Here is a 72,089-nt window from a genome sequence, read left to right on the forward strand (position 1 = left end):
TGACATGACTGCATTTGCTTCAAAATGCCAACAAGAAAGCAGCTGTTCTTGTCATTTATGTTTTTTTTTCTCCTATACTTTTTCCTTCCACTTAACTTTCCATGAATATGCTTGGATGCAACCAGCTTCTTGATTGACAACAATGGTATTTGTTATATTACCTGCCTTATGGAGGATGCACTTTATGCAAACATGCATAAAGTGTTTTTTCTGTGTTTGAATCCAAAGAACAGATTTTATTTTCTAGATTAATGTTTTTTCCTTGTTGTTGTATCTTAGATAATTGCCATGTACAGTTCTCCAGCAGTGCACAATTAAAAGGCCACTTTGCACCAATAAATGGAGAGAGAGATGAGCTTTACTCGAAAACATTTCAGTTGATGCTGAAAAAGTGTTTTTTTAAGACAGTTTTTTAATACGATTTGGACCTAAGTTTATTTGCACAAGGTAAAGTGATGTGCTCAGTTTGTTAAAAACAGCAACATTCTTAGAAATTACAAAATTTTGGGATTTCACTACCTGTAAGCCATAATCATCAAAATTAGTAGAAATAAATGCTTGAAACATGTCAGTGTGTAGGTGTAATCAATCTATAGGAGATTCACTTTTTAAATGGAATTAGTGAAATAAATTAACTTTGCAATGACATTCTAAATTATTGAGATGCACCTGCATGTTGTAGTTTTTGATCATTAAAATCCCACAATAATTTTTCATCAAACCATGTGAGCCTGTTTATAACCTCCCCACTCAACTCTCATTTTCCAGCATCAATCCATGTCATGCCCTCAAGGCCTGGTTAAGAAATGTACTCTTCCTCAAACTGATTTTCCTCTTCATCTATTTTTCTTTCTCTCCATCCACCTCTCGTCTATTATCACCCTTACACCCGCTTCATTTTTCCTCAAAGCCCAGCTGGATCAGCGTCTGCATCAGAGCCGACTCCTCCACAAACCTGGCGTCCACATTTTCCCTGTCCTCGAAAGGGTTCAGAGCTGTTCAGGAGTTAAGACATTTAAAAAAATATATTCACTTCATGCTCCTCGGTTTAACAAAATACAAAAATTCCTTTAAAGGCATTTCCTGCAGCATATACAGGCATACTCTACCTTGTGACTCAATATCAGAGAGCATTTTTGCCAGATAGGTAAGGGGCAGAAACTCAGGTCTGAAGTCAGGTTTGTCTCTCACAGTGAATCCAAATCCCTGAGGAGAAAAAAGATTTCAAAGAAAAAAAAAAAAAAAAGCACAACAGCAGTTTTTTTTTTTTTTTGTTCTTCCCAGATGCACATTCAGACATCTGCAGCAAAACCTGAGGGAAGTCAACTCATCTTAAAGATAAAGCTGGCTGAAGGTTCAGTCATTACGCAGCTGTAGCTCCTGATATGTCAGTAGCATATATTTTTTATGTAGGATATTTAGCAAGAAATGCATGCAGTATCTGTCTCCCACTCTTCTGTTACCTTATTCTTGGTATGTTTCTCCAGCAGCGTCTTGACATAATCTCTGGAGATTGAGGCTGAGCTGACGGGATGATCCCACATATGGTAGATCCTCTGCTCCATAGGCTACAAATACAAAAAATACTTAACATTTTAGGCATGTAGCTCATGCTTTCCCCAGCAAGTGGGGAGAAAAAAAGATTCCCCCAAGGCTGTGCACAGCTGTGCCTTTTGTATTTCAGCAAATGGAAACCAACACTGTTATTGGAGGGTAGACTGCTAATGAGAGGTCCTGGGGAAATTGTACCATTTTTGTTCCAGAAAAGCACAACAGTCATACATCACACACAAAAAAGGGGGAACAAGTGTAGGATAAAATGTCATTTTTTCTTAAATATGCTGGAAAAACAAGTTTCATAAAAAGCTACTCAATGACATCAAATACACAGTTAGTACACAGCATAACAAATATAACCACAGAATTGTGTTTTCCCTGTAACTCAGAATTTTAAAGCACCTTTTCTCTTGTATTTATTTAGTTAAAAATGTATTTTTCACAATACAACTAAGTCCAGCATATGTTTTTGACTGATTAGTATGCAACATCACAAAACAATGTACAAAACAATTTTATTTTCGTGTAATTTAGCTTTCACTCATATTTTTAAGTTAAAATATGTCAGTTTCTACATTGTTTTGTCACCTTTGGTTTTGTACTTTGAATAGTTATGGTCTATATTCTAGTTTTCTCATTTTGTACTTGTTTTCCCCCCATTCCCATCAGTCAATAGGTGCACCTGCTACCGATTCACTAATAACACCCTACAGGTATACTGCTTTTGGAGACTTGAAGTAATTTGGCATCAGTTTGGTTAACCTTAACCTACAATTGGCTCCATGTCACCACCAGTATACCATATTGATATTGAGCTGAAACCCAAATATCCAAATGGTGTTTCAAAACAAATTGGACCATCATCAAAAGTTACAAGGTTCTTGCTTTCCAATGACTTCATATATTAATGTTTTGTCAGTTTTCTCTTTTGAGAATTTTCAGAATAATCTGTCAGTCAAACATCACCAACTGAACACTAGGAATCAATTAACACAGTCCTTCCCTTGTGCTTTAAAAGTTCTTCCATTATGCCCATCCATCAAGTTATGATAGAACGTAGCTTTACATATGCTATAGTTTTTTGTTTTTTTTTGTTACCAGTCCTCTTTGTTATATACTGGTTTGAGGTAGATTAGACTGCCATCCAGCCATTCTGCACCCCACCAGATTTATTTCAAAATGTGAAAACCAGTTAGCTGTGCTTACTCCCCACAATAACTGCAGTACTTAACACTACCGAAAACTAAAACGGCACCAATCAGGCCTTCAAACCTAGAAACTTTACCCCTTATTACTTTAAAATGTGAGAAATAAATATTAGCATAGATGCTCTTTTTTTACTTTTTGAAATATTGTGTAGCTTCTTTAATGTAAAATTTAGCCACAGCTTTAGCCAAGGTTTTGCTTAAGAAATGCAAATAAGTATTACAAAACTTGTTGTCAGTGTAGCTAAAAAATTTTTTCACTAGTACTCATAATGCCCCTGATTTGATGCCACCCTGGGCAATGATCCATTACTATTTCTGTTAAAGCAATTCTAAAGACACATTAGCCTAAAGGTTTAACTGTGGTTAAACACATTTATATTGACTATTTTAAGAGCTGGATGGGTTAGCTGAGGTGCAAATCCTCTAAAGTGAAGAAAGATCCCCTATTCTCTCTTGAGTGAGTGTGTGTGTGTGTGTGTGTGTGTGTGTGTGTGTGTGTGTTGAACCCACTATATTTCTCCTGCCTACCCTACTCAGCTGAGGTCTGACAGACAGAAAATGGACCAGCGACCCAAACACTCCACATTCCTCTGATAAAGTTGTAGATGAAACAAACACACTGGAACACACGGAAGTTACACAAGAGCCTGAACACGCAGCTCCACCTCTATCTCCAAAAGCCTTCCTCAGTCTTCACACCAGGTGGTTACATAAGTATTTTGTGATTTGCTTAAGGGACATGAGATCTAAAATAATACCAGACTCTTCGTTAACTGGAGCATAGTTAGTTTGGGGAAAGAAGATAATTTGACTGCATGCTAAACTATCACCTTATAGAGCCCTGTACACTGTTTAGAAGATGAAGTCATTCCAGACAAAAATGAGAAGAGAACCGATTAATTCTCACAAACAGTTGCTTTCTGAACTAATCAAAAATCTTAATTTTTAATTTGTCCCCATAGCAATACCTCAGAGAGTTTCTTAAGTATGCTGAACTTCAGTCGCTCATTGGTTTCACTGTTGTCCAAATCTAAAAAAAAAAGAGGAAAAATAATAATTAATAATTAATTTATATAAAATGGAAAGTCCCATTAAGACGCATAATCAGAGACTGAAAGTAGAAAAGGAAAAAAAATATTAAATTAGGCAGATATTAAATACTTAAAATCACACCAACTTTAATTCAACACAATTCACTACCAGTACAAAGTTACATAAAACCATTACAAGTTTGTTTTGGAGCTGTTTTAATAAGATCCCTGATAATTCAGCTGAAGTATTTGCAAGCTTCCGAACATCAGACACATCCCTCCCAAAAAAGCAAACCAGCAAAAGCATGAAAGTAAAAGACAGTTTCAAGTGCAATGGCGAGTCAGAGAGCCAGTATTCATTACAAAATGTAATTCCTCTTGCTATGCTGTGGTCAGTCTTTTTAATAGTGGAAAAATCATGCTTAAAAATAATACCTCATACTCTTAACACAAACTAAACCTAAATCAGCATAAAGCTGAGACAGAAAACATGTCCAGGAATCTCACTGGAGACCAAACTTGGGATTATCTACCTTTCTAAGCAACCATGAGCCAAAACAGGCCAAGGTGTGTCAAAACTATATTAAATTTACACCCCTGGTTACATAAGTTGTCAAGTTAGAGATTTACTTTTCAGCTGCACACACACATCAAATAAATTATAAGCTGCGGGTTCGAAGATGTATATTTTCTCCCAATGTGGTCCCCCAGTTAATAACATAAGGCGCCCGTGTTTATATGATCTATTATGTCAAAAGATGGATTACCTGTCTTAACAACAGAAAGTATTAAATATAATCTTTGAATTGAAAACCAATTTTTGTTTTAACAGACTAAAAGCTCCACAGCTTAAATTTGCAAGAACTGCTGCGTAAAACGTGTCGTCATCATGTACATATATTTTTTATGACTGTTCTCTGCTGTCTAAATGTTTTATAAAAAGACAATAAAATATATCCTTGAGAAACACCTGTGGATAATGTAGGTGGTGCTGATGTATTACGTTCTACAGAAACTATGTACTCAGATAAATGTCTAAAGCTGTAAACGGTGATTTTATTAAGTGTTATGAAATTAAGTCATTTCACCTTTTGAGCTAAATGAAGAAAGATGCACAGTGCTGTTTATTGTCAACATCATCTGATATCAGTTGATATCATTTGTAACCTGAATTGCTGCTGTAAATTTAGTAAGTATATTATATAAGGGAAACTGTTTCAGTTTGTTATTGATAAAAGTGTTCAATACTTCAGCCAGCACTGCCTGTCTGGAAATTGGGCTGTAACTATTTTCATCTTTTAGAAACAGCAGTAACATGTCATCCGAAGACGACCCTAACATGAGGGCACTAATAATGGCAACTTCCAACATTTTATCTCCTCTATCATTACATTACATAATTCCTCAAAACACTTGCATCACCACATTACCTGCTTACCTTCAGCTTTTAGGCAACCAGATTTTTTTATTTCATCTTGGTAATTATTGTAAGTAGGTTAAAAAAAAGTCAAATTAGTCCGAGGTCAGCACCCAGCCTAAAGGATGACCCGTCCACTGGGGAGGGGATTCGGTGAGTTTGTTCTTAGTTGTAATTAGAAATAGAAAGTTCACACCTGAGCAGCCAGTTACCATAAATAAAGTAAATAGTTTGTTGAATAGATACGTGGATATCTGATTAATCTCAGACAAGGGGTAAAGCACAGACCCCCATGACTTATCAATTTCTATCATTATGAAGTTTTAAACCATTCAAATTGAATGTGTTACAGTCTCTTCATCACTGTTTTTATTCTGTTTGGGACAAAAGAAACATGTAGACTGTTTAATATAGTGATGTGAAAAAAATATTTGAGAAGAATTATGTATTATCAGACAAATATAACCTGACTAGATACAAAAAAGCTGTTTTCAGATTATTTCATTTTAAAATTTCTTATCTTGCAACATGAAGTAGGCAAGTAAACACAAGACAGAGATCTAGCAAGAAGATGTCCTGAGTCTTAACTAAGGAAAAATAAATGACAATCTTGTTTTTGTTTGCAACATTTAACTGACAGCAACACTTGCCAGATTGTAGTGAAAGTTCAATGGAAAATGTACAGCTTTTGGTAAAGTCTGCTTTTCATGTTAATCTGACAGAAAATAGTGTGTGCTGTTAAAGTTTTATGTGGTGTGGTTAGGGACGAAAGCTACAAAGATGCTGTACATTGTGTTTTGTCAGCCGATTTTGTTTGGCGAAAAATGGAGGACCAACACTAAAGTGCTGACAAATACAATTTAAGTCCTAAATTAAAGCTTCGTGTAACTTGGAGGTTAGAGAATGATACACTAAACATGGGTACACACTCAGTAGGGGTTTAATTTAAAAGTTGGTCTCTACTGCTTTTCCTTTTGTATTTTAAAGGTGCTTTATTTTGCACTGTGCACAGTTTCACTTTCAACAAGACCTGTTTTTGTAATCATCTGCTTAGTTGGGTTTACTGGTTTTCAGGGGAAATTCAGAAAGTGGTTTAAGCCAGGTGTGACACAAGCTAGCCCTAACCCAGATGGTGGTGGTTGATGAAAACATGCTGACAGATGTTTAGCTTGTCAACTAGAAAAAAACTGCTCAACAGAAATGTCAAACTTAACATGTGAAACAGGCTGATATTTAAAAAGGCACATTACACTCCCCTTTGGAACATTGCCAAAATTAGAAATATCCTATCAGGGAGTGATGCTGAAAAACTAATCCATGCATTTGTTACTTCAAGGCTGGAGTATTGTAATTCTTTACTATCAGGATGTCCACAAAATGCAGTTAAAAGCCTTCAGCTGATTCAAAATGCTGCAGCAAGAGTTCTGATGAAAATTAAAAAGATCATATTTGTCCTATTTTAGCTTCCCTTCATTGGCTCCCTGTTAAATCCAGAATAGAATTTAAAATTATCCTCCTCACATTTAAGGCCCTTAATGATCTAGCTCCATCATACATCAGAGATCTGATTGTTCCATATGTTCCTAACAGAGCACTTCGTTCTCAGACTGCAGGTTCACTGGTGGTTCCTAGAGTTTCTAGAAGTAGAATGGGAGGCAGATCCTTTAGTTATCAGGCTCCTCTCTTGTGGAACCAGCTCCCAGTTTTAGTCTGTGAGGCAGACACCCTGTCTACTTTTAATGCTAGGCTTAAAACTTTCCTTTTTGATAAAGCTTATACTTAGAGTGGCTTAGGTTATCTAGAGCTATCTCTGTAGTTACGCTGCTATAGGCTTAGGCTGCTGGAGGACATAATTTTCACCCTCTTCGCTACATTCTCACACTACTCTCCAATTTTGCATTATTTGTTGTTATTTCAGCTTCTAACTTTATGTTCTCTCTTTTTTCTCTTCCTAGAAGCTACACCTGGCCTGACTCTGTATCTACCTGTGACACCTTTCTGGAGGGGGGCATCGTCCAAGCTTCTGCTGGCAACAACTTAATGCTCACCCTCTACTGATTATCCACTTGGCCCTGTCTTTCAGTGTTTAACCCTTTCTCTCTCCTAGACATAGCTACTGACTGAGCTTTTCCTCTAACCAATTATATGTCCTCTCTTTCAGACTCTAACCTTGAAAACTGGCTCAGAGTTTATCTGTTCTTTCTTTCTAGATGAAACGACTAAAGGAGCTACATCCATTAACATTTACTTTTCCTTGCCATAGAAAGTACTCCTGGATCAATGGTTCTGTGTTCTTTTTGTGTCTCTGCTCTGTTCTCTCAAACCCCCAGTCGTTCGTGACAGATGGCCGCTCACACTGAGCCTGGTTCTGCTGGAGGTTTCTTCCTGTTAAAAGGGAGTTTTTCCTCTCCACTGTTGCTACATGCATGCTCAGTATGAGGGATTGCTGCAAAGTCAACGCCAGTGACTGTCCACTGTCTCTACATGTTCATCCGGGAGGAGGGTATGCTACTAATCTCTGACTCGATGCAATCTGCTGGGTTTCCTTATATGGATTAGGATTAATTGAAATGTATGTACCTGACTTTGTGAAGTGCGTGAATTGGCGCTATATAAATAAACTGAATTGAATTGAAGTACATCTGCTAGATATTAATTCGGACTGCATTTTGCTAATTAGCTTATTTTAAATCTTAATAAATAACTACTTATGTTTTTTTTTATGTTTTCTTATATTTGAACAACTAAACATGTGATCTTGATTCTTATAAAGACTGTAAACTCGAACATTTTAGTATAGGTTTTATTATACATTCAGGTCTATGAAATCAGCATTAGATGACACAATTTAGAGACAACCTCTTTAGACCAGCAGCTCTTTCTGGTAATGAAGTGTCATCATATTAGGACACTTATTACAGCTTTCTTTCAACAATGGGTTTCTTCTTGCTACTCTTCCAAAAAGGCCAGATTCATTAAGTGTGAAACTAATGGTTGTCATCTTGAGTGATCCTCCCACCAAAGCCATAGATGGCAGAATTGCCATGGGTCTCCAACAATTAATCTTGTGATTGTGCAATAGCCTTTCTGAACAGAACTTTCAAAACAATCAAAGTTTGGTATATTATTTTATAACCTAACCCTGCTATAAATCTCTGCGAATACATTTTACCCCTTACCTGTCTGCTATTTTCCTTGGTCTTCATGTTTATTGACATTATTGTTACTGCTCAAATTACGATATCATCACCTGATGCTACATCTAGTTGTCCTTTGAACCCTGATTGGAAGAAAACCTTTGTTTTGATGCTGCCTCTTGCAGTAACTGGAGTTGCTAATTAGTCTTTGAGAAAACAGAGGCCAAGCCCCTGCCATCAATAAATGCTGCCCAGAACTACATACAAAGACCACAAACCACTAATGTGTGACACCTCCTGCATAATAAGTCAATGCCCTCTACAAATAGATCAAGCATTTACTCAACCATAGCCTGACAACAGGAACAACTCCAGATCTTCATCTTTGTTTCTCTATTCCACTATGGCCCCTGTCCATGGTAGCAACACCTCTCTTGTATTTTACTTTTCAAACACCAACTGCTCCTCCTCTGGAACGTCTGTGTTGTCCTGCATCCATCCATCGTACATCGCTGCAGGTGTGATTACTGTAGTCAGTTGTCTTTTGGGTATCCCAACTAACATCCTCATGATTGTGAAACTCAGCAGTCATCTACGAGGCTCCTCCATGTCAAAGCGACTTTTCTTCAACTTGGCTCTGTCGGACCTCCTCTCCTTGTTCTGTTTGCTGGCTGCTGGAGTTATTTTTGCCACAAGACCCCGTTTGACACATGAATTGTGTCAACTTTTGTTTTACATCTTCTTTTTTTGCATAACCTCCAGTTCAAACATCCTGATGCTGATAAGCATTCAACGATACTACCAGGTATGTAACCTGGAACTTTACCATTGTAGGAATACAAAAACATAAGTTGAACATATTTAGCAATACTAATGTACTGTTATTGCATATCTGCAAGAAACCTGAGTATTTACAGTCTTTGGTTCTTGAAAAATATTATTGACCATACAGCTTGTACCTTCACTTCTGAAAACCTTTAAGAAACATTCTTTGTTTATGGCAAAATTTGGCTTTTTCTTAGATCTTGATAAAATCTTTTGACATACTTGAGTTATGATAGAGCAGAACTCCAGTACCACATTTCAATTCTGGTCCTGTGGTTAGAGCTCTTATCATTGTCACTTTTACACAAGGGCACGGTAGAATTTTTTTAGTATTTTCCTTTCTTTGTAGATAATGGCATTTTAAGAGAGTCAACCCCTTAGCTCAAGGTTACACAATAGCAAGCACGGCAACTCGAATTCAAGAATTGCTCAACAAACTTTTTTTTCAGCAATAACTTTCTTTAAACCCATGAACAGATGGTACTGATCCATGTTTTAGGCACTTTACTTTTAATTATATTTTAATAATTGTAGGACTAGTCATTAGCAAAACTATGTAAAGTGGCTGCAGTTAAGTAATTATTTACAGGAATAAGTAGCCTTTAGTAATTAAGGAATAACTAGGTAGTAAGGAATAAGTGAGCAACAAGTAATAAGGGAGGAATTACGGAATAAGTTGGGAATATGTAAAATAAATGCACGTCATGATTATTTAAGTGTGTTTTAAGCAGATATCTAAAAATCTTAATTTTTCATTTTCCAGATTCTTCATCATACTAAGTGGGACAAAGTGACCCGAACATGGCAGAGGGTTTTACTGTTCACTGTGTGGATGCTTGGGGGCCTGCTGCCTCTTCCACTTGTGCTTTCTCTAACAGATGGGAAAAAGGGAGATGAGCCATCCAACAGGCTTTCCTGTAGGAATAAACTGATTACACCACAAGCAGAGGTGGTCTACATGGTTATAATAATCTCTTGTCAACTTGTGGTGTTATTTTTTTATGTACAGCTTGTCAGAGGTGTCAAGAAAGTTCAAAAGTCTAACAAGCAAAAGCAAAAGATCAATAAACTCTTCAGTCGGATCCTTGCTGTCTCTCTAATTGACTTTTTACCTCTGCTTGCTCGCATTGTTGCTATTGCTGCCCATTCTACAAGTTCAAAAATGTTGTCTGATGTTAGCAAGAATCTGACGTTTATTGAATGCTTTTACTTTTTAAATCACTGCCTGAATCCACTGCTGTATTTCTTTGCCTCTCGGCATCAACTAAGAGACAGAGGGAAAAAGAGAAAGATCTTCCTCATGGCTCTTAATGAAAATTCTTAACAATGTCCTTGCACATCTTTGGTATTTCATCTTTTTTACACATTTAAATTTAAGATTTGGCATACTAATAACCATTGATCAATTTTATGTGGTTTTTATTTGCCATTTCTCTCACTTTAAAGGTATATGTGGCTATTAAAATATCTAAAGACTGGATGTGTGTTCTGTAGTTTCTTTAACATTTCCATAAATTTCCCAAAATGTCAAATCCCAAAAATACTTGAATTTTTACTTACATTTTTGTTAATTTTCTACATGCCATTTTTTTTATTTATACACCGAATAATCAATTGAAAAATCTGTGTCAACATTAGAAAAATCAAACAGTTGTTAAAATTCCTGCACAACTTTCTGCATGTTACTGCTGGTATTAGACAGTTTATCTTTGATCCAAGTCTTTGAGGTTGGAAGGCCTTCTTGTCATAACCCTAATCTTTAGCTAGCTCCACATATTCTGTCAGATTCAAGTCGGGACTCTGGCTGGGCCACTCCAAAACATTAATATTACTTCCAGTAAACAGAAACCTGTTGGTACAATTAAAATCATGCTAATTTTCTCATAAAACCTAAAACAACTAACAAAACCGGTAGTGTGGTTCAAAAGGAGTCATCGATTGGTTTTATGAAGTTTTGGTTTCTAAATTAGTAATATTTTCTGCTATACTGTTCAAAGTCCTTCTAATGGGAATGCCAGAGAAAATCTGGTTTGGACCAGAGTTCTCCCAGGTTGTGTGGAGCACAGACTAAAGTGGCTTTTAATCACATGCTACTGTGCACTGCCAGTCAGCAGGTTACTACACTTTTCCTTCACTTACAAGAAAGAAAAAAGTCGCTGTTTGGAAATATTTCTCTTCTCACAAAACAAGGAAAGTCAGGTTGTGGAAACTAAAGAAAAGCCACCCTTCGCTCATGTTTATTAAATGCTATTTTATAACTAAAGATTTAGTAGCAAATATCAGCAAGTTGAACTTGTTACTTAATAAAGACCTTGGCTCGCATTCACAAAGATTCTTAGTCCTCTCAGAGAGCTTCTATCTTTGCCTAAAAATTCTTGGTGAAGAGTCCTAGCTTAAGAGTGATTCTGTTTGCTGCTGAGAGCGACTCTGAGCGAGGACACGACAGAAACTCCTATCTTAGTGAGGAGGTGTGGTTGACCCTGTGGCTAGGTGTGACGTTGTCTTCTAAGGGCTGTGATTGGTTGTTAAAAGAAAAAGGAAAGCAATGTGCTCCTGGTAATCAATGGAGAGAAATTAACCAATGATGTAATTTAGACTGGATTCTGAAATGTGTAAATCATGATGATAAAACTTAGCAAGATAAAATTAATTGTCACACAGCATCAAAATGTTTGAACGTAGCTGTGTTTACATGCTCATCATTATTTTGATTTGCTTATAATGTTTACTCTTTATGCTGGTCGTTTTCATACTGCATCTATTTCATATTAACCAGAATGGAATGTGAGCAGCATTGGTATCTTCTGCATTCAGAGGCTACAGAAGAGATAGCTTCACACCAGAGAACTTCTCCACAGACGGGGAGCATTGTAGATGACCTTTTAGGCTTAGGCTACTGACATCATGTACTGTATAATACAGAAAATACTTATTTGTCTCACAACTTCCTTCTATATACATATATAGTGTTTAAATCATTGCATTGTACCTTGTCTAGAATTTGTATATATTTTTTCGAGTTTTACCAATTTTTTTCAAATTTGTTTTTGAAAGCATTTTACAGTCTGTAAATATTTAAATAATTCTGCACTATATTGTTTTGTAATGTTCACGTTTTATTCATGGTTATTTATTATTGTTTCTATTTATTTTTTCTTTAATCTGTCCTGATGCTGAAACTACTTAATTTCCCCCGTGGGGGATGATAAAGTTAATCTTATCTCTATATTAATAACTGTCTAATTGTTATAGACGTTTATGTGCTCATTTACTCAACTATTAAGAGGGTGGATTCCTGCGCTATTGAGCATGTAGCGTCTTATTAATTCTCTGTTCATTGTACTGAGAGTACCTCTCCTTTCTCTCTGTCTTTCTGCCTTCTCTGCTTAAGACACTCTTAAGCTCACTAAAAGTCCTCCTCACCACTCCAAACATTTCCTCACGTTAGGAGCTCTCTTAAGGCCTAAGATGCTTTGTGAATAATTTTTATCTTACTGAGGTAAAATTCTGATAAATATTTTTTTCTTAGAATGACGTCACTAGGAGCTACTTTTCGTCTTAGGATTCTTTTAGAATACGGGCCCTGATGAGCAAAAATAAGGATACTCCCTGGGTCAGAATGTTAAAAATGTTACATTTATTATTATACATTTATTCTAATACGTATATTATCCATATATCATTTTATTTTTAAAGTAATAACATTTCTTGCTATTTCATTATAAATAGAAGCAATTGGACCACTCTAATTAGAATTTAATTTAAAGGTTTTGTGTATATTTTGTCATATTGTGAAACCGTAGTATTTTTACTCGGAGTATACAATGAAAATCCTAAACAGGCCTAAGCCTACACATGACACCTCATTCATTACGTTTTGAGAAATTACTGTACCTGCCTAAGTTACACCCTAGCTAAAGATTAATTGTTGCAGTGCTATGAACTGAGGGACGTGCATCCTTTTTTATTACTGTCTTCTCAAACTTCCAGTCGGTTGAAGCACGTGGCCGCTCAGTCAGGTTTTGCAGGAGGTTTCTTCCTGTTAAAAGGGAGTCTTTCTTTTCCAATATCGCCACATTCTTGCTCAGTATGAGGGGTTGCTGCAAAGTCTACGGCTCAAGGCAACCAGCTAGGCTTCCCTAAAATTTTAAACTTTTTACAAACTGGTAAAATAAACTGAACTTGACTGTTTTGTATGACAGCTAGAATAAAATTTGAATGTATGTAGCTGATTTGAATCTGTTGAAATAATTGGATTCATTGATCTACATAAATGTAGAATCAAATCAGATTAGTTTGTCTGGTTAAGTTAATTGAGATGAAATTTGTTGTTAATAGGTATACAAAGAAATGTAACAGAATTTAATTGTTAAGCTTGTTAACAAGGAATAACCAGAACATAAATGGCTTCTGAAGAAATAAACTGTTATGACTATGAAGAGGCCAATTAAGGTAAAAAAATAAAGTTTGCTGCAAGTAGTGTGTCACAAAAGCCCAATTTCTTTTACAATTTAGACTTGACATTGATTGAAAAACTTCACATTCAAAGAAAGACTTTCAGATAGTATGGAGAATGACTGCCTGAGAGACATATTGAAGTTAGGGAGAATGCCTGGCTTTTTTCAACATTTCTGTTTGCAGAGTTCCTTACATGAGCTATTTTTCCCTAAGAACGTGTGGGTGTGTTTACACACAAACCTGTCATGAGACGAGACACGAAGGTTTCGGTGAGTTGCAGGAAACCGTGGTCAATGTACTGTAGAAAGGTTTGATGGGGGAGGCAACGAACAGCAAACACAGCAAACAGGGTGTGATAGCCTGGAGAAACAAAAGAATGAAATGAGAAAACAATATTGGAAAAAGGCTGAAATATTCAGAGGTAAAGCTGACACTGAGGAATGTATTTTATACTAAATATTGTATTCTAACATTTGTGAATGAGCTCCTTCCAAACTCGCTTTAAGATTAAAGTTTTCCTCCTGACTAGCATGAAAGAATTATGTACCAAACAACTGCAAACACTGTGAAATGAATTCAAATGGGTGAAAATGTATTCCCATCCACCCGGAGCTTCGTCAGCATTCCGCTAATGCACAATTCTGTCGTGCCTCACTGGAAACACGTTATTCTTAGTGCCTCACAGAGAGACAGACAGGATTATAAGAACAAATAAAACTGTGATTGTGCACGTCTGGACGGTACCGGGTGGGAGGGGCAGGCAAAGGCCCTGGGTGGACTCTAGGATCCGAAGCATGAAGTGAAATACAGCCCACTCGGATGGGCCGCCCTTCTTCGTCCTGAGCCCCACATACCAAATTGGAAAAAAAAACAACAATTTGAGAGGATTATGTAAGGTGAGCACATGTTGGAAGAAGAGACCAACAGCTTCCACATGTAAAAAAAAAGCAGTGCATATGCTTCATCTTAGCTGGAATGCTTCAAAGTCGTCTATGGAGGAAGTGGGACTACTTACAGGCACAAAACATGAGGACCAAGTTTGTTCTTCAACCAGGCTGACTCCAGCATGTGTCTGATGAGCTCTAGCTAAACAAAGAAACACACACACACATTTTGGTGATTTGAAAAAGACATGCTCCATTAGATTCAAATAAAATGTTTCACTCTGATGAAATCAGTCACAAGGAAAATTTGCAAAACACAATCATTTTGAGCTGATGCCTGAAAACACACAACGACGGCAAGTTTTTCTGCTATAAGGACTCTTTGTTCCTGTAAATCAAAGGTGTCAAACTCCATTCCTCGGGGGCCACTGTTAGGGTTTAGATAATTTAGATATATCCCCAGTCCAACACACCTAAATCCCATGGTTAAATTACCTCCTGAATATGGAGTCAGGTTTTACAGATAACCTGACTAAATACAAAACCCCTTCATGAGGACTACTAAATCGAGGCACGTGACGTCGCCCAGTACAGTTGAGCCGGGATCGGGACGCGTCGGAGAGCGCCTGGTGGCCAGGTTTCTCCTCGCGGGACCCGGCCGTGCCAAGCCCAAATGAGAGACGCGAGGCCATCCCCCAGTGGGCCCACCACCTGCAGGGGGAACCGTGAGGGACCGGTGCAGAGGATTGAGGGGCAGACGAAGGTGGAGACCTCAGCGGCCCGATCCCTGGATGCTTAGGCTGGCTCTAGGGACGTGGAATGTCACCTCGCTGGGGGGGAAGGAGCCTGAGCTTGCGTGGGAGGTCGAGGGATATCGACTAGAAATACTCGGGCCTACCTCCATGCACAGTGTGGGCTCTGGAGCCCATCTTCTCGAGAGGGGCTGGACTCTCTTCTACTCTGGAGTGGCCCACGGGGAGAGGCGGTGGGCTGGGTTTGGTTTGCTTGTTGCCCCCCAGCTCAGACATCTCTTGTTGGGGTTTACCCCAGTGGATGAGAGGGTCGCATCCCTGCGCCTTCGGGTTGGAGACAGGTCTCTGACTGTCGTTTCGGCCTACAGGCCGAGCGGTAGTGCCGAGTACCCGTCCTTCTTGGCGTCCCAGTCGGCGGTACTGGATAGTGACCCTCCCGGGGACTGCATTATTCTGCTAGAGGAATTCAACGCCCACGTGGGAAACGACAGTGACACCTGGAGAGGCGTGATCAGTAGGAATGGCCTCCCCGATCTGAATCCAAGTAGTGTTTTGTTATTGGAATTCTGTGCTAGTCACGGATTGTCCATAATGAACACCATGTTCAAACATAAGGGTGTCCATCAGTGCACTTGGCACCAGGACATCCTAGGCAGGAGGTCAATGATTGACTTTGTTGAGGTATCATCAGACCTTCGGCCGCATGTTTTGGACACCCGGGTGAAGAGAGGGGCTGAGCTGTCCACTGATCACCACCTGGTGGTGAGTTGGATCCGCTGAAAGAGGAAAAAGCCGGACAGACTTGGCAGGCCCAAGCGCATAGTGAGGGTCTGCTGGGAACGTCTGGCAGAGACCTCGGCCAAGGATGTATTCAACTCCCACCTCAGGGAGAGCTTTGACCAGATTTCAGAGGATGTTGGAGACATAGAGTCCGAGTGAACCATGTTCTCTGCATCTATTGTTGATGCTGCTGCCCGTAGCTGCGGCCGTAAGGTCTGCGGTGCCTGTTGCGGCGGCAATCCCCAAACCCGGTGGTGGACACCGGCAGTAAGGGACGCTGTCAAGCTGAAGAAGGAGTCCTATCAACTGTGGTTGGCTTGTGGGACTCCTGAGGCAGCTGACGGGTACCGTGGGGCCAAACGTGCCGCGCCCGGGCTGTGGCAGAGGCAAAAACCCAGGCCTGGGAGGAGTTCGGTGAGGCCATGGAGAAGGACTACTGGTTGGCCTCGAAGCGATTCTGGCAAACCGTCCTGCGCCTCTGGAGGGGGAAGCAGTGCTTCGCCAACACTGTTTACAGTGGGGGTGGGAGGCTGCTGACCTCGACTGGGGACATTATTGGGCGGTGGAAGGAGTACCTCGACGATCACCTCAATCCTGGCATCACGCATTGTCTGGTGGAAACAGAGGCTGGGGACTCGGGGTGAGACTCTTTCATCACCCAAGCTGAAGTCACCGAGGTGGTTAAAAAGCTCCGCAGTGGCAGGGCTTCGGGGTGGATGAGATCCACCCTGAGTACCTCAAGTCTCTGGATGTTGTGGGGCTGTCAGGGTTGACACGCCTCTTCAACATTGCGTGGCGGTCGGGGACAGTGCCTCTGGACTGGCAGACTGGGGTGGTGGTCCCCCTTCATAAGAAGAGTAACCAGAGGGTGTGTTCCAGCTACAGGGGATCACATTCCTTAGCCTCCCTGGTAAGGCCTACACCAGGGTATTGGAGAGGAGAGTCCGGCCGATTGTCGAACCTCGGCTTCAGGAGGAGCAGTGTGCTTTTCGTTCCGGGCGTGGAACACTGGACCAGCCTTATACCCTCTACAGGGTACTTGAAGGTTCATGGGAGTTTGCCCAACCGGTCCACATGTGTTTTTTGGACCTCGAGAAAGCATTCGACTGTATCCCTCGTGATTCCCTGTGGGGGGTGCTCCAGGAGTATGGAATCGGGGGCCCTTTATTAGGGGTCATCCGGTCTCTGTACAAGCGGAGCAGGAGTTTGGTCCGCATTGCCGGCACTAAGTCAGACCTGTTCCCGGTGCATGTTGGACTCCGGCAGGGCTGCCCTTTGTCACCGGTCCTGTTCATAACTTTTATGGACGGGATTTCAAGGCGCAGCCAAGGGCCGGAGGGGGACTGGTTTGGGGACCAGAGGATTTTGGCCCCCTCTAGCCAAGATCTACAGCATGCGCTGGGGCGGTTCACAGCCGAGTGTGAACCGGCGGGGATGAAGATCAGCTCCTCTAAGTCCGAGGCCATGGTTCTCCACCGGAAAAGGGTGGCTTGTCTTCTTCAGGTTGGAGGGGAGTTCCTGCCTCAAGTGGAGGAGTTTAAGTATCTCGGGGTCTTGTTCACGAGTGAGGGAAGAATGGAGCGGGAGATCAACAGACGGATAAGTGCGGCTGCCACAGTAATGGGGGCCCTGTGCCGGTCCGTTGTGGTGAAGAGAGAGCTGAGCCGAAAAGCGAAGCTCTCGATTTACCGGTCGGTCTACGTACCTACCCTCACCTATGGCCATGAACCTTCGGTCATGACCAAAAGAACGAGATCCCGGATACAAGCGGCTGAAATGAGCTTCCTCCGTAAGGTGGCCGGGCACTCCCTTAGAGATAGGGTGAGGAGCTCGGCCATCCGGGAGGTTCTCGGAGTAGAGCCGCTGCTCCTCCACATCGAGAGGAGCCAGTTGAGGTGGCTCGGGCATCTATACCGGATGCCTCCTGGACTCCTTCCTCGGGAGGTGTTCCAGGGGACGGCCTAGGACACACTGGAGGGACTATGTCTCTCGGCTGGCCTGGGAACGCCTTGGCTTTGTGTTATTTTGAGTGTTTGGTTGTTTCTTCCCCCCTCGTTCATAGCTCCTTTAGTTACTGTTGTTTTTCTTATGACTTAGTATGATTTTCTCTTTGTTGTCATTGTTGCCATTATTATTATGATTGTTCTCTGTTTTCCTTGGGTTCTTTAATTAGTTCTCCATCTGGTTTCTCTGTGTTTTTATTTGTGGTTAGGTATATATATGTATATATATAGACAGGTAGTAATTAAGTTTCTGGATTATACAGGTCTGGCAGCACTCAGGTCTAGGTGTGGCTAGTGGTATTGAACTCAGCAGTCCAAAACGTCTGATTAATCACTGTTAAAACATGGTTTAGTTACCAAGGAGGTCGATTACTTTTACCATAAGGACAGGTTAGTTAATGAAGCCTTTTTTCTGTAGTAAATTAAACCATCATTTAAAAACTACATTTTGTATTTCCTCAGGTTATTATTGTCTGATATTCAATTTTGGTTAAATAAAAGTACGAGAAAAAAACAAAAACAGAAAAAATCTCTAAAGGTGTAAACACTTTTTCACAGCACGGTACACTTGTTCTACAATCAGTTCTCTCACTTTCCTTTTCCCCATTTGCCGAACACTGATTATGTGAGCTTGTTTCCACATGCATTCGTCTACAACCGAGATCATTCCAGTAAAGCCAACTTGTTTGAAACCTGCCTGCTGTTTTCCACCAATGAGCGTTCAGCTGTTTCCCGAACAATAACAGGAAGACGGTCTGCCTCATCCACATCCTGAACACCAGTGGGAAACCTGTACCTAATACCAGCAGTAACCTCCTCCTTTGACCTCAGTGTGGAAGTTTCAATAAGCTGCTCTTATGTAACAGATACGCCCAGAAAACTGAAAAATACACAATCATAATAAGCTTCTCCAGGCATTTTCTCTTATTTTTACACCTTTCTAATTCCCTAATGGAAGCTGAAGTTTTCTAATCATAACCCGGGAACTCACAACTAAGACTTACACTAATTATTCAGAGTAAAACTCTGTTTTCCAGCTTTTTCTATATCTTTGCTAATATTTTTACAGTATCCTCCACATTTGTTGGCAACCCTGGTATAGACATATAAAAAGCCTTAAAATAAATTAATATTTTATCTGAGTAATTGATTTTTTTTTACTTTACACATTCCTGCTCACTGTACATGTAGGCAAGATAAGCTGGAGTCCTTATTGTTTGCCACAAAGCCAAAATGTTTAACATGGTCTATTTGCCTTAATTCAAAAAGAAAACAATTATTCCTCCTGCTGTCATGTTTTTTGAGGCTTTGGACACAAATGTAGGCAGGAGGCAGGCAGCATCATAATTTATGAAAACTTTATCAAATAAAAGAATAAAAAATAACCAGAACAAAACAGAGGAGTAAACCATGGACCGTGATTAACTCGAGCTGAAACCAGTGAGTGATTAGTTAAACAGATGCATGACAACTGGGATGGCACATGAACTGGTGCAACTAAGAGAGGCTGATGTGACAAAATAGACATGGAAGGCACGTGTTCCTTAGAGCTCCACACATACCTTCTTATGCATCTTGTTAAAGGGACTTGAAATCACAGGAACAACTTGAAGGAAAATGCTAGAATTTTTGAAACCTTTTTAAAACTTTATACCTTAACACTGGTAATCAGCCCATTCCTAGCTCTAATTTAGATATGGGCTAGGTTAGCACCTGTTTTCCTGGAGCCATTTCCAGGCGTTTTTGGATTAACACCCATTTGAATGGCATGTTTTCTTGTCTTTCTGGTTTTGAAGAGTGACAAATAAAAATGCGAAGTAACTGATAACTATCAATAACTGTTTTTTTTATCCATTTTTTTTTTCCAAAAATGACTTCAGTTTAATTTATTTATTTATAAGAAATATATCAAAAATGATTGTCTAAAAATATTTTCTCATTGTGGATTGTTTCCCTACAAAAAAAGTTCTGAATTTCTAGGTTAAAACACATCTTTACAAGGGATACCAATAAATGTGGAGGATGCTGTAAGTGCAATGCAGGCAGACAATGTGTGATCACAGTTTTTGTGTACAAACTCAAACAATAAGGAAACACATGGCAAACAGTCACAGCCTCATAATGAATAAACCTGATTTGGCTTTCTCAGATGAAATAAATTAAATCTTTACTAAGTAATTTGTCTCAAATAGAAAACATTGAGTATCTTCTGCAGCAAAATCCACAAACCTCGCAGCCAGTTTCATTTAATTGCATTAGTCTCAAATATGTGACCAATTCATACCCAGTAATTAGCAGGTTATTCTTCGTCTGAGCTGCTTTGTTGCAACTGGGGCGGGAAATAATAAATATCAGTGACAATAATGCAGAGTGGAGCTGTAATCTATCAGAGTAGATACTTCCCTGGCTCTTAAAAGCTGTAATCTATTTCATCCCCTCTGTGTCGATGCAGCCATTAGTCTAAATACGCACCAACAAAAGGGTGACAAGATCTTTATTTGTAGAGCAGTAGTCACGTCTTTCGTGAGGTTTTTTTAAAAGAATGACTAAATTTGTCATTTGGCTGCACGGTGGCGCAGTTGGTAGCACTGTTGCCTTGCAGCAAGAAGATCCTGGGTTCAATTCCCAACCGGGGGTCTTTCTGCATGGAGTTTGCATGTTCTCCCCGTGCATGCGTGGGTTCTCACCGGGTACTCCGGCTTCCTCCCACAGTCCAAAGACATGCCTGTTAGGTTAATTGGTCTCTCTAAATTGCCCTTAGGTGTATGAATGAGTGTGTGCATATTTGTTTGTGTGTTGCCCTGCGATGGACTGGCGACCTGTCCAGGGTGTACCCCGCCTCTCGCCCATAGACTGCTGGAGATAGGCACCAGCTCCCCCGCGACCCACTATGGAATAAGCGGTAGAAAATGACTGACTGACTGACTAAATTTGTCAACTGCACTTAAAATAAAGTGACCCTAAAGCCTGTTTCTCTTTGAATAAGTCTGTGTCTATCTCCGTTTCACTCAGCTGAATAAAGCCAGTAATCACCTCGTGTGCCTGAGCCGGAGACCGGCCAAAAACGATTACACCAGAACCTATTTTTGTTCCATTCAGCAGGATGTTGAAGGTGCGTGGTGAAAATCCATGAGCCTGTCACAGCAAGGGAGGATTTCTTCTTCTTCCTCTCTGTTCCTATTTTACCTCTGCAAATCTCAAACCTTGGCACATTCTGCTTTCTATTCAATCCAAGCCTTACCCTTGGCCTGATTTATGCCGCCACGTTGATGTGTGTTGTATGTCTGCTTTCAGTGCCTCGAAACCGTGGAGGGATTTACCTCAATGGAATATTAAAACCTGACTTTACAGAACCAACAGACCCAGTGAGTCACAGGACAAAGACTTGGTGTCTCATTTTACTTGGTTATGCAAATAAAAGGCTCTCCTCTATTCAGTCTATTGATGTAATAAAACAACATAAAACACCTAAAGTGAAGTGCTTTTGTACAGCGTCGAAAATCTTCCATTAATTAATTTGTTTTAAATGTAAAACAGTTAATGTTCTTCAGATAAATCCCCTTAATAGCTGTTTGCATCCTTACAAAGTGCTTTCATTTAATGTGTGTTGACTCTCAGCTCTGATGTTGATTTTAGCAGCTTTGAAGAATCTGTCGCCTTACAAAATATGCAAATTAAAGCCAAATGTAGAAACCCTGACAGGAAGGTGCCTTGAAAACTTGTAGGTTTCTTCCCTGGCCTTTTTGAGCTCTAAGAAAACACTTATCAGCTGCAGTTCAGCTGACATCGTGGCATCAAAAGAGTGGCAGTGTCTGAGAAATACTGGGGGACCGACTGAAGGACTATCCTGCAGTTTCCTTCCTCTCTTCAAACCAACTTGGTTCACACCTTTGTCATACAGCTCACAAAATCAAAGCCTAGTCCTGTTCTCTGTGATTATTTGTATTATTTTTATCTGTTTCACTTCTATTTCCTTCAGTATATGTCATATTTTCCTAAAGTAGGACCTTGTATTTTGGACATCTGTAGTTTACCTCATCCCAGTCAGTGGTGGCTCTTGCATCAACTCATGTTTCCCTATACACAACCAAACCAAGTCTACTTCCTCAATAATTCCCATTCCATTAAAAAACTCATTCTTATATGGTCCTAATGCCAAGAAAGCATTAAAAATGCTTCTTTTTTTTTTCACAAACAGAATAAAGGTTTCGTAAATCCCAAAGTGAACTGTAAAAGTTCTTTGTTCAGTGTATTTCATTACATTGCTGACACTGTAAACACCATGGTTAAGATATTTATAGAGATGGAAGATATTTATAGGACAGTGGAAGCCCATTCCCCATTGTTGAACATGCTAATAGGCAATGGAAAATTTGCTTAGGACACGATGGAGGGATAATTGAGTTTTTTTTCCTCAGATTACTACACACTTAAAGCATCTGGAGATGTTTCTCGTTTCCTTATATTATATATATATATTTGTTTGTATTTTTTTTTAAGTGAACTTGATTTACAGCACTCAAAGTTTATGAGGGTCTAATCTAAATTTGTTTTGAGATTATTTGGGGGGTGCAATAATCATTTTTCCCCCCTTCATAATTTTTTCACTGTTGTTTTGGTCATTTTTTTCCGGATAATTTTCAGACGTGAAAATGATCTGCTACACACTTGCATTTTAGAAAGACAGATTAACATGCATGTTTTCAGACCGCGAACTCCATGCAGAAAGGTTGGGATTTGAACCCAAAACCTTCTTGCTGCATGGCAACAGTGCTAACAACTGTGCCACCATGTAGCTAATCTAAATATGCCCCTAAAGATAATAGAGTGTTGTGTCTATACATAAGCAATTTAGCGTAGAACCAATTCAACGTCTGCTTTAAGGAAAGTGGCCTGACTTTAGCTGAATACATATAGTACAGACCAAAAGTGTGGACACACCTTCTCAGTTTTCTTTATTTTCATAACTATGAATATTGTAGCTTCACACTGAAGGCATCAAAACTATGAATTAACACATGTGGAATTATATACTGAACAAAAAAGTGTGAAACAACTGAAAATATGTCTTATATTCTAGGTTCTTCAAAGTAGCCACCTTTTGCTTTGATTACTGCTCCACACACTCTTGGTATTCTGTTGATGAGCTTCAAGAAATATAACAGAGTTAAAGGAAAAATAGTACTTTAGGAGCAATAAGATGATTTTTGAACAGATATAAGTTTAAAATTATAATGTTGTAGTATAGTAGATGGATGGATCTTTTTTAATCTTAATAACTTTCTGGTAAAAAAATGTTAAAGAACTAAATATTTCTATTTGTGATAGTAATTTAAAAAGTGTTATCTTGCATTTTTTACATAGCATTTTCATAAAACATAGAAAATAAAAACAGGAAGAAATATATAGTTTTGTTTGTTTTATTATTAGGCTGCAAATTATTTGCTTTCTTACATTATCCTACATAGAAATTGAACATCCCATTGAAGGAAATGTATTCCTTCTGTTTTTTTAAAAAGGTTTCTCCTTTGTTTTAAAATCTTAAAACCTAAATAAGATGATTGTTCTTTCATTTAAAAATCATTTAATCATTTAAAACAAATTTCCTACAATGGATATTTATAAAAAGTTATGTTTTTCAAATGATTAGGGTTAATGTTTGTGGTTGTAACTTGACAAAATGTAAAAACCTTCAAGGGGTTTAAGTCCTTAAAAGTACCTTTTGCTTATCACACCTTGATTATTTTGAACATGAACATTATTATTTTGCACATTTTTCTGTCTTGTAAATGTTTTTCTGTTACTACACTCCTCAGGTGCCAGCAGCGTAGAATGAAACACAAAAAAACCCATGCCTGTTTTGCAAGACTTAAAGAATCGTTTTATGGCTTCCAGGACCTCTCTGAAGTAAAAAGTCAAACCATTTAGTTTAAGTGCAAGCCCGCAGACTGTTTTCCACTGAGTGATTTCTGCTGTGTCACTTAACCTTCCAAGGGTAAGGGAAAAAATTGAAATAAATATAACTTCTACTTCAAAACCACTTTATCATTAACCAGCGCACACACATAAAAACATGCACTGTGCACCTACCAGTTTGGCTACATAGTTGACCACCAGAGAGTCAATCTTCCTATTTCCCAGTTGAGGCAGATGTCTGTTGAGATGTTCTCGAAGCTTGTCGACTGTCTGCAAATGCAAGATACACACTCAAATTTTTCAGGCCATGTGGTTTGGACTTAAATGTATTTGCATGATTTATGCAAATATTTGAGGGCAGTTGGCAAGGTCAAACAGAATTTAATGTAAATATACCTGTTGATGCGAAAAGATGAAGAGGGTAAAAGAGTCTAAGAAAGAGGGGGTGAACACGTTTCTGAAACTGTAGGAAGACTAAAGATGTAATTGGGAGAAGTGATGGAGGGAATAAACTTAGTGAGATCAGAGGACTGGGTCATCCCAAGAATAGCTTAACTGAACTCTATTAAAATTGAAGCTTTCTGCTCTTTAAAATATTGTGCTGAGCACTGGGAAAAGTTAAAGATATGAAGTTGTCGGTCAAACACTGCACACTTTAAAAAAAGCAGGAGAAGGACCTTAAGATGCCTCTTTTGTTACGAGTCGAGTCATTTGAAGTGTAACAGGACCATCACTATAACAGATGACTTTAGGGAGTGAAATAACTGGTTGTCAGCATTTTACTGTGGATTTCTAGTGATCTATGTATGTATCAACCTGTGTTATTGGAGGAACAATTACTGGCAGTTCTCACACATTTATCATGCAGTCACCAACACTGGACAGAAAATCAGCACATTTGAATTCAAATTAATATAAAGCATGTCAAATTGTGAATCTAAAAGAACAGTTGATAAGTATTCCAGGCACTGCTCTTTGATTTTGAGTGTCAAAATGTTAGACTTTATCTTTCATAGACGCTCAAAGACTCTAAACAGACTTTGAAATACTTTAGCACTACCCAAACTAAAGTAATACCTAAGTAAGATATAATTTAAATTTCAAAGTAATATTTTCATAATTTTATCTTCTTCTGAAGAACATAGGTCTTTTAACTAGAATGCCAAATGAAAATGTTAGTTTAAACAATAACACATCCTAAAAGCTATATACTGCTTAATATGCCTGTAATTAGCAACATACTGATACTGCTTTTGCTGTTCCCAGCCCTGACATCTGATAAAATGCAAAGAAAATCACTTGATGCAGCAGGCACTTTGATCATGGTGGCAATTAATCACTAATGTTGAACCTTTTTTAACCTACTTATGACACCATCACTGAAAACTATTACAGACACTGTGACAAGAATCAACCAAAATCAAAACAACATGATAAAGATCACTAAACAGATCACAAATAGCTGATCTATTGTCTTAGTTTAGAAGCAGTTTCAACTTACTGCTTTTCTAACTTCCTGTTTTCACCAGCTGTGCTGGGATGCTAACATTCACTTGTAAATAAACAAAAAACAGGTAGAGACTCCATTTCAGCTGTATTGTCTTTTTATTTTTCTCCTCATTCACAGTGCTAGTGACATTTTTATCGCAACGTTACTTAAAAGACGTTCATGCTGCTTGAGTGATGCTTCTGTCAGCTAGTCATCACAATATAGCAACTTGAGCTGCTGTGACACTGTTTCCTATCTTTCCATGTATGCTGCCTTAATGAAAAACACATTATAAAGGTCTAAATGATTAAATGGGGATTGTTTTTAAAATATCAGGTCCTTTCACAGGTAGTTACCAGGTAGTTACTTTTGCGGTGATATCATGGTCTCAGAAAAGGTTTCTTTTTTTTTTTTTTTCATATTTACGGATCAAATGACCATCCTGGAACGATTTTTCAAAATTCTATGAGTGCCCTCAAGTGGTCAGATAACCTTTGGCATAAATTAGAATCAAGGTCAAGCTGTTTGTTTTGACTTTTACTCTCAAGCATCATTCATGCTGAGTAAAGTAAATCATCATCAATCTTCAAGCACTGAGACAGTATCGTCATAGTATTGCTTGAGATGTAATGTTATTATTGGGTTATTGCTACAGCATTTGAGTGGCAGTTTTGTAAATACAGTAGAAGTGGTTGATATCTACATTATGTATGCAGTGTGAGATCTATACCACTGAAACCAAAGAATTCTTGGATATGTTTAAAAGATTAGAGACATCCTGGCTTACCCTGAAATCAAATTATGTCTGATACAGTGCAAAATGCATAGGAAGGTGATGCTGGAGCATTATTTATCTAAGGTAGTGTGAATAGTGTGAAGAGGTAGAAATTTGCTAATCTAATGTTTAAGTTACAATTGAAATGTATTCTCCAAACTTTTTTGTGTTTTACACATTTGAATTTCTTTTTCTACCTTTTACTTTAATAGCTTCATGCTTAGGTGTCAGTGAACAACCTTTCCTCATTTAACATGAGCGGGCCAATTTAAATGCAAATGGCCCACCCCTATCATGGTAAAAAAAAAACTCTATATTCCACTTTTATATGTTATAATATCCTATAAATATTTAGTGTATCAATATTAAAATCTAAATGTGATCATGCACAGAAGATGCACAAACATGATGACCTTCGAGGTGGTAATTAAAAACGTTATGAATTGTATTATTAGCATTTCTTTCTACAAGATTGCAACTATAATGTTGAAATAGACCTTTATTTGAACAGCATTAGCAAAGCTAATACTCAAGGTGCTAAAGGTTCGCTATGCCTTACCCCCTAAATGTAAAGAGAGCTCCCCTAGAATGAGTAGTAATTCAAGGTATTTAAAACTGTAACCTCTTTCTGTCAATTGCACTTATTTTTCAACACTTATACACACATAGAGAAATAGAAACACTCATGTTTCCTGTGCTTTTTTATTTGGACCATACCTTTGACCAATGGGTGGCAAATGTTCCCCTTATCTTAAGGGAAAATCTTTACTCTGATATTTTAAAAAGCTATCTTCAGTGGTAGTTGCTTGCTTCATCTCCTTAATAATTTAGAGCTGATTTCAGAACCAGAAAAGTATTGCCATAAACACTTTCCTATTTACCTGGTTCAGTTTTCTAAACAGTAAAATAATTTCCCAATAGCTGTTTTCTGGAACTTGGAAGCCTAAAATGGTATGACTATTATTATTATTATTTAGTAGGTACTGACAGTTTAACACATTTTTAAACACTGTAATATGTTTGTGTGAGTGCAGACTTGTAGCCCTTGACAGTTTTCTCACCAGGCCGATGAATGCCCTTTGCTGATGGTCTTCTTCTTGAAAAAGTGGCACCAGCTTTTTTTCTACAGACAAAAAGCACACACACACACATAAAATATCTGTTTCTGAAGTAACTTTTGATGCCAAAGCTATATTATTGCAGGCACCTCAGTGAAGTAACAAGCTTTTAGTAAAAATGGGAAAAATCTAAACCTTTTGGCCAGTTACTGAGACAAAAAGGATGGTGTCTTGTTAATTAGCAGAATCATTTGGTGTATTTTTTGCTTTAAAGATACATCTCCTGACTTCAGGGATTAGGAGGCAGCATCCCTACTGTGCAAGTCGTTTTATGTCAGTCTCATGAAAGCCAACCATGTTTCAGCTTAGATACTTTGCATACACAAATACACACCATCTTTGATCATGCACACAAAAAAACGCCTTTTTGATGCTGTACCTTGACATACTACGCCAAAACAAATTCCTTGTATGTCCAAAAACGTACTTGGCAATAAAGCTTTTCTGATTCTGATTCTGATTCTGATTCTGATACTACAGATATAAATAGCTCTATCATGGACAGGCCAACATGCAGAAGATGCTGTCAAACTTGCAATAAGCATGTTTGCAGCTTCAAGTAATGAACATTTATTGCCCTGCAAAAGTATTTATACCTATTTCCCTGGAGCACATGCAGGTAGATCTCAAAAAATCTAAAAATTGTGAAAGTGAAACTCATATATTTAAAAAATTCATTACACATAGAGTTAAATATTGGAAGCTTTTATTTCTTGTAATTTTGATGTTCATTGCGTACAGACAATAAAAAACCCAAAACTCAACATCTCAGAAAATTAGAATATTACAAGATCAATAAAAAATGATATTTTTAAACAGAAATGTTGGACACCTGAAATGTATGTTCAATACTATATGCACAATACTTGGTTAGGGCTCCTTTTGCATGGGCTACTGCATCAATGCAACGTGGCATGGAGACAATCAGCCTGCGACACTGCTGAGCTGTAATTGAAGCCCGGGTTGCTCTTATAGCTACCTTCAGGTCATCGCATTGTTGGGTCTAGTGTCTCCTATCTTCCTCTTGACAATACAGTGGTTGGGGTCAAGCCTGTTTGCTGGCAATTAAGCACAGCATTACCATTATCTTTAAACAGGGTGTTGGTTTTTAGGTAGTGTGGGCAGGTGCCAAGTCCTGAGGGAAAATAAAATTCACTTCTTTATAAAGCTTGTCAGAAGAAGGATGCATGAAGTTCTCTAAAATGTCATGGAAGATGGCGGCGTATTGAACTTGATAAAATATAGTATGACATCACCAGCAGATGACATGGCACCGCAAATCATAGCTCACTGTGGAAACTTCACACTGGAGTTAAAGCAACGTGGATTATGTGCGTTTTCAACTCTTCCTCCAAACTCTGTGACCTTGACCTCCAATTCAACAAAAACTTTACTTTCATGTGAAAAGATGAATTTGAACCACTGAGCAATAGTCCAGGGTCTGTATTCACAAAGATTCTCAGAGTCCTCTCAGAGAGCTCCTTTCTTAGCCTACAAATTCTTTGCAAGGACTCCTAGTGGGTGATTCTGTTCACTGTTTAGAGCGACTAAAAATGTCTATCTTAGTGAGGAGGTGTGGTTGACCACGTTGCTAGGTGTGACACTTCTACGAGCTGTGATTGGTTGTTAAAAGAAACAAGAACAAAAACAAATGCAGTCCTAGCACTCAATGGAGAGAAATTAACTGATGATAGAATTTAGACTAGATTCAGAAATTTGTAAATCGTGATGATGACTTTGCAAACTAAATTGTCACACAGCATCAACATGTTTGAACCTTATTTACATGCTCATCATTATTTTGATTTGCTTATTATTATGCTCACTTGCCATGCTGGTCATTTTCATACTGCATCTATTTCATATTAGGGTGTGACACCACATGAGTTTCCAATATTTAACTTTTTTACAATATTCAAATTTTCTGAGACACAGAATTTTGGGGTTTTGTTATCTGTAAGCCATAATCATCAAAATTAAAAGAAACAATGGTTTGAAATATTTCACACTGTGTGTTATCAATCTATATAATATGAGTTTCCCTTTCTGTAATTAGTGACAGGAAATTTCTAACTTTTTTTCTATATTTTAAATTTTTGAGATGTACTTGTAACAGTAACAGGGAAGGAAAGATGATACATAGTTTTCAATATGTTTTACAAATAACAGTGTTAGACTTGATTCTCATGAATTATATTAAAGTATGTAACTCAGATCTAAAGTGTGCTGCTAAATTTAGATCAACTCTGTCTTTCCAACAGCTCCAGCTTCCCTTTTCCTGCCAAAGAAAGGCATCCCCAGATCATGATTGTGCCACCACCTGATTGACAATGAGAATGGTGTTTTTAGACCGCCATAGTTTATTTATAGCTTGAGATATTGTCTTATGTCTTCTTTAACTTCTCCACTACTTCTTCCCTTACCTATCCAGATATGTTCCTGGGTCTTCATTATGATTTTTGTTTGGTAATGTTGTTGAGGACTTCACAGAACAACTGTATTTAGACTGAGATCTATTTACACATAGGTGTACTCTCTTCACTTTTATTAAGTGACTTCTCAACTGCAACGGAAGCCTCTTCTGTTGCAGTTGATTTAACCTGGGGGTTTCTCACAAAAGGGTTAGTTGTAAAAGGAGTATTTTCCAAGGCACTGCACAGGTTTACAGACATCAAGTGGGCGCAGTGTCATAAATTAGACAGTTACCCAATAATCTTTTGGATTTGGAGTTCAAGACTGGTTGCTGGATGGGCAGGATTAAGAACATCTGAGTGACAGCTCAGGTTGAATGGATGTGGTAAAGAGAGACCCTGGGTATATTAGTTGAAGGATGCTGGTGATGGAGCTACTAGATAAGAGGGCAAAGAGAAAACCTGGGAAAAAGAGTTATGGATGTTGTGAGAAAGTGTTTGCAGATGGACAGAGAAAGATGCAGAGGACTTGAAAAACAGCAAGCACAAGTCTTCATAAACCGGCCCCAGTATTGAATTAATTATCGACAGTTTTGATTAAATTACTCATGATTGAAGAAAGCAATCTGAGGAAAATATTTGTGAGCTTCACTAAGTTAAGTGAGGGGATTGAATGCTTTTTAATACCTAATATGAATTTCTATGGAGTCTGTTAGGTCTAGGCCTTTAGCAGTGTTCTGTCTGAGATTTAGAAATTGTGAAGTTCTTTATATGTCTTCTTTGTAGCTTTTCTGTGTTTTTATTGTCTGGTACAAAAATCTTCTTTTTATCCAAAATGTTTTATAGCAGAAGCTGGACTGTTCATTTAAAATAGTGCACATGACATTTTCTGGACAGCAGAGATGGGGACTCAAGTCACACGTTAGTTGCAAAAAAAAAAAAAAAGACTTCAGACTTGACTCAGAATCTACTTGGACTCATGGTCTAGTTCTCACGAACAATTTTTATAATTTGAGTAAATGGCTAAGTTACTATTGTGTAGTCGTGTATTCCTTCTCGGAGATGTTGGGTATTTATGAATACATGCACTTTTATGTAATGGATGCAGATGTTTGAAATAAAGACTCCATTTCAATCCGGTTTTCACTGCTTGTTTTTTTTTTTTTTTTTTAACATGGTAAAATGATTCCAGATTGCTCGCTCGTCTTCCAACTTTTGCAAACATGTTGCTGACATCATCTAAAAATGTAACAAAGAATAGTAAAAGCATGTCAAATTGACTTATTTTTTTTTCATTTATTTATTATGTTTTTGTGCTTTTGGCTACAGTTTCTAGAGCATCCGCCTTTCTTTGGAAAGGTGCCATTATGTGTTGCCACGGGAATTTAGGGTGCTTTATGCATGTGTCAGATCATTTCTGTGAATTATCTGAGGTGGGGTAAAGTCCGACATTCGGGCTGACTTACAGCAGCAGCACTAGACCTTTGAGAGAAACAAAAAGCAGGAAAATTGAGAGAAGGAAGTACCTTACTCCCACTGTTCTGTAATTTTAGCAGCCTCTCTCATTGTTTTCTGACTTATTTCACTGTATTTGATTCTCTTCCAATTTTCCTCTCAACTCTCCCCCCCCAAAAAAATGTTTCAGTGAACTCTCATCTGGACATGGGCAGTACAGGCTCACAAGGAATACACAAACACCCTCGCGTAGTGTTTGTTGTTACATTATGAACTAAGGTTTTGTTATTTGTGTCATGCGATGTGCACATATTGTCAGGATCTGTTGCCTTTTGGACTCTGTGGCTTTGTGTTATTTTGAGTGTTTGGTTGTTTCTTCCCCCCTCGTTCATAGCTCCTTTAGTTACTGTTGTTTTTCTTATGACTTAGTATGATTTTCTCTTTGTTGTCATTGTTACCATTATTATTATGATTGTTCTCTGTTTTCCTTGGGTTCTTTAATTAGTTCTCCATCTGGTTTCTCTGTGTTTTTATTTGTGGTTAGGTATTTGTTTCTTCCCCCTTGCACTCTTCTGCTTATTAGTTTATTTTTCTGTTACTTTTCAGTTATACTGTATTCGGTCTTTGTTTCCTAGTCCTCCCAGTCTGGTTCTCTTTATCTTAATTCTCCAGTCCCTCTTTATAGGTTAGCTTTTGTTATTGTTTACTTTTATTCTTGTCCCCGCTTCCTCTGCCTCATTCACAATTTGTTCTTTCAGTATTGGTTTTTAGTTTCTTTTAGGGTCGGCTCACTATCTTGTCTTTAGTCCTTTTCCTCATTTAGTTCTATTAGGTTCACCTGCTCCCTCTGCCTCCCAGCCTCCTTGTCTCACCTGTTCTTGGTTCCTTTGATTACCTGTCTTTGTTCTCCCTCAGTATATTAGTTGTTTTTGTTTCTTTGTCCTTTGCTGGTTCCTCTGATCACATTACCTGATTTTGCTCAGTATTTGTTACGTTCCTACAGTACAACGCAGAAGTTTTGATTGTACTCATGCCTTGCACCTGCGGTGAGTTCTGCTATGTTTTGCTTGTTCATGATTTGTGAAATAAACTTAAGATCATGATGAAGATGCTGCTGCCAAGCTCTTATTCTGCACTTCAGTCCACCCCAAAACCACAACGTGACACATATTACATTGCCTCTGAGGGCTTTTGTTTCTAAGTGTATGTGAGTGTTCTCTTTGCTTTGCCTTACCAAGACACCATGTGTCAACCATTGAAAGAACCCTGGAAAATAAGAAGAGAAGCTTGATGAAAAAACAATACCTCAAGTTAGATTTTTTTTTTCTTTTCTCTTAAATCATTGAGATATGAAGCTACACTGCAGCAAAAAAAAAGTAAAACTATGACAGTGCCCTGGAGTTCAGACAGAAGTACAACCTAATTAGGAGTCAAAAGTTTGTTTGATCTTTGGCACAAAAAGAGCAGAGTCCTGTTTAATTTTAAGCAGATCTGACATCAATCGGTGCTGGACAGAGAGCAGAGCATTTGCATAAAAGGTAGCCAAACATACTGTGACATGTACATGTCAATCAATGAGAAGACCAATGCTTACATTAGGAATTTTTAGAAAACATTATTTGTATTAGAAACTTCTGACTTCTTATTGGTCAATTTTTTAGTGCCTTGTAAAAGTATTCACACTCCTTGGATTTTTTACACTTAATCGCCATCACAAACTTCACTACATTTTATTGAAATTTGATGTGATAGACCAACACAAAGTAGTGCATACTTTATTTTCTAAATATAATTTACAGCAAACAACTGTGTTTAGAAGTCACCTATTTAGTAAATAGAGACCACCTGTGTGCAATTTGTTCCCAAGGTGGTGATAGCATCATGCTGTGGGACAGAAAGGATGTTCAGAGCTTATTGGGAGATGGAAGGAGCAAAATACTGGGAACTGCTGAAAGATAATTTATTTTAGGCTGCAAGAAAACCTGAGACTGGCGTGGAGGTTTACCTTCCAGCTGGAAAGTGACTTTAAACATACAGCAAATGCCAATTGAGATGTAGAACAAAGGTCCAGTCAAATTCTAGACATGAGTATGTGGCAAGACTTGAAAACTGAGTATCAGTCATATGAATCTGTGTGCTACCTTTTGTTGGTCTGTCACATAAAATCCTAAAATAAATACATTGAAATTTGGGGGTATAATGTGACAAATGTGATTTTTGCAAGGCACAGAATATTCATACCTCCATCAACAGCATACTGACAGAGTGAAGCGTTGTCTGTGTTTATGTGCAAACAGGCAGGAGGAACAGATTGAGGAACACCTGAACTGCATCCGTGATATATCACTATCCTCTCATATTTTTCTTTTAGTCTGTTCTTTAGGCAAAATACTGCTGCTTCAAAGACTGTGTATAGTGCAAAATTACAAACTGGTGAAGAAGTGTTCAAGGCTTAAATAACTGGAAGGAAGCAGCAGGTAACCCCACCCATCACTCTTAAAAAGCCAATACCATTTTAAAACTACAGTTACTAGTAACGAGCGCTTAACCAGCTGACTGCAGGCTAGGTACCTGAGCAGAGAGCCCGACTAATTAACCAGCTTGTGCTATAAGGGATAATATTCTTTAACAAGTATTTTTTTTAAACTACTATTATAGGTGGGCCATGTTTGAGTCCAGACCTCAGAGACCTGTGTGCATGTCTTACCCCACTTCCTGTGTGCCTACTTTGAAAAAATAACAAAAATAAAGGCCACTAGTGCCGCAAAAATAATTATTTTTTTTTGTCTGAGTGTGGAAAGACCATAAGCCAACCTCCGCCTGCTCAAATGTGGTGTTGATGCGTATTGTTGTAGAGTGCATTTAAAAAGAATGACAGATGTGGAAGAGGGTCTGCCATGCCACCACCCAGAACCCTCAATGTCTAAATGCAACTTAGCCTTAGAAGTTGGCGCAAGCACCAGAGGTGAGGTTAATAACATACACTCCCTCTGGATGCCATTGAGCGTGCCCACCCCCAAGGCCCTACATGTGTGTGTCATGAAATTATAACAAGTGAGAGTGTCTAAGTTGTACATTAAAACTGGGACCAACATCCCCAGCCCCCCTCCGGATCCGACTACTAAACAGACAACACTATATAATGATTTAAGAAATATTTTTACAGTGTTTTTAAGTTCAAGATAATTTCAAGAAAAAGACTTAATTTTTGTTAATAGGTCAAAAAAATCTTTTTTTAATACATTTAATTTATAAGGTAAAATATGTTCATGAAACACTATTTTATAAATAATACAGTTTTTAACTGCAATTAAATGTCTTACTTTGTTGCTGCATTTTAAATGTAGGTAAAACCTACAGCACTGAGTTTTTGACCCCAATTTAAACGTAAACCTAATTCTAACAACCGTTTATCAGACCTATCTAATTATAATATCAAAACTAGGACACAGGTTTAAAAGGTAACACATATTCAACTCTCGAAACATCATTGCTGCACACCTTCTGAAGATTACAGTTAGTACCTTGTAAGTGAGATTTTGTACAAATAAAACAGAAAAGCATCATTAATTCCCTTCCTCCTGCTTTAGGCCTGTGAGTTTGGTACATATCTCTTAACAGAGCTACAGTGGGAGGCAGACCTACTTCTTTGTGTTCTCCTCCAAGTGATTCAAGTGGCTGGATGCTCTGCTCTCGGACCTCTGAAACAACAACACCATCATGGGAGGGATAAAAGTACACTGCCATTGTTTGACTATACCCACAGGTATGCTAACAAGGACATCCAGAAACAGACCCCCACATTAGCTAGCATTTCTGGAATGGAAATGAGTCAAAAGCAATTTACACTAATCAATTTGTAAGAAGGTTTTTGCTTTTTATACACGCAGACAAACAAAAAACAAACCACAGATACTCACCAGTTTATTCCAGTCGGCCTGAATGTCTGAGGTCCTATATCTGGAGTTGGGAACAGCATTCAAATATTTCATCTTCTCTGTGTTCCACTGCAGCTCTGACCAGAAACCCTGGAGCCGCTCAGCCTGCCCAGTGACACATGGAAACAAACAAGGTGCAAATAGCAAGGACAAACTAGGGTGAGTATAACTGCTAATTAGCTGCATATAATCAGAAACACAAGCAGATGTAAAATGATTTTACATATGTCCACCATTTATAACACTGATTTAGAATCAAAGTGTGTTATAAGGTGGCTAAAGGACATAGGCTGGCATGAGATTCTTGGTTTCACTGTGGCACAAATATTCAAAACAAAAATGCATAACATGATCTTATTACTTTTACTTAAGACAGAAACAACAACTAATCCAACTGCCTTCAAGACAATACATTGATTATTACAGGTATGATAATGTAATCTTATGATTTTGCCATGTAAACATGAGCAAAAAATATAAAACAACTGTTAAATTTAGGTGTGTTCTATAGCTTATTGTTGTCATGAAGTAGATATTAACTTGTTAATTCGTTGGACTGTCTGCTCAGGTAACTAGCCTGCAGCCAGCTACCTAACAGCCACGCTAACTAGCTAATGCTGTTTTAAAAATGGTTTTAGCTTGATAAGTGGCGCTTCTTTAGTTTCCACATCATCAACGTTTGCATTTTTGGTAATCAGAGACATCTCCTAACAGCCTAATTTGTTTTTCTTACAAGCGAAAGAAAAGTGTAGGACCCTTATTTTAGGCAGTTGACTAGCAGTGGGCAGCAACAGGTGGGGGAGTGGCAGCTCTACATTGCCCTCCATACAGCTAAATAAACAAAATTCCTGCACTTTCTCTGGCATCTAAATCAAATGACTTTAAAATGTTGGCACAGCATGACTTACAACATTAGCGGGTTATGCCTTAGTGTACCTTGATGCTGATCAAGCAGACTATGCCTAACGGGCAATGAAAGCATTGAGCGACAAAACTAAAGAAGAAAATGACATTAAAAAGATTATTTATAATTCCATGAAGGTATTAAAGGTTTTTCAATACCTTCCCTTTAAAATCAGGATCAATATGTAGTTCTGTGGTACAAGAAACACCAGGGACTGCCTCCAAGCATGCTGGGACCTCCTAAAACAGAAACCCAAAACAACACTAAAAGCAAGGCCCAGGAGGTTCCTAAATACACAAATTGTCTTTCTACTCAGCGTAGAATAATCTCCAAGAAATTTAGTTTAACCCCAAACTTTTGCATATTTACCCACCGGGCACCCTGGGCATGGAGCCATAGCACCAATATCAAAAACTGCCACTATTTTCATGTCTATCTGGTAGTTTGCATACTGACATTAGTGTGTGTTGTACCTTTTTTTCATATACAGAGGAATAAGGCAGTACTTTATCCAGGCAGAGAGACTTCTCATAGCTCATTCTGAACAAAGACGCTGCATGACAGAAATACGAATGAATACGCAAATACAGCTAAGAAATGTGCAATCAACAAAAAACTTTGAGCCATATGTACATCTATATATAGACTTAACCACAAATACAAGTAACAAGTAACACCTTTGTATGTCAGTCGTACAGAAACATCTTAACACACAGTTAATTGTTGACTAATAAATACCAATTTATAAAGAATGTATATTCATTGGATAAGATTTTTTTTAAGGTGATTTATATCCTCAGCTTCTTTGCTTTCTGCAAAAACCTACTCATCTATACTCTGTTTTGAACAAGCGGCAAGTCTCCAAGGTCTCAGAAAAAAAAAATCAATTTTCTAACTGCCCTGATTTGTGTGGGCGGCTTGGCACAAGCTAGCGAGGAGAACTTTAAGAGCTAAACAGAGTTGATGAAAGAATTCAGTTTTGTGTAGACAAGATGTAAGCATTGAAGTGGCCACAGATTGAAAGAGGTGGAGAAAAAACAGAAAGACTGAGCGCAGCAAGACAAGGGAAGAATAAATCATAATCAGGAGATTTGCACTGACCTAAAATGAACTCTTGGATCTGATCGAAGGATTCAACGATGTTCATGTTGTCACACAGCCATTCAATAATCTGGAATAAAGCAAACACAAGAAGGTTTACTGTACCAGAACCAAGTCCATTTAATTACTATAACCTTAGTTGATTCTTCACACACTGGTATAGTTTTATTTTATTTTTTGGTGTAAATGTTTTCTATCTTGCAGAGAAATAGATAGCTATCTCAAGCATTTGGGCTTGAGTTAGCTTTTTAAAAAATAAGGTCAGTAGTCAGCAGGAAATCATTATTTATAGGTTGCACATTTAGCATTTTCTATGGTCGTTTTACATGGTAAAAATCACTGCTATGCTGCTCTTAGTTCTTTTAGTCACATACAGTTTAATACTCCGTGCAGTGTGCTGACGTACAGTGGTGAGAACAAGTATTTGATACACTGCTCATTTTGCAGGTTTTCCCACTTGCAAAGCATGTAGAAGTCTTTGATTTTTATCATTGGTACTCTTCAACTGTTAGTGACAGAATCTAAAACACAAATCCTGAAAATCACATTGAGATATTTTTAAGTAATTAGTTTGCATTTTACTGCATAACATAAGTATCTGATCACCTAACAATCAGTAAGAATTCCAGCGCTCAGCCCTCCTATTTCTCCACTGATCACCCGTATTAACTGCACTTGTTTGAACTCATTATCTTTATAAAAGACACTTGTCCACACACTCAATTAAACAAGCTCCAACCTCTCTACAATGGCCAAGATCAGAGAGCTGTGGAAAGACATCAGGGATAAAATAGTAGACCTGCACAAGGCTGGGATGGGCTACAGTAAAATAGCCAAACAGCTTGGTGAGAAGACAACTGTTGGTGCATTATAAGAAAAAGGTCAAAGGTTCGGGATGACGGTCAATCTCCCTCAGTCTTGGGCTGTGTTTGGAGGACTGTGTTTGGAGGAAGAAAAAGGATGAGCACAACCCCAAGAACACCATCCCTACCATGAAGCATGGAGGTGGAAACATCATTCTTTGGGGATGCTTTTCTGCAAAGGGGACAGGACAACTGCATCGTATTGAGGGGAGGATGGATGGAGCCACGCATCAGGAGATTTTAGCCAACAACCTCCTTCTCTTAGTAAGGGAATTGAAGATGAGTCGTGGCTGGGTGTTCCAGTATGACAACAACTAGAAGCACACAGCCAGGGCAATTAAGGAATGGCTCTGTATAAAGCATTTCATAGTCCTGGAGTGGCCTAGCCAGTCTCCAGACTGGCTAGGCCAATCGAAAACCTTTGGAGGGAGCTGAAAGTCAGTAATGACCAGCGACAGCCCCGAAACCTGAAGGATCTGGAGAAGATCTGTATGAAGGAGTGGTCCAAAATCTCTGCTGCAGTGAGTGCAAACCTCTTCAAGAACTACAGTAAAACGTCTGATATCTGGAATTGCAAACAAAGGTTTCTGTACCAAATATTAGGTTTGGTTTTTCAAATACTTATGTCATGCAATAAAATGCTAATTAATTACTTAAAGATCACACAATGTGATTTTCTGGATTTTTGTTTTAGATTCCGTCACTCACAGTTGAAGAGTACCTATGATAAAAAATTTAAGACTTCTACATGCTTTGCAAGTGGGAAAACCAGCAAAATCTGCAATGTATCAAATATGTGTTCTCCCCACTATAACACAATACTTTTTTTCCCAATGTTTTATTTTTGGACCATGCAAAATATGTAAAGTAGACAAATCTATGAAAAGGTTAGATGTACAAAACAAAGTACAAAAGCCAAACAAACGTATTTTTGCCATGTGTCATTTTGAGTTAGATAGCACAGTGTTTCCTTGTAGTTACTATTTCATCTGAACAAAGCAAAGATATGATCAAATACACATAAAAATATGAACACATACACACCTATGAAATCAAATTTCCTCACTTAAAGGCAGTTAGCTCCACTAATTCAGAAAAAGCTGTATGGAGTGTCCCAGTTTTTATTGCTAGGTGCCCTAATGAAGCTGTTGAGTCATATAACCTTTAAAGAAAATCTATTTTTCATCTACAGTGCCTTGCGAAAGTACTCGGCCCCCTTGAACTGGTCAACCTCTTGCCACATTTCAGGCTTCAAACAAAGATATAAAATTCTAATTTTTTGTGAAGAATCAACAACAAATGGGACACAATCGTGAAGTGGAATGAAATGTATTGGATGTGTCAAACTTGTTAAACAAATAAAAAACTGAAAAGTGGGACGTGCAATATTATTTGGCCCCCTTGCGTTAATACTTTGTAGCGCCACCCTTTGCTGCTATTACAGCTGCAAGTTGCTTGGGGTATGTCTCTATCAGTTTTGCACATCGAGAGACTGAAATTCTTGCCCATTCTTCCTTGCAAAACAGCTCTAGCTCAGTGAGGTTGGATGGAGAGCGTTCGTGAACAGCAGTCTTCAGCTCTTTCCACAGATTCTCGATTGGATTCAGGTCTGGACTTTGACTTGGCCATTCCAACACCTGGATACGTTTATTTGTGAACCATTCCATTGTAGATTTGGCTTTATGTTTTGGATCATTGTCTTATTGGAGGATAAATCTCCATCCCAGTCTCAGGTCTCTTGCAGACTCCAACAGGTTTTCTTCCAGAATGGTCCTGTATTTGGCCCCATCCATCTTCCCATCAATTTTGACCATCTTCCCTGTCCCTGCTGATGAAAATCAGGCCCAAACCATGATGCTGCCACCACCATATTTGACAGTGGGGATGGTGTGTTCAGGGTGATGAGCTGTGTTGCTTTTACGCCAAACATATCGTTTTGCATTGTGGCCAAACAGTTCAAATTTGGTTTCATCTGACCAGAGCACCTTCTTCCACATGTTTGGTGTGTCTCCCAGGTGGCTTGTGGCAAACTTTAAACGAGACTTTTTATGGATATCTTTGAGAAATGGCTTTCTTCTTGCCACTCTTCCATAAAGGCCAGATTTGTGCAGTGTATGACTGATTGTTGTCCTATGGACAGACTCTCCCACCTCAGCTATAGATCTCTGCAGTTCATCCAGAGTGATCATGGGCCTCTTGGCTGCATCTCTGATCAGTCTTCTCCTTGTTCGAGATGAAAGTTTAGAGGGACGGCCGGGTCTTGGTAGATTTGCAGAGGTCTTATACTCCTTCCATTTCAATATGATTACTTGCACAGTGCTCCTTGGGATGTTTAAAGCTTGGGAAATCTTTTTGTATCCAAATCCGACTTTAAACTTCTCCACAACAGTATCTCAGACCTGCCTGGTGTGTTCCTTGGTCTTCGTGATGCTCTCTGCGCTTTGAACAGAACCCTGAGACTATCACAGAGCAGGTGCATTTATACGGAGACTTGATTACACACAAGTGGATTCTATTTATCATCATCAGTCATTTGGGACAACATTGGATCATTCAGAGATCCTCACTGAACTTCTGGAGTGAGTTTGCTGCACTGAAAGTAAAGGGGTCGAAAAATATTGCACGCCCCACTTTTCAGTTTTTTATTTGTTAAAAACGTTTGACACATCCAATAAATTTCATTCCACTTCACGATTGTGTCCCACTTGTAAATTCTTCACAAAAAGTTAGAATTTTGTATCTTTATGTTTGAAGCCTGAAATGTGGCAAGAGGTTGACCAGTTCAAGGGGGTGGAGTACTTTCGCAAGGCACTGGAATATCCTATTTTAGCTGTAATACCACAAAAGTCCAAACCAAATATTAAGCCATTAATTTATTTCTTTGACTCTGTCCACTTGTCTTTTCTCACTGGTTTAGTCACAACATCATGTAATGTTTATGCTTCTCCTGCCTTTCTTTCGCTAACTCAAGGCTGACACCTACAGCATATATCCAGAAGTGCAGAAAAACCGAGGTTTTGTTTGTATCTACAAACTATTCCTGTGAAATCAATTTTCCTAGAGAAGATATGCCTGAAAGTCACCTAAGAGTGCGTGATTTTCACTATTTTTGCTTTGTTGCCTCAAGGAGAGAACATTGATTGTATGTTTTTCAAAACCCAGCAACAATCAATAGCTTTGTTTCTTTTGATTTTATGCTCCACAGATAATATTGAAATGCATTGCCAAATGCAAGTGTGAGCTCTATGCCTATGGACTTTAAAGGTCAATATCTTTGTCCACACGCATACTGTTTGTATCTGCACCTTCAGCTCCAGTTTCAGGTCATCTCCCATGAAAACCAGGAGGCAGTGCAGGGCAGCCAAGCGAAGAGGGTCCGTCCTACTGCTGGGACACCTTAGGCAAAGGTGAAAAACAAGAAATGTGCCCTTAAAATATAAGTGGATGCAGAAGGAGAGACTAATAGTTGATATTATGACACTATTTAGTTAATGTGTATGGCCTTTTAACACACAAAACAGCAAACAATTATTTGTCAAGTAGGAAAATATAATATAAAATATAATATCTGGTTTTTAAGACTAAATAGTGTGGGATGTAAAAGTATTGTGTGATACCCAAATACGAAGTCCTATGCAAACAACTGCCAAGTCACAGACCATACCATCCATACCACTTAAATGTTCACCTTCTAGCAGGACAACAAATGGCCTAGTCAAAGTCCATGCCTAAATCTAATTGAGAATGTGGGGCAAGATTGAAAATTGACACTCTCCAGCCAATCTGATGGAGTTTGAGCTATTCTGTGACATTTTAAGCAAGCAGTTGTATCATGACAGAATGTGTAAACCCATAAGTGGTATGAATAATTTTAAAAAGTATTACTTTTTCAGTAAAGCAGGAAACTGAATGAAATATTGTCTCAGAGATAAACAGAGGAAAGACACCAATGCATCTCTATTGAGTTAGATTGCTCCTTTCAAGCTGTCGGCTTCTAAACTAAATAGAATTTATTCTGAAAGTGTGTACGCACAAAAATAACTTGACCCTTTATTTTCACCTGGTTCTTGTCTAGCAATGTTCCTCCAGATCTACACTCTCATATTTCTTGTCTATTTATATTTAAGGCACCTAAATCACAAAGGTTTTACATTGCACTCACCCAGGACTTGCATCTGATCTCAGTATCTGCAGCAGGTAAGCAGGGCTAAGTTCAGCGATGTGAATAGACCCACGTGCCAGCTCCAAAAGACAAACACTGGTTTCATCTTCTTTGTGCATCACTGTGAGGGCATCCGACTGAGACTGCATGCCTAGGTTGACATCTTGACCTTAAAAGTGTTGAAATAGACAGAAACAGACTTACAAACACAACTTTCCGTGCAGCCACTAATTGGCTCTGAATTGTGAGTTACCAGTTAGAAAAAGAGAGTGACAGAGCATCTCATGCTGCCTGGTGTTGATGCAGTGGAGGAAATAACCCTGCAGATACACCAGGATGTAGTACCCTGCATGTAAAAGGTAACAAAGCATAAAGTTAGGGTACATGTTTGTAGTCTTTCTGAATTGTATTTGATTCACCAAAACAAGATAGCCCATAATTATGTCCTTTTCCTTCCACAGTCAAAGACACAAACTTATAAGTGTTCTGGTGTTTGCTTGTGTGCAGAGACCTATGGGGATGAAGAGCGGATGAAGTTGGTGTAAATTCAGCGACGGCTTGTCGTTTCCAAGATACACTCTGAACCTCTTGCTACAATCTGCAGGAAGTGAGAGGAGCCAAATGATCCCAAATGCTCAGGATTAAATAACTCCAGGAAGCAGTAATATACAGCGAAAGGAGCAAAGAGGTAAGGCCCTGCTCACCTTTGTGAACTAAAACCACTGTGTATGTCAGTTCCTGTTTGTCTTTTAGCAGCTGGCTATAGCAAACACACATGCTTCCTAAAAAGTCAAACCAAAAGAAAGAGTTGTTATAAGTCACAGATTATAAATACACATAATTCATCAACTGTTGTTAAAAGGAGCAAAAGGGAGAATGCGAAGCATCTGATTTAGATTCTAAAAGGCAAACAACTAACAGCTAAATGCATGCATCATATAATAATTTAACAAGATATTTCTCAGTTTTGTTTCCATAAAAAATATTCTTTTTTTCATGAAAATAACCATAAAAATGCCAGAAATAAGATAAATCCCCATGAACAAATTATTATTTTGAGTGATAAGGCACACTTTTATAGGGGAGGGTAAAATACAGTAAGTGTTGTAAAATACAAAATGAGTTTGGAAAAGTATTTGTATATCCAGATTTTATCCTCTATTATGTCTATCATGTCATCTAAACATTTTATCCATGCATCCATCCATCCATCTTTCCATGTGCCCATTAATCTTTCGGTCCTTCCGGTCTCAGGGTTTGCAAGTAATATATTTAAAGCCTGACCACCTTAGATATATCTGCCATTATTTTATTATGTGGAATTATAACAAGGAAATATTTTTAAGAATCCTACACTCTAGACTGTAGACATTTCTTTATTTCTCTATTTTCTGTCTTTAATTGCACTTGACCAACTTCTAAAAATGTTTTGTTTTCTTTAAGATGAAAGGATGGACCACTTGGGTGAGGTTATAACTGAGTTAGTCTTGTTAAATACATAGAGGGTAACCCAACACTTTTCTGTGTTACATTAATCAAAAGTGTGAATTGTTCCTTCAAAACATTTCAATTCCTCACTCAAAAGTTACATTTTAAGTCTGAACATTAGACACAAATTACATAAATTAGACAAATGAGAGAGAATATTTACTTATTTATTATAAATATGTTCAATAGAATAAAATGTAATACTTGATCCTTATCCACAATGAATAAAAGATCAAGGTGTATGTATTCTTGCTCTAATGGTCTAATATAGTCCTTTCATCTTGTTTTTTTCTGGAGCAAAGCCCTTGTGTTCATTTATGAATACCTCATTTAAAATAAGCTCTTGCTCTGATTTTTAACCCAGTGGAAGATCAATAATATTATAAATTAAATGTGAAGATTTTCCGATTATCTGTGGTCAAATTTACAGTCTTGTTTATTTGTGCACATGCAGTGGCTTGAAAAATGATTCGTACCCATTGGACTTATTTACATTTGGTCATGTCACAAACAATCTTCAGTTCTGTTGGGATTTTATGTGATACACCAACACAAAGTAATGCATAATTGTGAAGTGGAACGAAAACGATTCATGTTTGTTTAAATAAAATACAGGTCCTTCTCAAAATATTAGCATATTGTGATAAAGTTAATTATTTTCCATAATGTCATGATGAAAATTTAACATTCATATATTTTAGATTCATTGCACACTAACTGAAATATTTCAGGTCTTTTATTGTCTTAAAACGGATGATTTTGGCATACAGCTCATGAAAACCCAAAATTCCTGTCTCACAAAATTAGCATATCATTAAAAGGGTCTCTAAACGAGCTATGAACCTAATCATCTGAATCAACGAGTTAACTCTAAACACCTGCAAAAGATTCCTGAGGCCTTTAAAACTCCCAGCCTGGTTCATCACTCAAAACCCCAATCATGGGTAAGAATGCCGACCTGACTGCTGTCCAGAAGGCCACTATTGACACCCTCAAGCAAGAGGGTAAGACACAGAAAGACATTTCTGAACGAATAGGCTGTTCCCAGAGTGCTGTATCAAGGCACCTCAGTGGGAAGTCTGTGGGAAGGAAAAAGTGTGGCAGAAAACGCTGCACAACGAGAAGAGGTGACCGGACCCTGAGGAAGATTGTGGAGAAGGGCCGATTCCAGACCTTGGGGGACCTGCGGAAGCAGTGGACTGAGTCTGGAGTAGAAACATCCAGAGCCACCGTGCACAGGCATGTGCAGGAAATGGGCTACAGGTGCCGCATTCCCCAGGTCAAGCCACTTTTGAACCAGAAACAGCGGCAGAAGCGCCTGACATTGGCTACAGAGAAGCAGCACTGGACTGTTGCTCAGTGGTCCAAAGTACTTTTTTCGGATGAAAGCAAATTCTGCATGTCATTCGGAAATCAAGGTGCCAGAGTCTGGAGGAAGACTGGGGAGAAGGAAATGCCAAAATGCCAGAAGTCCAGTGTCAAGTACCCACAGTCAGTGATGGTCTGGGGTGCCGTGTCAGCTGCTGGTGTTGGTCCACTGTGTTTTATCAAGGGCAGGGTCAATGCAGCTAGCTATCAGGAGATTTTGGAGCACTTCATGCTTCCATCTGCTGAAAAGCTTTATGGAGATGAAGATTTCATTTTTCAGCACGACCTGGCAGCTGCTCACAGTGCCAAAACCACTGGTAAATGGTTTACTGACCATGGTATCACTGTGCTCAATTGGTCTGCCAACTCTCCTGACCTTAGAGAATCTGTGGGATATTTTGAAGAGAACGTTGAGAGACTCAAGACCCAACACTCTGGATGAGCTAAAGGCTGCTATCGAAGCATCCTGGGCCTCCATAAGACCTCAGCAGTGCCACAGGCTGATTGCCTCCATGCCACGCCGCATTGAAGCAGTCATTTCTGCAAAAAGATTCCCGACCAAGTATTGAGTGCATAACTGTACATGATTATTTGAAGGTTGATGTTTTTTGTATTAAAAACACTTTTCTTTTATTGGTTGGATGAAATATGCTAATTTTGTGAGATAGAAATTTTGGGTTTTCATGAGCTGTATGCCAAAATCATCCGTATTAAGACAATAAAAGACCTGAAATATTTCAGTTAGTGTGCAATGAATCTAAAATATATGAATGTTAAATTTTCATCATGACATTATGGAAAATAATGAACTTTATCACAATATGCTAATATTTTGAGAAGGACCTGTATACCCTAAATAAGGAAAGTGTGGCATTGGTACGAAACGCCAGTGAGTTAATAGGTTGTCGAACCAACTCTGACAATAACTACAGCTGCAAGTCTTTAGGTGTATATCTCTATCTACTTTGTACATCTATGTTGTGGTGAAATAGCTCAAACTGAGTCCGATTGGGTGGAGAATGACTGTAAATCTCAGTTTACAATTCTTGCCACATATTATTAATTGGATAATGTGGTTATTAAGACAGTGTCTCGCCCACGGCCAAAATTGAATAGATTAAAAATTATCTAAAAGGAGGAAACCATGAAAATCTAAACATTAACACAACTCAGACTGAAAAGAAAAATAAAACAAATATGGCTTATTGAACATGAGATCTCTTTCTTCAAATACTTTGTAAGTTAATGACTTAATTTGTGACAATCAGATTGATTTATTCTGTCTCACAGAAACCTGGCTGCAGCAAGAGGATTATGTTACTATAAACGAGTCAACACCTTCCAATTATTTAAATTTTCACATCCCACAAAATACTGGGCGAGGAGGAGGAGTAGCAACCATCTTTAAGTCCAATTTATTGATTAGTCCCAGACCAATAATTAGCTACAACTCTTTTAAATATTTAACCTTTGGTTTTCCTCATTCAAATTGCGAAGAACTAAAACCATTTTGGTTTGTTGTTTTGTACCGTTCACCAGGCCCTTTTCTCAGTTTTTAGATCAGTTTTCAGACGTCTTATCAGATTTAGTGTTAAAAACAGATAAGGTGGGCGTGGCGCTGATGGTGTAGGGGTGAAAGCGCGCGACCATATGCAGAGGCTATAGTCCTCGCAGAGGCTATAGTCCTCGAAGCGGCTGTCCCGGGTTCGAGTCCCGGACCTGGCGACATTTGCCGAATGTCTCCCCCTCTCTCTACCCCTCTTTCCTTTCTGCCTACTGTCAAAGGAAAAATACAAAATAAAGGCCACTAGTGCTGAAAACATATCTTAAAAAAACAGATAAGATCATTATAGTGGGGGATTTTAACATTCATGTTGACACTGAAAGTGATAGCCTAAGTATAGCCTTTAATGCTATCTTAGACTCAATTGGCTTTGCTCAAAACATTAGCAAACTTACCCACCGTTGTCTTCATTCTCTGGACCTTGTGCTGACATATGGCATTGAGTGTAAACAAATAACAACATTTCCTCATAACCCTGCCCTGTCTGACAATTTTTAAAACCCTTTGAAATGAATTTATTTGAGTACTCCACACCGGAAAGAAAATTTCATTAAAGTAGATCATTATGCTGTAACAACCCTTAAAGAATCTGTTCCATTTTTTATTTCCTTCTTTCACCTCACTCATGTCGCTACATACATGCAGTATGAGGGATTGCTGCAAAGTCAGTGCAAGCGACTGCCCATTGTTGCTACATGCTCATCCAGAAGAAGTGAATGCTCCAAGTCACTGACTCAATGCAATCTGCTAGGTTTAGAAAAAGGTGATAGAAAAACTTTTAACCAATTTGAACAATAAACTGAATCTGACTGCACCCTTTTGATAGTTAGGATTCATTGGAATGTATGTACTTGACTTGAACTCCATATGATTCTATTGAATCAACTTTGTAAAGTGCCCTGAGATGACATGTTGTGAATTGGCGCTAAATAAATAAAACAGAATTGAAAATTTACTTGAATTGGATTCAGGCCTGGACTCTGACTACGTTATTGTAACATATGAATATGCTTCGATCTAAACCAGGGGGTTCACTCTACAATCCTCGAAGGCTGCTGTACAGCAACATCCATGGTCCATAGCACTTGAATCACAAGACAGAATTAACCCTTCCACATGCAGTCAACAGTCCTGCTAATAACCTAAATATTTGATTCAGTTAAGCTGAAGCAGATACAGATCTAAAATTTGCAGGACAGTGTCCCCCGAGGACTGGATTTAAAGACCTTAAATCTAAACTATTCTGTTGTAGCTGTTGCTGTATATTTAGGGTTGGTATCCTTCTGAAAGGTAACCCTCTACATCAGTCTCAAGTCCATTAGAACAGACTTTTTTCCAAGATTGCCCTGTATTTAGCTCTATCCATCTCTCTATTAGCTCTGACCGGGCTTCCATGCCCCTGCTGAAGAAAGGCCTGCCCACAGCATGACGGTGCCATTGCAGGCAAGGTGTACTCATGATGTAAAAGGAGCACCTTCTTCCATATGTTTGCTATTGGCCAAATTTGGAAAACTATATTTTATTTTCCTTCCACTTCACAATTATTTGTTTTTATTTGATTTTTTTTTTACGCAGAGGTTTGTGGTTGTTACGTGACAAAACTTGGAAAAGTTCAAGTTTTGGAAGAGTGCTGTATTGGAACCCATCACATTGTGCTGTGATTCAGCTGTATTGGGAACTTACTTTCTTGTTTTCATAGAGAAGCATAAAGCACAGAAACACAAAATGTTATACATGTATTCTTCCTAAAGAAACAATATATGTGAACAGAGGTGTGAGGTGTGAATATGTTACCAAGTCGGTTTGTGAACACCCGCATTCTAACAAGCTCCTGCTCAGGTTTTTCAACATGATAGTGGTCAAAACCAAGACTTACAAATCTGTTGGACATACATGCGCACAAACACACACACACACACACACACACACACACACACACACACATATATATATATATAAAGGCAGCATTCAAGGTCAATATTAAATACAGATTGGTTTTGCATGGCGTAAACAATGGTTCACTTACCTGACTGCGCGGAAAGCATTGGCAGGCAACTCTAAAACAAGCTCCAACTGTAGTATAAACAGTACATCATTAGAATAAAATAAGTGAATGTTTTGCACAGTGATCAATAACACAAACAACACAGATTTTGATTGTTTTTAACGCTAAATGATGGCCTACCACAGTATCACAGCTATGGTTTTGGTAGAACTGAACACATCTCAGCAGGAACCTGTCCTATAAATCATATTTTTGTGTTATTTACAGCTATAATAATCAGAAGGAAGATGACTCAGGCTCATGTATTTGTATGCAACACCTTGCGTGTGAGATAGTAGAGCCTTTGTGTGTGTCCATCCCACTGGACCCAGCAGAAATCCTCTATGATCCTCTCCACCGCTCTGGACAAACGCTCGGGATTTGAGATCACCTGGTTCACACAAACATTCGTAATCAGCCTCGCAGTTGCAGTGAATTCTTAATGTGAAATTTCCTCTAGAGGACAACATGCTCACAATACAGCAGCTCAGGTTGAAGCAGTGTATTCTTTGCTTTTGTAAATGCTTTACAACAATTTTCATTTTTAACTCTTTGGAGATCAGTGTGCCGTCTTACTTGCACCAAACTCCACGCAATTTATCAGTCAGAACTTCCTGAATGCAAATTGACTGACCTGACCACAAACACTTTATTTACAAAAGAAGCAGTGAGAAATCTATAACTTACCACTCTATAGCCTTCCTGTTTGCTCAGAAGCACATGGTATAGATCCACATCTGAAACATCAGTAATTCAATCATTAAATCAGTTTTTTTCTCATTTTCGGTCTGGTTTCATCATATTGCTTGAAACAAGTTATTAAATATACACTGCAAACAGAAAAGGATTCAAAGACTGACATCCATCTTCAGTGAACAGCAGCAGATGGCTCTCCAGCGCTGACTTCCACTCAGTTTCTTGATGGAGGAACTACAACAAACATGATGCAGATTACATGGAGCCAGCATATGGCACACATTAATATTAATTAAATAAGCACTTTAGAACATACACTTTTCACCTACTGATGTGGCTTTTAAAAAAAAGAGTTTAAACTTTTGGATTAGAGTAGAATGCTGCTGCTTTTCTACATTTTGTTGAACATTTTGCTCATATTTCATAGATGCTATTTTTACATAATACCAGTTAAATAATAAATATGTTTATAAATTCAGTTGACAAATAGGAGCTCAGAATCAAAAATAATGTCAAAAAGGGACTCTGTTCATCCATCCATCCATCCATCCTTCCATTTCTCCTGCCTTCCTACCTTGGTTCTATCCTCCCTTCTTTCCATCTATCCAACCTGAGGCTTTTTCAGGTTCCATATTTAAAGCCTGACCACTGGAGAAATATCTGCCATTAATGTATTTGGAGTTTTTATAATGATATTTTAAAAAGGGGCCAAAAGGACTCAGAAGAATGGAACCCTATATATGAGCAAGGTTAGGTGTGTAGCTATTTTATTTCACCCCCTTACTGACTTATGAAGATCAACACACATCTGCCTTTCTTGAATTGAATATGTTCTTGTCTTTCCTCTTTTGAAGAGTGGATAAAACAAATTGGCCTGTGGGTCATGTCACGTTTATACTCCAGGGAAACTGTCATAAATGAATTATTATTTGAAGGTTTCTACACACTCTGATCCATGTACAAAAAATAAGTCAAAAATCAATTACAAAAAAGCAACCACAAAAATCCATTTGTTTTATGAGACATTTTTAGGGGTGCAAATATGGATTTAAAATAGTCTTTTAGAAAAAAAAAACCTCAGTCATCTACAATATCTAAATAATATTCTTTTTAGATTAAATGTAAGAAAATATAACCCTCAGTTACATCCTTGAGACTCCAACTTCATTTAAATGTTCTGTAAATGTTTTTTGTATGGTTAACTCCTAAATGTGTCATTTAGGCAGTAGCCAGTGTATTTTTGACTAATTCCGAATTATGATCTACTTTCTTTAAAACCGATTTACCTTTACATTCAGTGAAAAGTCGACATGTCTCAGTGCATGTTTTATGCAATCATTTTTAGTTTTCTTTCATTATTCACCTAGGAAATAATAAAATGCCTCCGTCATATTGGCAAAAAAGCCTCAGCCTTGTCCATTGTCTCATATTCTGAGATCACAGACCTTAAGTTTACCAAGTATCCCTACTTTGCATTAATTACCTGCAGCCATTTAAGGTTTTTGTTTATCCTGAAACCCTCTCATGCAATAAATATCCAAGGATGCTTCTTTGCATATTTGGTTTTAGCATCCTAATGCTCAGAGAGGTTAATGTAATTTTAAAGATGACTCAAATGTTGCCATTTGCCATGCAAAGATTTAATCTCCTAATTAATCAGATATGCTGATTGGATAATCTACATCCTAAATCAGTTTTACTTCAAATGGCGAAAAAAAAGTTCCATGCGATATGTGTTAAACATGCAGCAGAAAAAAAACACGTGATAATAAGATTCATATAAATCAACTTAAAATCATGAAAGAAATCGGACGTCAGGCTAAAATGTCTTTGAGATCATTTGAAAAAATAATACCTTGTGTATCTTTTCCAAACATGATTACCATATTTATGCAACCAATATCAAAGAATATGGTTACTTTTCAACAAAACAAAAATGTAAATGATGAAGGATCAAAAGAAATGTGATGGTTGGGGTTGTAAAGCTTTGCTCCGTTTTACTGAAAACTCTCCAACTCCAACATTGCATTTAAATGGTGGATAAAAACTACTCATAACTGAGAAAGGAGATTGAGAAGTATAAAACAAAGCAAAAGACTGCCAACTAGTGGTCAGTAAACCTGTTATACACAGATGCAATGCCTTGGAAAAGTTTACCATTGAACCTTTTCACAGTTTGTCACATTACATCCACAAACCTCTATGTATTTTCTTGGGCTTTTACATGATAGACAGGTCAGCTTTTTAGAGTTCAAGATGGTTAGTTGTCTTAAGGACAGATTGTTCCATCTTAACTGTGGATCTCTGCAGCTCCTCCAGAGTTACCATGGGCTGCTTCTCTGATTAATCCTTGCCTGACCAGGGGTCTGCAATGTGTATCTCTGGAGTTGCATGTGCCCCTTCACAGTGGCTCTGTTTTCATACAATATCTGCATAGAATTTCTATACCAGAATCACAGTAATTGTACATGAAATGTTGTTTTTTTTTGTTCCTGTTTGGCCATTTTTCTGTCTTTTGACCACAAACTACATGCTTTTTTCTTCCTTTTTCATAAATATGAAACCCTGCATTCAAAGAAGTGTAAATATTTTGTTGTTATAAAGCCTTCATATTTCTCTTTGTTCTAAAATGTCAAATAGAAATCACACCATGGGCAGTTTTACCACTAAAGAAAGTACATGTTTATATATTTATTAAACTCCATAAGGTATATACAGGGGTTGGACAATGAAACTGAAACACCTGGTTTTAGACCACAATAATTTATTAGTATGGTGTAGGGCCTCCTTTTGCGGCCAATACAGCGTCAGTTCGTCTTGGGAATGACATATACAAGTCCTGCACAGTGGTCAGAGGGATTTTAAGCCATTCTTCTTGCAGGATAGTGGCCAGGTCACTACGTGATACTGGTGGAGGAACACGTTTCCTGACTCGCTCCTCCAAAACACCCCAAAGTGGCTCAATAATATTTAGATCTGGTGACTGTGCAGGCCATGGGAGATGTTCAACTTCACTTTCATGTTCATCAAACCAATCTTTCACCAGTCTTGCTGTGTGTATTGGTGCATTGTCATCCTGATACACCGCTCTGCCTTCAGGATACAATGCTTGAACCATTGGATGCACATGGTCCTCAAGAATGGTTCGGTAGACCTTGGCAGTGACGCACCCATCTAGCACAAGTATTGGGCCAAGGGAATGCCATGATATGGCAGCCCAAACCATCACTGATCCACCCCCATGCTTCACTCTGGGCATGCAACAGTCTGGGTGGTACGCTTCTTTGGGGCTTCTCCACACCGTAACTCTCCCGGATGTGGGGAAAACAGTAAAGGTGGACTCATCAGAGAACAATACATGTTTCACATTGTCCACAGCCCAAGATTTGCGCTCCTTGCATCATTGAAACCGATGTTTGGCATTGGCATGACTCACCAAAGGTTTGGCTATAGCAGCCCGGCCGTGTATATTGACACTGTGGAGCTCCCGACGGACAGTTCTGGTGGAAACAGGAGAGTTGAGGTGCACATTTAATTCTGCCGTGATTTGGGCAGCCGTGATTTTATGTTTTTTGGATACAATCCGGGTTAGCACCAGAACATCCCTTTCCTCTTGCGTCCACAGTTAATCCTGTTGGATGTGGTCCGTCCTTCTTGGTGGTATGCTGACATTACCCTGGATACCGTGGCTCTTGATACATCACAAAGACTTGCTGTCTTGGTCACAGATGCGCCAGCAAGACGTGCACCAACAATTTGTCCTCTTTTGAACTCTGGTAATGTTGTGTGCATTTCAATATTTTGAGCAAAACTGTGCTCTTACCCTGCTAATTGAACCTTCACACTCTGCTCTTACTGGTGCAATGTGCAATCAATGAAGACTGACTACCAAGCTGGTCCAATTTAGCCATGAAACCTCCCACACTAAAATGACAGGTGTTTCAGTTTCATTGTCCAACCTCTGTATATTAAAGTTCAAGTAGATTTTGCAGTTCTATGCAAATTTGCATGTGTCCCCTTTTCCTTCCACATAACGATTATGTACTTCTAATAGAATGAGGTTTGTGTTTATAACCTGACAAAATGTGAAAAGGTTAACTATGGTAACTATGGATGAACCTAAATTTAGGATGAGAAAACAGCTCACAAATTTATACACTACCTGGACTTTGACTCTGCAGTCCACTGCCTTGAGGACTTTGGTGTTGTTTATAGGGTGGATCTCGATCAGCAGAGTCAGACACCTTGATACTAGTAAGACAAGCATGATGGGAAAAAAGATTATATAAAAAAAATACATTTTATCTATAAAGGTTTTAAATTATTTAATAGGCTGAAATAAAACAAAAAATGTTGGATGTTACTTGGTTTGAGGCGCTGCTGTGCACTGGTGTTTTGCACCAAGCTGACAGCTGCAAGTATGAAAGAAAAAGCCATGATGCAGAAACCACTGTAGTAACACTAAATCAGTATTCACTAACTACACTTTGGCACAGCTGCAGAGAATATGCAAGCTGCAACCCTGGTTTTATACGTTTCCCCCTTTATAAAATCATAAAGCTTTATACGTATCTGAGCGACTCTCCATACACACACATTTAAACCTGATTTGAGCTCAACAGTCAAGTTCACTGAATCAAATTTCTTTCTGTTAGATCTTTATTTATACATGACAGAAGCCCACCTAATAACGTCTCCTCTTTGTTCAGAGAGCAGCTGCTGACACACACCTGTTTGTCGAATGTGTAGAGGAGCTGACAGGGCGAAATACACAGGATTGGGTGTGCAAGTATGCAGCCATGAAATAAAAGTGAAAATCTGGAGCACTAAAGGAGAACTGTGTACACACAAACTGAGTACCTTGTTCTGTTTGGTGTAGGGGTCATATTTCCCTATCCTGGTGGTGCCTGTTGCTCCCTTTCAAGAACAGAAAAGGACTTTATTAGAAGATTGCCACTCACTCATGGTTTAAAGGAAACTGCACCCTCTTTTAACTCTATGATCAACTAAGTCCACCCTTGTTTTTTCTAAAGAATTTAGGGCCTAAGTAGCATCCTGTCGTTTACCTAGCGATGGGTAAGTGTGACCACCTTTTTAAAAGCAGAGTTCTGGCATTTTGTTCAAAGCTAATGAGCAGTGTTAGTTTTCTGCCACACAGTGTTTTGCCTGTATGCTAAAAAGGTATATTTTGTATTATCTGACCAGACATATGTTGGCCTGTTGACTTTGTTTCAACAATGGCTTCCTTCCTGCCGTTCTTCCATAAAGGCCAGACTTATAAAATGTATTAATTCATAACTTTTCAATGAGGAAAAATATTAAATAAGAATGGCGTTTTGGAAGGATTGCCAAGAGAATACTTCGTCTCTCTAAAAAGAACATGATGATACAATGAAACCTTTTCCTAAGGACACAAGAGAACAAAGCAGAGATGTTTGGTCTATATTACACAAAGCCATAATTCACAAAATCTGATTAATAATTCCTCACCGTTTGAAAGAATGTTCATTGAAGGCCTAAACTTCTACTTCTATAACTTCCTTTGGCACCTAATGATGCTGGTTTACTAACACCAGCTTGAACAGAAACAAGCAAAAACTCAATTTATATTTATTTTAATTTAATTTTTCCCTGTGTTACAGCTGGCAACATTTTTGTTCACATTTCTTTTTGTGAAAAATGCATAGTTCCTGCTGCTGCTTTTGTTGAGTTAATTTGCTTCATCTTCAGGTATCACAAGATATACATCAGTCCAAGCAGCCCCCAACTTCCTAGCTCTATTTTTCTGTTAGGATATGAGCTAAATGGGATGTAAGACATTACTGACATGACTTCAACTTAGATCTTTAATAAAATAAAACGCCTGCTTTAAATACTAAAGTACACTCTGACTTTGACGCTTAAAAGACCTGACAGTCCTCCACACTGTTCAACCTCCTGGAGTCACACATTCTTCAGGGAGGACTATCATTAAACATTCATACCTAGCAGCAAAAGAGAAGCTTTTAGTTTCCAATTCTAGAAACGATCCCAAAAATGCCGAAATATGTCAAGCCAATTCACTGCAGAATAAAAGACGGTTTCTTTTTTCAATTTGAGAGCACCCACATGAGGATGGAGTGGAGACACGTTAGGAAGCCTTGTGTTTTAGTGTTTATCTCATAAATATGTCTGCAATTGAAAATAATGATTTCTCATAAACCCTACGTTTAATTATACATTGTATTGCACACGTCAAATGACAAATACCATCATTATAAGACACTACTACATGTCTTACGTTATTGTCTAAAAACCAACTTTATCCCAGTAATCAAGCAAAACTGTTGCTGTACTATCCTCGAACATGGAAAGAAAAAGCATTTTGTTTTGCGGCAACATACAGTGGACTTTATGTAGAATATCAGAGCACTCACACATGGTGATTGACAGACAGTTTACCTTCCAGGAGTAAAGTACGCTGCCATCTCTTTCGGTGTTCAGGATACGAGTGTCCACATCTTCAGAGTATTCTGGTGGTACAGCATCATCATAATACAATGCAAAAACTTACTGCCCCCTTTAACTTTTTTACATTTTGTCGAGTTTCAAGACTTGCAACAGATTCTCAGTTGGATTTAGGGTTGGACTATGACTTGTCCATTCTAAAACATGAATATGTTTTAATCTAAACCCTTATTGCAGCTATGGCTGTATGGTTAAGGGCTGTTCACCTGACTGATCCTCCACCCTGATCTCAAGTTATTTGCCTCTATCAGATTTTCTTTTAGAATCACTTCTATTTAGCTCCCTTCATCTTCTGAACAGCTTCCCTATCCCCACAGCATGATGCTGCTGCCACCATGTTTCACCATTTCAATTTATCCTCATCCTGTCTGGTGTCTTCCAAGATGCTGTTTGTTCACTAAAGTTCTCTAACAAACCTCTGAGGCCTTCACGGAGCAGCTGGCTACATGGGTGGACTGTAAAGGTGACTGAATACAGATGCATGCCACACTTTTCAGACTTTTCTTTGAAAACAATTCAGAGAGAGTTTATGATTTTCCTTCCTCTTCACAATTATGCAAAGCTTCGCAATGGTCTGTTACATGAAATCTAATAGGCTACAATACTATTTGAGTGGCACCTTTAGAACTACTGAGTAAAAATCTGTATATTCTTCTCATTGTATATAATTGAAAACTTGTTAAGATCAAATAAAGTAAAAGAAAATCTATGTTTACATGTTTTGTAATATTTCTAAGCCTTGTTTATAACGTTTCCTCTTCATAAGAAGGCAAATAGCCCCACCTGCTGTTTTTTATATGCAGTGTTAGGGAACACAAACAAATCACAGCTACTCTGATTTTTTTTCTAGCTGATACAAGTGAACCTTTAATGAATAGCTGAGTAATAATTGTGAAACGTACATTATGTATATTATTTTAACAAACTATCAATAGGAACACCTGAACATCTCACCTTTCACCCTGCAGACCGACGCCTCTTTCCTAAGGATATCAAACACCACATCTCTCTGCAGGTCAAACTGTTGCTTCAGCTTTAACATGTCCTTTCTCTCCTTTGTTTTTCTGCAGTATCAAATCCGTCCGCAGAAAACAGTTTCCTTCTTAAACCCAGGCGACACTTTACATCTGGTCTCCTCTCCCCACCCTTCACATCATGTGACCGAAAGGGCTTTTTATGCTTACTTTGCGAACAGGCAAAATTACGGATACACTTCCTCTTTACTTGTCAAACTTGTTTTTTATTGACATGCGGAAACAGCACGCTGCTCCAGAGTTAACCACGCCCTCCTCCGGGATCATGGAGCGAAGAGGATCGCTACCATTGGCCGAGGAAGGCGTCCTTCCAGCGGAATGGAATGTCTCACCGTCCCGGTGCCACTGTGGTTCACTCTGCCAGCACATCGCGGGAGTGTGTCATCTCTTGAACCCAAGAAAAGCAGAAAATAAAAAGGATATCCTTTTAGCATTCCCCACACATGAAGAACCAATAAAAGCCTCGGTAATAACTCCATAACTTAGGAATAGGTCGGTCTGCATTGAAAAAAAGAGAAGAGATAAGACGTTTGAACAGAAAAACAAATAAAAGCATGTGAACCATACACTTGTACTGAAGCAAAGGTCCATCGGTTCTATTTTTTAAGCATTTTTAATTGTTGAAAAACGAATAATAATAAGAAGAAGAAGCAAATTTTATTTATATAGGTAAGCTACATTTTTACCAGTATTTATTTATTTATACGGGGAAAGCTCCTTTAAACATGAGGTCTCATTTTCAATCTCAAACTGTTCTTATGAAAAACAACATCTTAGAAACGACTATAATCAGCACAGCTCATAAAATAAATAACAGAAAAATACAACTGAAAATAAAAGAAAAGATCTTTGATCGATCGTGACAAAGAGGGGAGACAGCACAGATTTATATGAAAACATATTTAATTCAAGAAATATCATTAAATCAGATTAATCGTAATGGTATGATATGAAACCAACAGTCATGTACGTCGTGAATGGATGAGGAAGATGTGAGCAAATACCAGTAAACAAAGACTAGGATAACTAAAACCTGCCGGAGTTGTCCCTGGGATTCAACGACAACAACGATAATAATAATAATAATAAAGCATTAGTCCCAAGGAAGACCACAGAGCAGCCCTGGAATTGACTGAAGTAGGTGATGTTTGTTGTGTCATCTATCACTGAGAATCTCCTGTTTGACAAGAGCCCAAAAGTTGAACTTTAAAGGTTCTACTTCCTCATTCTTATATGCAGCCCATACCACTATGTCTCCTCCTCTCTGCCTCATCGACAGAGTTTAAATCGCTGACTATAAAACTTGGATGTCATGCTTCTGTGGCTTAGATAGACTGGACTATGAATTTGGAATATAGTGGCCATAGAGGATAATGGTTTCCTCTTAGCATTAACTCATTTTCTGTTTATTTTCACTGTATTCTACAAGGTGTGAATCACTATAGGCCACAATCTTCCTCATTATACAAAACCTGATGGTCATGTATGTGTGTTTCTGTGTACAAAATATAATAAATACATTCCTCAATTAATACAATAATTTTTCACTCACTCTTCAGTTGCTCAGAGGGCAATAGCTTGTTTAACAGATTTGATCAGTGAACATTGATTGCGATTTAAAACTATAATACTGCCCCCTTGTGGTGCTTTTAAAACGTGCATAAACTAGATTTCTGTTTGCTTTTCCTAAGAAACAGTAAAGGCACCGAGCTATCGAGGGCCAAAAGTGCTAGAAACAAACAACCAACGTATTTGTTTCATAAATATGTATACATGGGATAGAGTGAGTTTTAATAAAACTGTATTTAATACATAAAACAAAAAAAAAATAAAAAATCTATATTTATATAGCCATATTGGAACATGCGTTCCAATGAGGCTCATTTGTCAGATAAAAAAAAGCCTATGAAAATAACATTTAAGCAAGTTTAAACATACCTTTCATTAAGCCTGTATTTATTTATTAAAATGTTTTTAATGGTCTGATGTAATATTCTAATATTAAATGAGGTATTTTCAGAAACTGTACGAGGAAAACCGTCATAATTCACAGAAACACAGGATTGAAAACAATTTTGTGTGTAATTAATCTATATAATGAATTTCACTTAGTGGTTTGAGTTACTGAAACAAATGAGCATTTCAGTAATGCTCTAATGTATTGAAGATGACTGTAGTGCATAATTTACTAAATACAGAAACAATTAAAATATAAATAATTAAATAACACTTTAATTCATGATAGACCATTCCCTAGACACTAGCTGATTATTTTGATGAGTAAGGTTGACATATAGACTAAGATTACATACAAACACCTAAATACTTATAGCTGATTTTAACATATAATCCAGTCCACCTTTATTTTAAAAGCATTTTTAAAAAAACAGCAAAGGACCACAAGTGTTTTACAGTTAAAATCAGGTAAAAACTGAAAATAGTAACAGTATTCCATAAATTAGATATATAGAGATAGATTTAAGATAGAATAGAGAAGAATGGAACAAAATGTCTTGTCAGTATAAACAGTAACATTGATTTGCAGAGGTTCGTCTTAAGGTACACAGTCATATTAAAATAAGATAAACACACAAGATAAAGTTCCTGACAGCTTAGACAAAATGTATGGTGGGTCGTGTTGTCTTACTCTGTAGGGGTAGATTTGCTCTACAATGGATTGAGGGACTTGTATTTTCCCCCGTTCCAAAACTGACTTTTTTGTCAGCTGTGGAGATGACAATGACAGTCACAACAAAGATGGCAAACAAATGAAAACAAAACAAAAAAGGCTGAAAAGGCCTCTTCCATGTTTTAAGGAAGACACCATTGTTCCAAAAGCAAAATAAATAGCCAGAGATATGTCCTGTGGTCTGGTGAAACTAAAATTAAAGTGTTTGGCTATAATAACCAACATTACCTTGGAGGAGAAAGGGTGTACGCTTGCAAGCATGAGAACACCCCAACTGTGAAATACCAGGGTGGTAGCATCGTGTTGTGTGGATGTTTTGCTGCAGGAGGGACTGGTGCACTTTACCAAAAAAAATGGTATCATGAGAAAAGCACATCTCAAGACATCAGCCAGGAAGTCAAAACTTGGTATTTCAAATACAAAATGTTCAAAGCATTCAGCCAAAATAGTGGCTTAAGGACAACAAAGTCAATGTTTTGAAATGGCCATCATAATGTAGTGATCTCAGGCAAGGTTGCCTTTACTTAATTACACCAGTTCTGTACAGAATAATGGTCCAAAAATCCTACCAAACTATTGATACATATGCTAATATATATGTGATAAGATTGTGGAAGGATACCCAAACCATTCTACCCAAGTTATACATTGTATTAAAGGCAATTCTAACAAATACTAAGAAAATTTCAACTTATGAATAAAAAAAAATGTAAAGGTCTCTTAAACGTTTTGCCTTGATTATTCAGCCGTTTAGCAAATGGAAATAATTTTGGTCAACATAACAGACCTAAAACAAAAAAACATTTAATGTCAGACAGTGAGGAAACAAAGGTTGTTTGTCTTTTTATACAGTGTACCTAAATGTCTGGTTTCAGTTGTATGTAGACACACACACAAACATAAAAGTCAATGAAGGTGACTATCAGTTTTAATAAGTAATTCGGAATTCCTTAGCTTTGAAATTTAGGACATGATCGCATGTTTTATGTCGAGATGATTTAATTTTTGGCATAAGGTATTTCACTTGACAGTGTGTACTAGTGCTGATATACTGATGTTCCTTCGAAGAACTTAAATTAAGTGTTGGTGAGTTAATCTTATTCATGTATTTGCTCATTGATTTATTCAATTGCTGAACTTTTAGACTTTGATACTCCACTTGTTTAATTAAGTATCTTTGCCAATTTAGGTGATTGAAAATGCCATTTTTAAAAATATCATTGCCTATATAAAATGAAACAAGATGGAGAAGAAGGGTATTTCCTTTTCTAAACTGTCTCCAAGGATTATAGGAGAAAAAAAAAATGTTTCCCCGAGTTTTTTTGTTGTTGTAAATATACACGATCTTCGTTTTAAGCGGAGTGACCCCCGAATATAGCCGAGAGTCGCCGGAGTGTTTGTGACGACACAGCGCCCGCCCCTTCCCCCGCTCGGTTCCGTGGCTTGTCCTTCCTCTCCTGTGTCTAGTACCTCCAGCAGTAGGGCGCGCAACACAACATACTGACAGTGGCGACTCATAACCGAGGAGGGAAAAGATGGAGCCTAGAGAAACCGACTTCAATATACTGCTAGCGACCGACTCATACAAGGTATGGTATCCACGATGGGCTCGGAGGGGAGGCCTGGTGGGAGCGGGATGAGCACGGGATGAAAATTGGAACAAGTCAAGGTGGTTTCATCACCAGACCCAAGGCCATCACGCTGCTGTGTGTGGTCGGTGTCTTTCGTCTTACAGCAGGCCAAGTGAGCTGGAAGAGGAGAGCACCGGTACAGCCTAGATAGAGCTCCACATAGGAAGCATCGCTCTGTGAGTTAGCGGGCTTCCACCTTGGATGTCCGCTGCTTTTACTGAGTCGGTTCCCTACCGGCTCTGCTGGTCACGGTTGTATTCAGCTAGCGGAATTAGCCAGCTAGCTTACAGAGAGCGCAGGGAGTTGAAAGAGGGGATTGATGTAAAAAAAAAAAAAAAAGAAGCTAATATTAGCCACCAGCTAGCAAGTGCTTTACGATTTGTCCGGATGAACGAACCACACTTGGGCAAAGTCCTTCTCTCTCTTTAACGCCGGGTGAAACATTAACCAGTAGCGACTTTCTAGAAAACAAAACTGAAAGTTAAAAGAGATACGCAATTACGTTTTAGTGGTTGTCTTGAGTCCAGAGTCATGCGCTTTTTTTTTTGTCCGCTCGGAAAATTTCAACCTCCTTAGCGTCCGAGTGGAGGCTGTAATGGCAAAATAAAAGGGAGCAATAAACACCGGCTCTTAATTAGAATGTACACAGACCAAATGTGCGTGTGATGTTTTATTGCCAGTGGTTGCCATGTACAAGAGTCATGTTTCCCCTTTTTTAACCTATATATTAATGGTGATTAATCACATTTTTGGACAACTACTTTCAGTTTCTTTAGCCATAACCATACCCGATTACCCCAGAACTGAAGGATCATAATGAAATTACTGAACTAGAATCTGTCTGATAACATGAAGCAGGCCAACAGATTGCTGGGATTCTCTTTCATCTGGAAAATGTAGTTCCAATTTCTGCAGATATAGAGACATTGTTATTTGAATGTCACTATGTGAAAGGGGGTAAAAAATATCCTATGTCTTGAAGCATACATTGTTAATGTATTAAAGGTGCATCTGTGTAACGAATTTCTTCAGGAAATTGTTGAATGTAGAAGGTCAGCTGAAGAGTAGGATGGCTGATGTCATCTGCATTGGGTAGAAAAAAGCAGCATTGTGGTCACAAACTTAATGAAACTGAAACAGTAACCTTGTATAAACTGAAAATGATATTAAAAAGCAGTATTGGGTAAATGTCAGAGTGGTGTTTGCAGCTGCCAGTATGCGGACACAGTGAACCTTGATTTAAAAGTGTTCCATGTTCATTTAATAAGAGGGCAAAGAGCGGAAGAATCTCAAATGTGTGAAGGGTTTTATAGCATAGACAAAACTTGTCTGAATATTCATCACCTGTGAACTGTGTTATGAATGAATTATTTTAACTGTAGTTTCAATAAATGAATTCATCATGAGGTTAGCTCACACTAAATTAAAACCACTTAGTCGGTTTCTGCTATAACTGGAATAAAAATGGCATAATTATGAGGATTTACTGTTTAACAAGGAATAATATTAATGTTAGTGTAAATGTAATGCTGTTTTATTACCATCTTTTTAAGCATGGCTTTTTCTAAGAAGACTGGTGGGTTAAATATCTACTGAAGCAATCAATATATTATTTCCTCTTGTCACTGTAGTAAATAATCACAGCTATTATTCTGAATCTTGAATATGTTTCAGGCTAGGTGTAGGGTGGATTGGGTTTGGCTTTCTCTTTTCCTATAGTTGAAACTCAAACTCCTGCAAACATAAATTTCATAAATCATAATAAGCAGCAGCTAGATAAGACCATACTTTATTATCTGAATTAAAGTAATGAAAAGGGAGCGTTGTTTGGATGTGTTATGTTTTAATTAGGAAAACAAGCATTCATAACCCATGTGACATGACTCGATTTATGTTTAACTTCATTTAAACATAAATTGTCTCGTGTGTACTCAAAAAATGATCAAGATCTATATTGGTATCAGGTTCTACTTTATGCTGGGATTGCTACATAGATAAATGGGCCGGCCCCACACGCTTTCAGTTTCATTTGTGTGGAAAGGAAACCCATACTCAACCAAGATTAACCTGATTACAGCGTCATATGATGGCTGAAATGTAAATGCATATAGAAACTGATGAATGATTTCAAAAGGTTAGCATACCACCAGAAATACGCATGGGCCTGTATGAGATACTTACTGAATGATGGAAACATATAATGACATTTAAAAAAACATAAATGTGGGGCATAATTGCATTCCAGTGGCTGATAAAATAAAATGTAGTCATGGTTTCCGCAAGGTATAAATAAATAATAAATAAAATTAATTAACTAAATCTTTGTTTAAAATTAAAAATACAAATTTCAGTTGTACTTTATTGCATTGCTTTCCTTAATCGCTATTATTTTGTATGTTCTGTGATTTGTAGTGTTGTCTGGTTGAGGAATTTCAGGTTTTATTATATTCTGACAAAACTACAAGCCCCATAATGCAGAGAAGCAATAAACCCCGGTGAAAGGGTTTATTGCCCCTAGACACTCAGGGTTTCCTGCAAACCTGAACACATTCTGTGCCTGATGCGACCTTTTGAATGTTTAGGCGTTAGTCAGGATCAGCCTGTGTTTTTAATCTATAAAGTGTGCTTCACTCAGTGAGTTGAGTTACTGAAATAAAAACTTGTTGATATTGGTTGCTACATGTAATTATTATTTTTTTCTTATTGTGATTTTGGTTCATTGGTTCATACACCTAAGCACAAATATGCAATAAACCTCAACTAAATGTAGTTGTAGTTTTCATGCATGTTGCGCAGGAATATACAGTGTTTTGCTGTTTTGTATAGCAAGCTGATATTAGCTGGTTAGTGAGTCAGCGCCTCGGCTCAGGTCTGCTTCGCAGACATACTGCTTGTAGTTTGCTAAACGTAGTAAGACCGATGGGTGGTGCTTTTATTAGCTTCCTCACCGTGACCATCTGTGTTTTACATGATTGGAAATATTTCCAAACGGGAATTTGTCTTTCTTCTAAGCAAGGGAATAATTAGGAGCCTTCTCTCAGCCAGCTGACTGGCAGTGTGAGGAGGGGCATCGCTGCGCTACATAACCATCCAAAGAGTGGGAGAAAACTGCTCACTTTCTCAGGCATCTAAGTAAAAGGAGGTTCAGTAGTTGAAAGTCTATGGTAGGACATTTTTGTCACGTTGAAACCATGGCTTTTTAAAACCTCGGGGTAAAGTTAACGCTTTATTCTCAACTCGCATTTGGTCTTGCTCGATGAACAAGGAAACAGATTAGCATTTCGTTCCTTGGAAAGTTAAGATTAATGCCCTATCAAATATTTTGCTGAGTCATGCCAAAGCTAAACACTAAGTCTCTCGGGATTATTTGGGATCAGTTTGAGCTCTTATACAAAAGAATAACAAGTTACTTGCACGTGTTGTTGTTTCAGCTAAAGAGGCTTGGATTTGCATATCTTCCAACTACAAATCCGCAAGAGAGAAAATAGCCCGAAGAAGCTAAAGTTCACATTCAACCATTCAGGCAGCATGCTTTTATTATTAGGCTGGTAAAATAAACTGAAACTGCATACCTGAAACTCTGCTGCAATGCTAAGTTTGCTTTTTGTCTAGATACACAAGTCTGGTGCAGCATTGCAGATTGGAGGTGTGCAGTGTGTCCTTATGTAAACGTTTTTTTTTTATGAAACACAGTTCCAAGTTTAAGGCCATGGGACAGAATTTATATAACGTTCTTCAGACCTATTAATCCAGGGAAAAATACACGACCACGAAGTTAGAAGTAATTGAAAACAACACCTTAAAAACGGCCTGCGTGGAGGTGGAAACTGGAATTAAAGAACTGGAGGAGTAACAGGTATGCTTGGATTAACCTGCGAATGCTTTGTATGTTGGGGTCGGTTATTTTGTCCCTTCAGAACAAAATAATCCCCACAGCATGATGCTGCCACCACCATGATTCGCATGCAAACCACTGTGAGGCAGAGAACTAACAGGAATCTTCCTGAGCACACCATCCGCAGAGTGAAACATTGTAATGGCAATGTTTGATTTTGGTCTCATCTGAAAGCTACGATGTGATTATAGATCAAGCATTGACACACCATGTGTTCAGTAATGTTCTCTAAAAACTTCAGAGGCCTTCACATTGCAGCTACATCCATACGGAGCGTAGATTACACACTGGGGTACTAGCTAGTTCCTGTTTGAGATTACAAGATGGTAGAGAATATATAATAATTGTTTCAGGCAGCACCTCATGTGACTTAAGACTTTATCAGTTGTTAAGGTTAATAAAGTCATTCCGATTGAGGAGGTTCTAACTTGACCATTAAATGCAGTCTGATTTGTAGGCTAACATGTCCTCCCTTCTGTTAGCTAATTGCTTGTTGTTTATGTCCTGTTGTGTTTGGCAATAAATGGTTAATATGCCTGGATGATGGCGTGTTTGTCAGATAATCCGGTTTCTAGGTTTTAGATTATAAAACGCTGTGTAGGGGTAAACATCAGTGCACATAAAGGAGAATATGAGCTCACGTGGTCCAGCCCAGTGTCATGTTCACGGTCCCGGCTTTATTTTTAGTCATTGAAAGCTCCGAGGAAAGGACGTCCGGTAAGGTCAAAGAAACATAGTAGTTCATTGACATTTATCTGCATGTCAAACGGGCCTGTGAGCTGCGTTGGTACTCCCCATCTCTTACATACCTGCTATGTGCAAAATTAGATACTTGTCTTATTTTATTCTTCGGAGATTGTAGTCGACCTGACGGATAAATCTGTGACTCTGAGTCGGGGTAAAAGCTAGTTACTGCTTAATGACTCTGAGTCCAATATTTGGCTCCTTCATTTATTCTCTGAAAACTCTACAGTAGTTTCCCTTATTTAGCTGCAAGTGCAATGACACAGCATAATTTTATTCTGTGCTGCTGTGATGAGGGGGAACTCATCAAATGCCCCAGTGTACCCCGAGGACATTTCTGAACTCATTCGAGATTTGATTCACACACAGATGGCTGTAACTCACTGACGCTTTAGCTTCTCTTGTTTTGGGAGAGCGTATCCTTTATTTTTTAGTCTCATTGCAGTTTATTTCTGATACATGCCCGGACATGTCTCAGACTGTTTACTTTGCTGTACACCACTGAGTTGGGACGGTGATTGTTCAATGGGATAAGTTGACAGGAGATTCGAAAATCCCACATGAAGCACATAAAACTCACCCAATGAACAACAGGGCAGCAGGAGGGAGAGGAACGAGTTCTGGTTGAGAGTCCGATACTTTTAGCCCGGATTGTGACACTTTTGTGAGAAGTTACTTGATTTAACACAACAGACTGACACATGAGGTAAGGCTTGTTCTAAGGAACAGGAAATCAGCTTTGCATGAGTATAAGTAGCTTCTACACATTTCTGACATCGCAATCATAAACTTCCACGCGTTTTATTGGGATTTATGTGATATATCTACACCAATTACTGCATGAGCTGGGTTCAGGAGACTCTGAAAGAGCTGCAGAGATCCACAGCTCTGGTGGGAGAACGCGTAAAAAGGGCAACTGTTAGTCATGCAAGAGCAGCCAGAATAATGCCGCAAGTAAGACGACACAGCAAACATGTGGAAGAAGTTGCCCTGGTTAAATGGGACCAGGACAATGTGCAGAGGAAAACTAATAGTGATCACAAACCTGAACACAACATCCCTACTGTGGGGCATGGTGGTGGCAGCATCGTGTTGTGGTGATCCATTTGTTTTTCCCCAGCAGGGAAAGGGAAGTTGGTCTGTTAATGGGAAAGTGGATAGAGTTGCCTTTTCCTTCCACCGCACAGTTATTCACTGCTTTGTGTTTGTCTTCCACACAAAATCACCCTACAGGAGGTCAAAGTTTATGGTTGAAATGCAACAATTTGTGAAAAAGCATATATTTTTGTAAGGCACTGTAACAGTTTGTTTTCATGGATCTGTATTTTAAAGCTTTTCAATGAGCAAATTACTTTGATGTCTTCATATTTTTTTGTCTTGGCTGTGTTTAGCAGGTCGGTTACTGCACGCCGACTTTAATAAATTGTGTCTTTTTTTTTTTTTGTGCTTGTCGACAGGTTACTCATTACAAACAGTATCCGCCTAACACGAGTAAAGTGTACTCCTACTTCGAGTGTCGCGAGAAGAGGACAGATCCAAGCAAAAACAGAAAAGTCAAATATGACAAAACTGTCTTTTACGGCCTACAGTACATCCTTCACAAATACTTAAAAGGTAAGTATCTTTTTACTGGGATGTCCGAAGACAATTCCACATGGCAGGTCCAGGAAGTGTTTTTCATTCACCTGAAAAGCAAGAAGCCTAAGATACGCCTTATATTTATTAAAGAACTCCAAGCTACCACAGAAATAGTGAAGAAAAGCTAATCAAAAGCAACCTTGAACAAGGCAGGAAAATATTGCAGGATCTAATTAACTGAGGTTTGTGAAGTCTGATGTTTGCAAGAATCCCTGAGAGACACGAGCGGAGATCAGCAGAGACAGAAAGTTGAAAGAAAGCGTCTGCCTCCTGCTTCTTTAGAGGATTTCATGGTGTGGTAGCAGAGGTGAGAGGGAGAGAGAACACAGAGAGAAAATGAGACAGAAGCGCAGCTGCCCCCTCACTGTTAGTTGGAGAAAGGCGTGTTTTCTCTACAGAGCGTCTCGCCTTGCTCAGTGATCAGGTCGGCTGTTGAAGAACCTCAGAGAACCAAGAGTGGGGTTCATCGTTTATGCATGTAAAGAAGGCAAACTGACAAAAAAAAAAAACCTGTTAAACATCTCCACATTCAGTTTAACTTTATTTCTAGTTTTTAGCAGGAAGATCAGTGTAGCAGTCAAATAATATTACAGGATCAGACTTGTAATGGTATGTGTGTTTAGGTGTTTAGCATGTCTGTCTGTGTGTGTGATCCTGAATAAAATGCCCTGTCAGCAGGCGCAGGAAGCCTCTGTTATTACAGCAGTAAACGGCAGATTAGCACGATGATGACTTGTGCTGGGATTTCCATCTTATATTTCCCTCCTACATCATTCTTTCCCTCTTTTTTTTTTCCCCCTCTTCAGGAAAGGTCGTGACCCCGGAGAAGATCCAGGAAGCAAAGGAGGTGTACAGGGAACATTTCCAGGATGATGTTTTTAATGTGAAGGGCTGGACTTACATTTTGGAGGTAAGGAACTGCATGACTCATAGAGGGATGTGCCTTAAAACTGTACAGGTCCTTCTCAAAAAATTAGCATATTGTGATAAAGTTCATTTTCCATAATGTCATGATGAAAATTTAACATTCATACATTTTAGATTCATTGCACACTAACTGAAATATTTCAGGTCTTTTATTGTCTTAATACAGATGATTTTGGCATACAGCTCATGAAAACCCAAAATTCCTATCTCACAATATTAGCATATCATTAAAAGGGTCTCTAAACGAGCTATGAACCTAATCATCTGAATCAACGAGTTAACTCTAAACACCTGCAAAAGATTCCTGAGGCCTTTAAAACTCCCAGCCTGGTTCATCACTCAAAACCCCAATCATGGGTAAGACTGCCGACCTGACTGCTGTCCAGAAGGCCACTATTGACACCCTCAAGCAAGAGGGTAAGACACAGAAAGAAATTTCTGAACGAATAGGCTGTTCCCAGAGTGCTGTATCAAGGCACCTCAGTGGGAAGGAAAAAGTGTGGCAGAAAATGCTGCACAACGAAAAGAGGTGACCGGACCCTGAGGAAGATTGTGGAGAAGGGCCGATTCCAGACCTTGGGGGACCTGCGGAAGCAGTGGACTGAGTCTGGAGTAGAAACATCCAGAGCCACCGTGCACAGGCGTGTGCAGGAAATGGGCTACAGGTGCCGCATTCCCCAGGTCAAGCCACTTTTGAACCAGAAACAGCGGCAGAAACGCCTGACCTGGGCTACAGAGAAGCAGCACTGAACTGTTGCTCAGTGGTCCAAAGTACTTTTTTCGGATGAAAGCAAATTCTGCATGTCATTCGGAAATCAAGGTGCCAGAGTCTGGAGGAAGACTGGGGAGAAGGAAATGCCAAAATGCCAGAAGTCCAGTGTCAAGTACCCACAGTCAGTGATGGTCTGGGGTGCCGTGTCAGCTGCTGGTGTTGGTCCACTGTGTTTTATCAAGGGCAGGGTCAATGCAGCTAGCTATCAGGAGATTTTGGAGCACTTCATGCTTCCATCTGCTGAAAAGCTTTATGGAGATGAAGATTTCATTTTTCAGCACGACCTGGCACCTGCTCACAGTGCCAAAACCACTGGTAAATGGTTTACTGACCATGGTATCACTGTGCTCAATTGGCCTGCCAACTCTCCTGACCTGAACCCCATAGAGAATCTGTGGGATATTGTGAAGAGAACGTTGAGAGACTCAAGACCCAACACTCTGGATGAGCTAAAGGCCGCTATCGAAGCATCCTGGGCCTCCATAAGACCTCAGCAGTGCCACAGGCTGATTGCCTCCATGCCACGCCGCATTGAAGCAGTCATTTCTGCCAAAGGATTCCCGACCAAGTATTGAGTGCATAACTGTACATGATTATTTGAAGGTTGACGTTTTTTGTATTAAAAACACTTTTCTTTTATTGGTCGGATGAAATATGCTAATTTTGTGAGATAGGAATTTTGGGTTTTCATGAGCTGTATGCCAAAATCATCCGTATTAAGACAATAAAAGACCTGAAATATTTCAGTTAGTGTGCAATGAATCTAAAATATATGAATGTTAAATTTTCATCATGACATTATAGAAAATAATGAACTTTATCACAATATGCTAATATTTTGAGAAGGACCTGTAAATTATGATGTAAATTTACACCCGCTAGCTTTTTTTTTTTTTTTGTGTTGCTTCCTTCTCCTCTTCCTTCCTTTTTTTTCTGCTAACCCTTCTTTCATTTCTTCGTTCCTTTTGTTTACCTTTCCTTCATCCATTCCTTTTTATTAACTCATTCAAACTTCCTTTCTTCTTTTGACTTTCCCTTCTTTCTGTTAATCATTCCTTCCTACCTTGCCTCATTCTTCCCCTTTTCTGAAATTGCTTCCTTCTCTCCCTTTTCCATCCTTCCTTCCTTTCATCAAGCCATCCTTGATTCCTTCTAGTCTTTCTTCTTTTCCTTTTTTTATCTTCCTGCACTCTTTCCTCCCTTTGGCCTTTCATCCCTCTCTCCTTCGCCACTTCTGTCTCACTCCCTTCTTCCTTTGATCCTTCCTTCCTTGCCCTTGTTCTCTCTCTCTCCTCCACTCTCTTTCTGCCTCAGACTCCAACAAAAAATGTATTCAAATCTATTATTTTTCTAATTTGTTTTCAAATTTAAATGATTAAAGTTGGACTGAGGTGTAACAAAGGCCTAAAAGACTTGCATAGATGAGTTTCAGGACCCTGGAGAGACAACACCTAGCCACATATTATTAGTCATTTTTCGGTGGTCCTGTTCCTTTTTTTTTCCCCAGTCTGCAGTTAACCAAAAATCATTCCTGTATTAACTGTTGATAATCTATAAATGACATTTACACTGGGCATATTCAACAGCTGTGGAGGATGTTTAATTCATAGCAGGTCTTCAGGGCATATGTTGTCTGTTTTTACGGCATCAGAAACATTAGCAGTTGTCATTAATCATCTATGCAAAGCTAAAATAATACTGCACATCTGACTCAGACATTTGTTTTTGTTGTTGTGTTGGCAGAAATACAAGGGCCATCTTCCCATTGAAATCAAGGCCGTACCAGAAGGAAGTGTCATTCCTCGAGGCAATGTTTTGTTCACTGTGGAGAGCACAGATCCTGAATGCTACTGGCTCACTAACTGGGTGGAGGTGCGTTTGCTGAGTTTTTCATATATTACATATTTAGGTGTATGTTGTCTGGTTTTGTAAACTATAATAAAAGGTAGGGTTTCAAACTCTACACTAAAATAAATTGTGTTTCATAACAGACATGGATCTGGCACATACAAAACATATTGTTTTACAGTGTAAACAAATGTATTCAACAGCAGGGTAGGCTGCTACAGGTTCCTAGTCTTTTCTTTTCTAATTGTCAGCTTCAGTCAGGCTCCACCATTTAGCTGTGTCATTATTAACTACATTAGCATCCAACGCCTTTACAACTAACTGCAGGAGAAATGGAGGGAGGTGCACTGGTTAGCTCTATCGCTTTGTTATTTAGTAGCTGTCAGCTGATCTACAGTTTCCACAGTAGAACGGAGCGTTGCGTAGTTAGAAAGGATTGTTCAGGAGACTGGCAGAACCCCATCATTGGGCTGTCCGCGTCCTCGAAGCTAGTATTTAAATAGGCTTGTGCCGTCCAGAAGGTTTATTACTTAACTGTTGCAAATTCAGAAGCTTTATTGACCTTTTTAAGTTACTCTCAAACACCAGTTTTGTAGTGTTACCATATAACATTAGTGTAGCTAGCCTGTGGCAATGTTCAGCATTTTCTTTTCAGTATCTCTGTTATTGCAGCGCGGCTGCTGGAAAAAAGTGCAACAATTTGGGCTAATGGGACTGGGTCAGTTTGTATAGATTTTGGTGCAAATTAGTATATTTGAATAATTCATTTTTTTAGTATTCTATCAAAATATCATTTATAAAAGTCCATGCTCTCTGATTTTGCCTTTAGTGTTTTAATACTGGATTCATATCTAATCATAAAATGTGGCGTTATGTTACTGGAGTACTCCTTATTAGTTTCTGCTCTGTCTTAAAAATCGCAGTAAGTTTCACTTCTCATTACACTGTTACTACAGCTTCTAGGCACAACAGTAATGCCCAAATGCATCTTTGGCAAGGTGAAGCTAAAGCCATCAAGTCTTTCTTTTGGCATCATGCTCACCTCCTCCTAAAGCTGACA

The 72,089-nt window shown here is 38.5% G+C and overlaps 3 protein-coding genes and 1 long non-coding RNA gene across 6 annotated transcripts in view; 3 read left to right on the plus strand and 1 right to left on the minus strand.

Moving 5' to 3' along the window:
* Positions 1–849: 849 nt before the first annotated feature.
* Positions 850–56,944, minus strand: LOC124882763 (gamma-secretase activating protein). 3 transcript variants are annotated; one of them, XM_047389299.1, is made up of 33 exons: positions 56,806–56,944; positions 55,786–55,856; positions 54,205–54,261; positions 54,029–54,098; positions 53,709–53,756; positions 53,507–53,595; positions 49,509–49,578; positions 49,336–49,385; positions 48,929–49,039; positions 48,790–48,846; positions 48,631–48,677; positions 48,399–48,484; positions 48,288–48,290; positions 42,889–42,966; positions 42,696–42,782; positions 42,438–42,530; positions 42,185–42,353; positions 41,328–41,409; positions 37,160–37,229; positions 36,532–36,611; positions 36,217–36,297; positions 35,137–35,259; positions 34,862–34,917; positions 32,451–32,482; positions 27,294–27,355; positions 24,143–24,238; positions 14,649–14,719; positions 14,378–14,472; positions 13,874–13,993; positions 3,734–3,795; positions 1,464–1,568; positions 1,110–1,206; positions 850–995 (listed from the first exon to the last, which is right to left on the minus strand). In XM_047389299.1, exons 1-33 carry the CDS (start codon positions 56,891–56,893, stop codon positions 895–897), a joined length of 2,607 nt encoding a protein of 868 aa, XP_047245255.1. In that variant the 5' UTR covers positions 56,894–56,944; the 3' UTR covers positions 850–894. The 3 variants fall into 3 exon arrangements, with proteins under 3 accessions (XP_047245255.1, XP_047245253.1, XP_047245254.1); XM_047389297.1 differs by having other exon boundaries at positions 41,328–41,418; XM_047389298.1 differs by lacking the exon at positions 48,288–48,290 and having other exon boundaries at positions 41,328–41,418.
* Positions 8,052–10,517, plus strand: LOC124882765 (C-X-C chemokine receptor type 5-like). The gene is made up of 2 exons (XM_047389301.1): positions 8,052–9,155; positions 9,939–10,517. The coding sequence occupies exons 1-2, from the start codon at positions 8,754–8,756 to the stop codon at positions 10,497–10,499; spliced, it is 963 nt and encodes a 320-aa protein (XP_047245257.1). The 5' UTR covers positions 8,052–8,753; the 3' UTR covers positions 10,500–10,517.
* Positions 29,301–57,054, plus strand: LOC124882766. The gene is made up of 6 exons (XR_007041988.1): positions 29,301–32,262; positions 34,807–34,982; positions 35,230–35,313; positions 41,334–41,429; positions 42,692–42,872; positions 56,922–57,054. It is a non-coding gene; the product is annotated as an uncharacterized LOC124882766 (long non-coding RNA).
* A 3,944-nt stretch (positions 57,055–60,998) lies between these two features.
* The window catches only part of nampt1 (nicotinamide phosphoribosyltransferase 1), a 25,962-nt gene continuing 14,871 nt past the window's right edge, over positions 60,999–72,089 (plus strand). The window contains exons 1-4 of the mRNA XM_047389300.1: positions 60,999–61,163; positions 67,302–67,458; positions 68,289–68,392; positions 70,925–71,053. Coding sequence (XP_047245256.1) covers positions 61,110–61,163; positions 67,302–67,458; positions 68,289–68,392; positions 70,925–71,053 — 444 coding nt within the window. The 5' untranslated portion in view covers positions 60,999–61,109. The remainder of the gene's footprint in view (positions 61,164–67,301; positions 67,459–68,288; positions 68,393–70,924; positions 71,054–72,089) is intronic.

Source organism: Girardinichthys multiradiatus, chromosome 17 (genome assembly GCF_021462225.1).
Source record: "Girardinichthys multiradiatus isolate DD_20200921_A chromosome 17, DD_fGirMul_XY1, whole genome shotgun sequence".
NCBI classification, from domain to species: domain Eukaryota; kingdom Metazoa; phylum Chordata; class Actinopteri; order Cyprinodontiformes; family Goodeidae; genus Girardinichthys; species Girardinichthys multiradiatus.

Bases quoted from the DNA above. Each gene is read 5' to 3' on its own strand.
- LOC124882763 (XM_047389297.1), bottom strand. From the start codon at position 56,893: ATGTTAAAGCTGAAGCAACAGTTTGACCTGCAGAGAGATGTGGTGTTT. The intron at 41,419-42,184 runs GTGAGTGCAATG...CCTTTGCCTAAG, and splicing joins AGATCAGATGCAAGTCCTGG to GTGTCCCAGCAGTAGGACGG. The intron at 3,796-13,873 runs GTTTGTGTGTAA...TTTTTTTTTTAG, and splicing joins CGTGTCTCGTCTCATGACAG to ATTTGGACAACAGTGAAACC.
- LOC124882765 (XM_047389301.1), top strand. From the start codon at position 8,754: ATGGCCCCTGTCCATGGTAGCAACACCTCTCTTGTATTTTACTTTTCA. The intron at 9,156-9,938 runs GTATGTAACCTG...TTCATTTTCCAG, and splicing joins GCATTCAACGATACTACCAG to ATTCTTCATCATACTAAGTG.